General features: G+C 34.6%; 10 protein-coding genes and 1 pseudogene across 10 annotated transcripts; 6 read left to right on the top strand and 5 right to left on the bottom strand.

The window, feature by feature from the left end:
* Positions 1-540: 540 nt before the first annotated feature.
* On the top strand, positions 541-1,232 carry LOC129948384 (cuticle protein 12.5-like). The gene is made up of 2 exons (XM_056059362.1): positions 541-683; positions 759-1,232. Exons 1-2 carry the CDS (start codon positions 672-674, stop codon positions 1,155-1,157), a joined length of 411 nt encoding a protein of 136 aa, XP_055915337.1. The 5' UTR covers positions 541-671; the 3' UTR covers positions 1,158-1,232.
* Positions 1,233-31,725: 30,493 nt separating this feature from the next.
* Positions 31,726-32,577, top strand: LOC129948379 (uncharacterized). The gene is made up of 3 exons (XM_056059353.1): positions 31,726-31,908; positions 31,980-32,152; positions 32,223-32,577. The coding sequence occupies exons 1-3, from the start codon at positions 31,780-31,782 to the stop codon at positions 32,521-32,523; spliced, it is 603 nt and encodes a 200-aa protein (XP_055915328.1). The 5' UTR covers positions 31,726-31,779; the 3' UTR covers positions 32,524-32,577.
* Positions 32,578-35,170: 2,593 nt separating this feature from the next.
* LOC129947756 (cuticle protein 19.8-like) lies at positions 35,171-36,097 on the top strand. The gene has a single exon (XM_056058434.1). It carries the CDS (start codon positions 35,242-35,244, stop codon positions 36,016-36,018), a length of 777 nt encoding a protein of 258 aa, XP_055914409.1. The 5' UTR covers positions 35,171-35,241; the 3' UTR covers positions 36,019-36,097.
* A 365-nt stretch (positions 36,098-36,462) lies between these two features.
* On the bottom strand, positions 36,463-37,109 carry LOC129947102 (cuticle protein 38-like). The gene is made up of 2 exons (XM_056057534.1): positions 36,987-37,109; positions 36,463-36,918 (listed from the first exon to the last, which is right to left on the bottom strand). The coding sequence occupies exons 1-2, from the start codon at positions 36,996-36,998 to the stop codon at positions 36,523-36,525; spliced, it is 408 nt and encodes a 135-aa protein (XP_055913509.1). The 5' UTR covers positions 36,999-37,109; the 3' UTR covers positions 36,463-36,522.
* A 2,294-nt stretch (positions 37,110-39,403) lies between these two features.
* Positions 39,404-40,042, top strand: LOC129947690 (cuticle protein 16.5-like). Its single transcript, XM_056058351.1, has 2 exons — positions 39,404-39,517; positions 39,586-40,042. Exons 1-2 carry the CDS (start codon positions 39,506-39,508, stop codon positions 39,979-39,981), a joined length of 408 nt encoding a protein of 135 aa, XP_055914326.1. The 5' UTR covers positions 39,404-39,505; the 3' UTR covers positions 39,982-40,042.
* Positions 40,043-40,469: 427 nt separating this feature from the next.
* On the bottom strand, positions 40,470-41,384 carry LOC129947954 (uncharacterized). Its single transcript, XM_056058738.1, has one exon. It carries the CDS (start codon positions 41,382-41,384, stop codon positions 40,596-40,598), a length of 789 nt encoding a protein of 262 aa, XP_055914713.1. The 3' UTR covers positions 40,470-40,595.
* A 654-nt stretch (positions 41,385-42,038) lies between these two features.
* Positions 42,039-42,669, bottom strand: LOC129947310 (cuticle protein 16.5-like). Its single transcript, XM_056057830.1, has 2 exons — positions 42,555-42,669; positions 42,039-42,484 (listed from the first exon to the last, which is right to left on the bottom strand). Exons 1-2 carry the CDS (start codon positions 42,564-42,566, stop codon positions 42,089-42,091), a joined length of 408 nt encoding a protein of 135 aa, XP_055913805.1. The 5' UTR covers positions 42,567-42,669; the 3' UTR covers positions 42,039-42,088.
* A 7,491-nt stretch (positions 42,670-50,160) lies between these two features.
* On the top strand, positions 50,161-50,868 carry LOC129947268 (cuticle protein 38-like). Its single transcript, XM_056057771.1, has 2 exons — positions 50,161-50,306; positions 50,384-50,868. Exons 1-2 carry the CDS (start codon positions 50,295-50,297, stop codon positions 50,804-50,806), a joined length of 435 nt encoding a protein of 144 aa, XP_055913746.1. The 5' UTR covers positions 50,161-50,294; the 3' UTR covers positions 50,807-50,868.
* Positions 50,869-51,512: 644 nt separating this feature from the next.
* On the bottom strand, positions 51,513-52,469 carry LOC129947383 (cuticle protein 19.8-like). Its single transcript, XM_056057918.1, has one exon. The coding sequence runs from the start codon at positions 52,382-52,384 to the stop codon at positions 51,596-51,598; it is 789 nt and encodes a 262-aa protein (XP_055913893.1). The 5' UTR covers positions 52,385-52,469; the 3' UTR covers positions 51,513-51,595.
* Positions 52,470-58,465: 5,996 nt separating this feature from the next.
* LOC129945197 (cuticle protein 16.5-like) lies at positions 58,466-58,943 on the bottom strand (annotated as a pseudogene).
* A 4,545-nt stretch (positions 58,944-63,488) lies between these two features.
* LOC129946990 (cuticle protein 38-like) lies at positions 63,489-64,116 on the top strand. The gene is made up of 2 exons (XM_056057373.1): positions 63,489-63,599; positions 63,660-64,116. Exons 1-2 carry the CDS (start codon positions 63,588-63,590, stop codon positions 64,047-64,049), a joined length of 402 nt encoding a protein of 133 aa, XP_055913348.1. The 5' UTR covers positions 63,489-63,587; the 3' UTR covers positions 64,050-64,116.
* Positions 64,117-71,560: the final 7,444 nt, after the last annotated feature.

The following is a 71,560-nucleotide window of genomic DNA, read 5'->3' as shown; positions in this document are numbered from 1 at the left end:
GCACGTAGGCGAACTTAGACTCACGTTGACAAACATTGATACAATCTCTAAGAAAAACACGTGGCACAGTTTATCTTTAAGGCTTCCTTGTAATGAAATTTAAATCGAATCAAGGCAATTAAAATTTCTTGCAAAATTAATTGTTTTTCATGGTTTAATAAACTTTATGGAATTCGAATCAATTTGGCTAATAAAAGTCATTTTCAAATGGTGCTAGCCCAGTAATTTGTATTACTTTGTACATTTTTGTTTGTTTACCACAGATATGTAAATTAACCTAAAACCACAAACTTTAACCCAGTCACGTTCGAAATTTGAGGTTAAAGAAGACAGTTTTCTGATGCCACCGTTGGCAAATTGCTTTCAGTGAGGTTTCCTAATTGACAATAATTTAATGTGACTCATCATAAAAGTGAAATACTACTGTTCGTCGCCTGCATACAAAACATCGTAATGTTTATTTTGCAGTACTAACAATTTTTCAGCTCATATTGTGAACTTCGGTGCAGAAAAAATGCAAAATTCCGTGCATAATTTTATTTTAGTGTGAATTGGAGGTATCTAGTTTTGATTTTGACTATAAAAGCCAAAGTAAATCTATACAAGGTACGCATAGCCCAGAGAGTGTTTTCTGAAGAACGCAGCAAATCAAATCAAATAAACCAATCAATATGTTCAAATACGTAAGTTCATAGATAACGTAGAAAAATGGGATGATTACATTAACTTAACTCCTTTTTTAACTTCTATCCTTACAGATCATTGTCATCTTAGCTGTTATCGCTTGTGCTGCTGCCAAGCCAGGAGTTCTTGCTCCACTAGCTTATTCGTCTCCTTTGATTGCTGCTGCTCCAGGAGTTGTGACTGCAACCAGTAGTCAAGTTATTGCAAGGAACTACAATGGAATTGCCTCGGCTCCTTTATTAGCTGCTGCTCCAATTGCTGCTCCATTGACAGCTGCTAGATACTTTGCTTCGCCATACGCTGCCGCTGCACCTTTGGTTGCTTCACCATTTGCTGCCAATTACCTTGCTTCACCTTACACAGCTCCTTTGGGTTATTCAGCTCCTTTGACTGCTTCACCTTTGGGTTATGCGTCTGCTTATGGATATGCCTCACCCTTGAGGTATGCTGCCTCAGCTCCAGTTCTATTCTAAGAACGTTTTTTCTCCAATGTAAAAATTAAAGATGTAAAATAAACTTATATCGATTTAAAGGATCCGAAAACAAAATTAAGTATTTTATTTTGATTAAAACAAGGTTTTAAAATTTTTTTTTTATTATAAACGGGCACTCAAGGGGTTATTAATACCCTTAATATGTTTAAAGTTTAAACACAGTGCGAGCGTTAGGAAAATAGGGAAGGATTAAAGAGGAGATACCGATGCACATTGGTCTTAAAGTTTTGAATATCAAAATGATAGGGAAAAACAGAGCTGGGTCAAGCATTCCACATTCTCGATGTGCGGTTAAAAAAAGAATCTCTATACTTGAAAGTACGTCCGAAATTGAGCTCAAGGTTAAACTGATGTGCATTCCTAGAAATACGAGTATAACGGCTGAATTGTTTTAGGGGGGAATGTAACTGGATAATTCGATAGAACACTGTTTATAAAAATATCAGTAGAAGAACGAAAGGCATGAAACATTGCGGCGGTGTTCAAGCGACGTAATTGTTTCGGTTATAGTTTTATAGCCTATCATTTTCAAAGTTTTTTTTTGGATCCTGTCCAAAATACTTAAAATTGTTTAAGGGGCACCTGCCCAAATATGCGAGTTGTATTCAAGTTTTGGACGAATGAAGGCTTTATAAATTACAGCCAGAACAGAAGAGGTGAAAAATTTCTTGCACCGTTGGAGAAATCCTAAGCACCTAGCAACATTTTTTGCAATATCCAATATGTGATCATTCCATAAAAGGTGATCTGTGATACACATACCGAGTACTGGCAGTTGATTAGTTTCCTGTATGCAAGTGTCACTCATAGATAGTGGCATCGGGGTGTGTTACGCTTTAACGACAGGAGAGAGCATTGAGTTTTCGAAGCATTAAATTCTGCATGGTTTCTGGCTCCCCATTAGACAATGCTGTCAAGATCAGAATTTAATGAGCTTATCATACGCTGCCGTTGAAATTCCACATCCGAAGGACAAGGATGGGAATATAGAAACGAATATGAAAAGCTAAGAGTACTATCGTCGGCGAAACAGTTTAACGGATTATAAGTGACAGGCAAAAGATCGTTTATGAATATAAGAAAGAGAGTCGTAGACAAAACGGAGCCCTGGGGGACACCAGCATTTATTTTATGAATTTCAGATATGAAACCATCTAATACAACTTGCATTGAACGGTTAGAAAGGTAATTTCTAATCCAACGAAGAAGAGATTCATCAATACCAAAAGCACGCATTTTCGATAAGAGAGCTTGGTGCCAAACTCTATCAAATGCTTTTGAAATATCAAGTACAACAATCTTACTTTCTCCAAAACGATGTAAAGATTTGTTTCACTGTTTGGTGAGAAGAACCATGAGATCACCAGTGGATCTATTGCTACGAAAACCATACCGTCGGTCATTAAGAAGCTTCCGTTTTTCGAGATATTTCTTGAGCTGATAATTAATCAGCGTTGCCATGACCTTGGAAAGAAGGGACGTGAGTGCTATTGGACGATAGTTAGAGGGAGAGGAGGATTCGCCTTTTTTAGGGACAGGCTGGACAAATGCTATTTTCCATCCGCTCGGAAAGAGACCTGTAGAGTAGGAAAGATGGAAAAGTTTACGAAGTGGTTTTGCCAGCGACGAAGAACACCACTTCAGAACAATTGGGGAGATACTATCCGGGCCAGCGGATTTGTGTATGTCAAGGTCTCTCAGTACTCTTGCAACTGCACGAGTGCGAAAGAAGATTCTTCCCATATAATCCTTTACGCTCTCAAGAACAGGAGGACTCATGACACTCTCCGGTAACTTGAAAGCGTTAAAAGCTTTTCAAAAATATTAGTGAGGGAAGAATTAGGATTATTTGCTGGGCTTCGATCAGCACAGGTTTTAACTTCCATGCACGTCAACAAATTCGAATAGATAAATAATGTTCTAACCCACTTACATGAAATGAGATTTCTTACCATATAGACAAGAGAGGACCTAGCTTTAGATATACATAAATACTTTTGACAAAAAGCTCAAGTCAAAAAAGCAGTTCAGCGTCTTGGATCATTGAAAGATTTTAATAAAACATATCTCTTCTTCTTAAAGTAACTAAACCCTGGATAAGAATTATAATATGTATTAATTAAGTTTCAAATATTGTGAACTAATTATCTAAATTTTATTGTGAATGAATTAGGAGTCAAGCAAAATTAATACATTTTGACACATAGCATACTTTCTCATTTCAAGCCATTTAAAAACCAATACTAATAGGAAGTTTAAGTGGTCATGAACATGGCAAGAGGTGCCCATTTGGTACGATAGAAAAAGCTTTTTTCAATCTCAAAATCCGTCGACTTTAAATATATTTTTAGTCACTCATAAAAGGAACATTTTTGGGTTGTTTTCTTTTACTATTCAAAACTTGAGGCAAACTTTCAAGTTAATCAACTTGAGTGCTGATTTGAAAAGCAGGTTTAGATTTGTAGTCACTTAATTGTTTCTTAAACCCCAGTTAAAAAAGCAATTCCAAATTGTTCAAAATATTGTACTTCGTTTTAAAATTTCAAGAAGCCAATCGAACGCTCGACTAAAAGTGCACATCTTGGGAAGAACTCATTTTTCAGCTTCATCTTTTATGTTCACTTCAAAGAGAAAGTAATGTTACCTTTCAAGGTTTTGTAACATCTTTGGTATAACACCATTTTGGGCTTCACAATTCATTTTGAAAAATTATTTTGCTCACATAGTTTTTTTGTTTGTACATGAACATGATGTTTGAAATTTTTTTCAAATTACATTCTGAAAAAACGCTATTTTTTTCAAAAGTGATAAAGTTTTGTTTGATTTTGTACAAAGTTCAAAAATTTGTATTTAAATTTTACATTTTGAGTCATGAAAACAGTATATCTGTTTTAAACATAACAAAAGCAAACTTAAAATTGGTTTTATAAGAAGTATTTCCCCCTGTTATTTCAAACTATACAAACCAGACAACATACAAATTCAGGAAAAATACAAAATAAATTAGAATCTAAGACATCTTTTCAAAATTCGTTTTTAAAGGATATACAAATCAGATGATTTATATATTTGTATAATGGCCTTGTTTAAGTATACTCCGTAAATTTTTAATTAGTTCATTCATGGTAAAGTAAGTAAGTAAGTAACAAATTAATTTATTTATATTCTTATATATACAGATTTACAAGTTAATGAATTGAAAAGCTATGGGTTAGCCGTCAGACTGGTTTGCAAATTTTATAAATAAATTACATGTTTTGTTAATTCACATTTTTCAATCTTAAATTGGTATAAAAATCAAACATATTCCGTCATTAGTAAGAATCTATACTTAAATATGGCTTTTAGAAAGTTGCTTAAGGTCTTCCAATCACATTCGTTCAAAATTTGGAGTGTTTCTTGCATGGTTAATGTATTTTTACCAAAAAACACTAGCCTCTGTTGGTAAAATATTGGACATACACTTATGAAGTGATAACAATCCTCCTTTGATTTTAAATTGCATAACGTACAAAATTGATTGAAGCTGCCGTTATAGGGTCTAGCATTTAAACTTATAAGTTCACATCTTGCTTTAAAAATGAAAGAAATGTCCTTGTAGCTAAGTCCATCATGGAAGTAGTTTCGTTGGTTTAGGTTATAGTTGAGCTGAGAGTATAGTACTCTACTATCTGATTCGCGAGCGCGAGCTTTATTAATAAAGGATTCTCGAACTATGTCTTCATTCTTCTGTATAATCCTGTAAAGTTGGTCCTTTAAGTTGTTTAAATTGTTGAGATCTATATACAGTATCTCTCCACAAGTATTGCCGATATCTTGCCATTTTTTCATCCACCAATCTTTATTCCTCAGTTCGTACAAAAGCATTTTTTTCGATAGTCTATTCTCCTGGTATGTACAAGTCTTAATAATATAATCAGCCTGTGCCTTGAGTGTGCTCGTGAGAAGTTTCGGTATTCCGGTTTCTAAATACATTGCATAAATCGGTGTATTTTGCGGTAAGTTGAAGAGTTTTCTCAAAAAAAAAATTCAACAAGCTTTGAGAGGTGCTGGCTTTTTCCATAAGGTGTTTGTCGAAATTTAGAGTTGAATTTAGCTTTTACACCTAAATATTTAATTTCTTTGGATATTTCTAAAAGATTTCCATTGAAGTACCATCTATTTCCGCTAAGGGTTCGTGAGAATCGTGAGAAGATCATTATTTTTGACTTGTCTGTATTAATAGATAAACCCCACCTATCACAGTAATCTGCTAAGCGATTTATCATCAACTGTAGGTTTTCTGGTGATTCCGACAACAGGACAAGGTCATCAGCGTACAGTAGCACATTTATAACAGAATCAGAGATTCTTATTCCTCCAGGTAAGGCTTCCTCTATGTCATTTATGAAGAGCGAAAACAACAGGGCACTGAGTGGACAACCTTGTTTTACTCCGGTACATGTTTCGAACCATTCTGAAAATTATCTTCCCATCCCAGACTGCTGCATTAGTTCCAGTATACATTGCTTTAATTACTTTCGAAAAACTTGAAAATAGACCCAATTGTGAAAGTTTATAGAAGAGCGCGCTTCTGTTTACAAGGTCAAAAGCCGCTTTGAAGTCCACAAAGAAAGAATATACTTTTTTGTTCCTTGCTTGAAAAGCTTTTACGATTGATGAAAGAGTGAAGATCTGGTCTATTGTTGAAAAGTTTTTTCTAAATCCGGCTTGGAGATCCGACAGAATGTTTTTTCTTTCGACCCATTTTTCAAGTCTCTCTACTAGTATACTCCGCAGAATATTTTTGTTAACACATTCAAAAACGATATACCTCGGTAATTTTCAGCGATGTCTAAGGGACCCTTTTTGTGTATTGGATAAATTACCGTCTTCTTGAAAGAGGAGGGGATGTCAGCATTTGAAAAGATTTTGTTGAAGAGTTCCCTTATTTTTTCAATGCATGTGTGAGGAGAAATTTATATAGAACTCATACGGAATCCCATCTTCACCTAGTGCTTTTCCATTTTTCGCTTTTTCCAGTACAGCTTTTATTTCTTCTATTGTTATCTCACCATCTAACGTTTCATCAAGAACATAAGGTTCCGCATAGCAGTTATATTGGCTTGGGTTATTGCCTAGACGTCCTTTTAAAGTGTGCAGCCAGACTTTCTGTAGATAACCCTGTGCCAATTTTATGAGTAATTCCGTTAATTTCTCTAGCTATCTTTCAGAATTCTTTAGAGTTTTTGGCTTGACCTAGTGAAAGTGCTTGCTGGTTTTCATATTCGATTTTCTTTTTGTGACATATATCTTTGTAAAGAGCATTTGCTTCATGGTACCCAGTTTGTCAAACTACAATTTCGCGAATTTCGTGCAATTTTCAAAAGAGAAAAGGATTTTTGGCGCGCTTTCCAACATTCCTTATCGAACCATTTTTGTTTATACTTTGGACAAGTGCTGTTTAAAATTTTATTTGATGTCGAGCATCTAATATAACCTATTAGTTGGTTTGATAGTTCTTCTGTAGATTCTATTAGCATACCGTTGTTTGTTATTAAAACTATCTAGATTGTGTTTGAAATAGAACAGCTTCTTCATTTTTCCATTTAAGTCGTGGGTGGCACATTTATATTTGTGAACTGGCAATTAGGAACATTTCTAAATTCTACTACAATAGGCATATGATCTGAATATATTTTGTACTGTACTTCAAACTTTTTTATTCGATCAATCCATTCATTGTTTTCGGCACAGTAGTCGATGACAGATTTCCCCTGTCCTCCTATGAAAGTGTAGTCTCCTTCATTGTCACCATCAGTACAACCATTTAAAATAATAGAATCATACATCTGTAGCATCTCAAGCATATCAGATCCATTTTTTTCATTCATGGTAATATAAATATAAATCACCGAAATCACATTCAAGAAATTAACATAAATCCATAAAATATGGAATCTGCAGACTTTAAAAACTACAGTTAAACCTTAAAAATAGTACTTACCGGAAATGGTTTTATTTTCGTCACCTGAAAAGAAGAAATTTAAATTTATAAATTAAATTAGGGGTTTCAATAAATTTGTTTGTTTTTAATGTAATATCGTATTTTTGTTTAAAGTTTTAATGCTACTAAGAAAGTTTTTGATTTGTAAGAAAAATGTAAGGTTATTTAAATTAGTCACTTCCGTCCATATTAGAAATATTCTGACGCATTGAAGGACAGAAGAATTTTTTTTGAGAGCAATTAAATGTTTTTACATTTTTTTGGTGAATATTTTCTCAAATCCATTGCCAAGCCTCAAGAAATCGCAAAACTTATTTGATCCTAGTCATTATCCAATATTTTTTGGAACCTTTATTCACACACATCCATACCTAAAAAAAACTTATTTCTTTTAACAAAATGCAGTAAAACTTCATGTTTTTCAAAATTTGTCTTCAAATATATCTACTGTACAACTTTTTTAAACAAAACTATAGCCTTCGCGTCATTTGCAAAAAAGTGAACTTAAAACACTTAGTATTTTTGTTGCAGGCCAAAATGAAAGGACTTTTTAAGGTGTGTTCAGTGAGCGTATTAATAAAGATCTACACCAAAATTCAGCTTTCTTTTTTCCAAAATATGCAAGTTGGATTCTCTAAGACTTTGAACTTTTGTCAAAAAAACGTACGAAACACCACTCCATTCTCGGTTCCTAACCTCGTCCACAATGACATTTCCTATGTGGAACTTCAACGGCAGTGTAAGTATAATAAGCTCATTAAATTCTGATCTCGACAGCATTGTACAATGGGGAATTAAGAACCAAAACTCAATGCGGTCTCCTGTCGTTAAAGCGTAACCAGCCCTCGATGTCACTTTCCATGAGTGGCACTCGCATCCAGTAAACTAATCAGCTTTCAGTACTCTTTATCTCAGATCACCTCTTATGGAATGATCACATATTCGATATCGCCAAAAACGCTGAAAGGTGGTTAGGATTTCTCTGATTTCTCGTTTGAAATCATTATGGTTCAATAATTTAGTAAAAATAAATTCTGTGGCACAACATTCAATACATCAATATTTCTATGTCAATGCCCAAGTTTTCTCTTCAATTTTTATTTTTTCTGCAGACAGGAAAATCTTAAACTGATTAACTTTCGTTAGTTAAAAATTGAATTGAAAATAAAAATCTAAACTTGAACTTCGATTAAACAATATCAGCCTTAAAATGCCTCACACACAAAAGACTTTTTTATTTAACACGTTATAATTTAGAATTGATTAATGTTTTTCAAAAACTTCAACTGATCTTTTCATATTAGCTATACATTTTTAAAAATAAAAATAACGTTTTTGACATCTGATATTAAGTTAGAAAAAATCCTATCAAATCAAAAAATCTACTAAAAATTGTTAGAAATGATTTTTAGACTCAAATATTTTGAGAGTAGGCAAAGGTATTGACTTAAAAATTATTTAATTTCAATAAAATATCGGGGATACTTCATTCTAAATGAACAAAATTTTATATGACACTTAAAAATACTAAACAATGCACAATTTTTGAAAAAGGGGTATACAACTACCAAAAGGAACAAAATTATTTGGACGAACGTGATTTAAAAAAGGAAGAAATCTATCTTGAAAAACGGTACGGGTGTAATGATATGGTGAGCAAACATCAATTACTGAACCGTGGAGCTGGATTTTCAAAGCTCTAAAACGACGGTAATCACTTACAAATCGATTCTAGAACGAGCTTTTTCGCATTTTTATGAATTTTTTGGTGGGCTATGATGGACATTCCTACAACACAATGCACCAATACGTACCACACAGACAAGAAAACTCTGGATTCAGGGGCAGGAATGTGCACCTTTTAACATGACCTTTTAACATAAGCTGAACATCATGGAAAACGTAGGGGTTTGGCTTTAAAGAAAAGTCTATGAAGGAGGACGGTAATACAAAAAACCGAAGTGATTACTGAAACCACAAATAGGGCCTTGGCCCAAATTTCACTCAATTATCTGCCAGCACTCTATGAACCCATTAAACCAAAGGTTACTTAAAGTAATTTAATCAATAAAACCAGTATTTACCTAAACCATAAGATTTTTTTTACTTTAAAGGGTCTTACAAGTAAATTTAGATCTTGTCCCTATTCGTGTGACACAAAAAAACTCCTACTTTTTATGACCTTCTTCCAAAAATCTGCCATTAAACTTGTATTTATCAACTTAACTCAAAAATATTTTTTTCGCAACATAAACATAATACATACCTAATTCATTACGCATTTGGGTTTTTCCAAAAAAAAAAGGGTTTGAAAAATTACGTCAATTAAAAAACGAAAAAAACTTGTCACTATTCATGTCACACGAGTATATGTAGATCACAAGCCCCGAAAACCCCTCAGTGGTGCTTACCAGATTTCGCAAATTTAATTCCAGGATCTAAAGAAAGAACAAAAATTATACGTTCAAAAATAAATTTTTCGATTTCCCCATCTTTGAAATCTTTTGGTTCTTTTAATATTGGTGGAACTATGAATTAATACTGAGGATCTTAACAGTAAGCACAATTACAACTATCTCAAAGTACTGTAACGTCTTTTCAGGGCTGATTATATACTTTGTTGACGTCATTAAAAAATTAATACATTTTTAAATATACCGTACTTGAAAATGTTTAAAATAGTCTGAAACAGACACATCCTTTTGATACTATAAATAAAATGCACGTCTGGTTCTCCCGAACCGGCTCATGTATTCAAGTAGCCTGCTAAAATATATTTCCAGTACTTTAAGATTTAAAAAAGAACCTGCAAAACAAGTTTGTTTCAAAAACTTAAACGCCATTTAACTTCTCAAAAAAATTTAGTTTTTAAAATAATTTTGTATATAGGTACACAATTTTCAATTTTACCTTTAAAATATTTTTGGTATACAGTTTTTTAGAACTTATTAATATACGTTTTACATTTTCATTTCGTAAAGAAGCGATGATCCGTTTTCAAGATATTGAATTTAAAATAAAATGTTTAATATTTTTTTTAAATCAAAAATAAAAATAATGACGTTTTCGTCTATCCAATATTATTGAGACAGTATAAGAACTTGTGGAGACAAATTTTTAATTGAAATCGGTTGATTGTTATTTTAAGTCTTTCAAAAAAAACGCCAAATACGAATCGGGTCAACATTTTAAATTTAATGTTTGTACTTAATGGGCCTAATGGTTGTGGGCTTAGGGGCCAGGACAGACAGACGGACGGAAATGAAGGACCCACTTTTTTCTACTTCTCTCCTTTATCTGATGTAATGTTTGATTAAAATGTCGAGTTCGATTTTTTTTCGAATGCAAAACGTGAAATATAGTTCCAATCTTCATTTCTGATCCCAATTTATAAGTCTGGTTCGAAAAATAATGTTGAAAATTACTAAATTGCTCGAAAGTTTAGTAAAGACCAAATTGGATTTTGTCGTCCAGCATCTCGCATGTTTTTCCTCCTCCGTTATTAATTGTATAGAAGGTCAAAATCAAGTAGACGCTATCTACACGGGTTTTAGTAAGGCATTTGATTCTGTATGCCACAACATACAGCTTCATAACTTTGGGATTCACTCTAATCTCCTTCAATGGATTTCATCTTTTTTAACTGATAGTGTACAAAAAGTTAAACTTGACAATCAAACCTTAAATCAAGAAATGCTTCGCTATCTCTGTGTCTAAAAAACTTTCAACTTATTTAGAAAATTTAAAAAAAATAAAAATTAGTTCTTGCATTTTTCTTTAAATTTTAAAATTTTGTTTTTCATTCTCCAACCCTCCAAAAATTGTTGTTTATAAGCTTTTCTAGATTTTTTGTTACTTTGTTCCTATGTCCTTGTTAAAATTAATTGCAAACCTCTTCTCTAATGAAAACTTCTTTGTTAAACAAGTAACGAAGTCCATATTCGTTTGCTTTTAGGGTTTGTACCAACTAAGTATATACGTTTGGGCATAATGTCCGGCAACAAAAAAAGACAAACACCGAATAAAAATAACCGTCCCCGTTGTTCAAAAAAAAAGAAGAAAAACTGTGTTAAGTTACCGAAAATGTTTTATTCTTTGGTGTAATTTTCCTACCTCTTCCCAGTAATTAAAAGAAAAAAATATCCTTGCAACCAGAAAGTTTGCGAGTACCTATGAATACCCAAAAAAAAAGAGGAAACCCATCATGCCCTAAGCGATGTTTTGGAAATTACACTTTTTCGGGCCTCGACAATAGATAATAATTGCAAAGCTTCTGTTTCTTTTTTGTTAGGAAAGAAAAAACACATTAGGAGGAAACAAGGAACTAACGAATTGCCTACGGAAACAACGGACTCTTGTCCAGCGATTTATAATAACAAGCTAGACTGTTTTTGCGGGTTTTTGGCCTAGAAATTATTATTTGCATTATAAGTAAACAACGATATAAGCAAATCCTACCTACCTACCTATAAGTCCGCTATAATGAGCTCCGTTTTTACAAACAGAACACTCAAAATCTCTTTTGGAGTTCTTTAGCTATCGGCGTTTTCAAGAATTTACATGAAGTACACGATCCTGTATATGACGACGTGACACAACGGTTGGAGTCGGTACGGGTTTGTGGATTAACTGAGAAAATACCGGCACACCCGAAGTCCCGAAGCCAAAGGACCATTGTTTACGCTACTCGATGTGGTTTTGGTTTGTTGACTGGAGACTGGAGTTGATGGGAATCACGGAGTAGGTACCTTCTCTTTTTTTCGTTCTTTTAATTTTCGAGGAACATTATTTGCAGCGTTAGCTTTAGGCAGCTCTTAGCTCATAGGTCCTAAGTTTCGCGGTTTGAAGGAGCTGGCAAAATTAATGCAACTTCCATTGCATATAATGCGAACGGTGCGAGGAATAAAATAATAATGTTCCTTCCTTTCTGATTGTACTTCTACTTACTGCTGCGCTGCTTTCCTCCGCACCTTACCATCGTCATCATCAGCGATGCTGAAGAACCTGGAACCAAGGAAAATCCTTGTTGACTTAAATCCCTTTGTGTGCGAAGCTGGCTGGGAATTTATGGAATTACTTCCGTTGTTTGGTTAAGTATGTGTAATTAGAAGGAATAAAATTCTAACTGCCTGATGGTGAAGGGCTCGAGCCCGAGCCCGAGCACAACCACCGAACGCGATGCGCTAAGCCCTAGTCGTCTCAACACCATCAGGGGTTAATGACTTCTTATATTTTAGCGGAAATTTTAATATCACCATGAGGTCTGAGATTATAATTATACTCCATATAGGTACGAGTAGGTACCTCCTATGTAATTCTATGCTCGTAGGAAACACCATTTTAATTGTTTTTCTCTTTTATTTGAAATTAAGTGAGGTGAGAGAAAAGGATATCCGTTCCGTTGTAAGGAACAGAAAATTTGAGTGTAATGTTAATTCTACTCGCGATATGGGGATTTGTCTACACCACCTTCCTTAGGTACCTTGTATACATACACATATGAGGTAAGTGTCGAATTAAAGTTGTTCAGTTGCGCATAAGTCGTGAACGTTTTCATTTGTTTCAAAACGCGAAAAGTCAAGATTGAAGCTTTAACCTATCTGGGTGAAAAGTGCTATTTCTTTGAATACTTCGAATTAAATAAAGGGATGTATGAAGGTGTATACAGTATACTTTATTTTTCACTGAAAAAAGATCAATTTCAAGAAAATAGAAAGTTGTTTCGGTGGTTAATTTTAGTTTTATTTTTTGTCTTAATTTTTGCCAATTGTGAAACTTACTTGATGGGGGATTAAAATAATAATTTTATTTGCTTTTCTTAAAATATAATCCATTATTATTTAGGTATTTAAATTTAAGTAAAATATTTTACGATTCAAAAAAAGTATCTTGTCCTTAATTACAAAAGCTTTACCGAAAATGTTTTGTTGAATGTATTTGTTGTTAAGAAATCCAGTGAAAAGTTAAAATTCGACTGGATTTTGAAATCTCGACACAGTAAGATTGAATACAAGGCCATGGAGTAGAGATTTTGATCAAATTAACCTTAAGAAATTTATTGGGTGAACAAAATATTTGGTGCAAATAAAAATAAATGACCAATTTTTTTTAGGGTAATTGCGAAGACCATTTTTCATATTGGAGATTAAATTTTTAATAAGAAAAAGGCGTATGTCAATTATTGGATATTCCTAAATTGTTTTCATTTTTTAGTTCTTAGTTGTTTTTGTAACGACTGTTAAGTTAGAACTACATTTTTCGAAACTTAAAAAACTGATTATGCAGTAAATTATAGCTTTTTTATTGTAAATTAGTTGTGGAGAAAAAAAATTCCAAACAAATTGTCTGCTTTTAATTTTTTTAAAGGTGGTATCTAGTGCTTACTTGATACCGTGAGTCCAGACATAAAACAAGGATATTCCACAATGTAACGATGCAATTAATTGTATCTTTTTTGTTTAAAATAAATTGTTTGTTTCTTTTTAACTTCCCATAGAAAGTTATAGTAATGGGTCCGATTTGTCGAATTGAAAATTTTGACATTTCTCGACGTTTCAAGGGCCCTAGAGTCGAAATAAAAGATTTTTAGAAAGATGCGTGTGTACTTTTGTTCGTACGTCCGTACGTTCGCTACGTTTTTTTCGTCGTCCATAGCTCAAGAACCAGAAGAGATATCGATTTCAAATAAATTTTGTTATACAGATAATAAAGCAGAAAGATGCAGAAAGGGCTCTCAATAAAATTGCGTGGGTGGTTTTTTTTACCATAGCAGAGACTTGAATCAAATCTCATATAATATATTGTAACGTGATATCAAGAAAGTTTATTTTTTGACAAAAAATACAATTAAAGGTTTTTTTTATATATCAAAAAAGCTGAAAAAAAATTTGTCACCTCCAAAATTTTAGGACTTAAATATGATTTCATCTCCATAACAATTTTGTGCAATGAAGAATAATGTTTTTGACATCTGATAAAATTTTGAGAAAAATCGAATTGACAGTTTTTTTTTATAAAAAATAAAAATATAAAAAAAACATTACTCAAAGTTGGTAAAATTTGAATATCGATTCAAATATCTTTTCAAAAACTTGAAATCTAGGCTTCAGTCTTATTTTATCTTATAAGAAATATTGTTTTCAATATTCTGAAATATGTTGAGGAAAATCGAATTGACAGTTTTTTTTACAAAAAGTAAAAATCTAAAAAAAATACTTTTCAAAAATTAAAAATATTGGCTTCAAACTTATTTTATTTCACAGAAAATATCGTTTTCCATATTCAGTAATTTGTATATAAAAATCCAACAGTCCGTTTTTTTATAAAAAATAAAATCTACAAAAAATAGTACGCAAATTTGGTAAAAAATTGATACGAGTACATGTAGACAAACTTTTAAGCAAGACAAATCGACAGACGGGATGGGAAGTTATCAGTGTGGGTCGCATCCCAGCCTCTTTTTTCTTTTAAATACTTCTATTAATGTGTGTGGTAGATAACCAATAAAGATGGCATCATTTTCTTAAAGCAGGAGGTTTATTTATTGGCTGATAGAGGGCGCTTATATCGGAATGGGGTCGAAATACTGTATGGATCAAAATACTGTATTTCAAAATACTTTGTTTAAATAAAATAAAAAAGTGCAATGCTAACTTTTTTTAAAATCGTCCAGCTTAAATTTTTTTCTCCACAACTAATTTACAACAAAAAAGCCATAATTAACTGCATGCTCAGGTTTTTAAATTTCGAAAAAGGTAGTGCTAACTTGACAGTCGTGTCTTTGTAGGCCTTCGTGTGTTGTACAAAAAACCTTTTCTTTGAATTTTTTTAAAAAATTTACTTAATGTTAACAAAAGTATGATAAAATGAGTTTCATTTCAATGTCTGTTTTTGTTCCCGAAGTATCTTTGTTAAAAACCAATTTGTACCAATTTTTAGCAGCATGTTTTTAAGTTTTTATTTCCTATTCAAACCAATTCTTTTCTTGAAATTTGACCACGTCCATTTAGCGATAATTATTTCATTTTGAAAACGATTGATAAATCTTATAAATATTCAGAGTTTTAAATCAAATTAATTAAATAAATCCTTACACCAATTATTGATCGAATTCTGAATACGCCGCCTTAATCAATTTTCTTATACTTTCTGAAATATTATGATTTGTGTAGTAGTTTAAAAATTGTCTATACATTTCAAAAAATTTACCATGTGATGTTTTCGATCTGGTCCCGAGACAAGAAGATCCCCGACCTCGTTTCGTGAAACATGATCGAGACGAGACGATACTGTTTGAAAGACACCCGAGATGAGTTTGGAACAATACTGGGAATTGATCAAAACTCTCGCGCTTAAACTCGGTCTAGCCGGACGTTCGTTGTTTAATTGTTTCAGCAAAAACAATAAATAGTATTTTAAATTGCCAATTTCATTATTTTTTTTAATGTCAAACATTGTATTTTGAAAATCATTGATGCACGCCATCATTCTTAATGGAAAATGAGGCTGATAACTTCCCATCCCGTCTCTCGATATTTCTCGCTTAAAAGTTTTTAGGTTTTCTATTGTCTAAAAAATGGTGTCAGTTGAATAATTCTTAAAAAATTTAAAATTACAAACAATATTTTTCATGTAAAGAAATAGTTTAGTTTCAACATCTAGTTTTTTTAAATACATTTGTAGTCGAAAACTAATTTCTACCAATTTAAGTAGCATTTCTTAAATTTTTACAAATTGGATGAATTAAATTAATTTGAGAGACATCAAGAACCGAACATCAATTTTTACTAAAGTTGTTGAATTTTTATAAAAAAAAACCTACTGAATATCGAAAACAAAATTTTCTGTGAAATAAAAAAAGTTTGAAAACCTATTTGAGTCTAAAGTAAATTTTTACCAAGTTGTTGTTTTTTTTTGTAAAAAACTGTCAATAATATTTTTGTCAAAATTTTACTGAATTTTGACAATATTTTTTAAAAGACAAAAGTAGTTTAAAGCCAATATCTAGTTTCAAAAAGATATTGAGTCGAAAATCAATTTTTACCAACTTTTATTAGTTTTTTTTGTTTAAGTTTTTATTTTTGTAAAAAAAAACCGTCGATTAGATTGTTCTCAAAATTTGTCCAAGTGTTGAAAACAATATTTCTTATAAGTTATTATTAGTTGGAAGCCATAATCTCAAATTTTTGAAAAGATTTTTGTGTCGAAAATCAATTTTTAACAACTTTTTGTTAAATTTTCTCTTAAGTTTTTATAGTTTGTAAAAAAGGAACTGTCAATTAAATTTTTTTCCTAATGTTAACAATAATTCCTACAAGACAAAATAAGTTTAAAGCCATAATGTCAAATTTTTGAAAAGATATTCAATTTTTACCAATTTTGAGTAATGTGTTTTTATATTTTTATTTTTTTATATAAAAAACCCTCAATTTGATTTTCTTAAAATTTTACCAGATGTTGCACAAAACTCTTGAGAGCCCTTTCTGCATCTTTATGCAAAATTATCTGTATAACAAAATTTAATTGAAGTCGATATCTCTTCTGGTTCTTGAGCTATGGACGACGCAAAAAACGTCGCGAACATACGGACGTACGAACGTACTAGTAACGTATATTGTCCCTACCAAGAAAAGTGATGAGTCTTTTTATAAAGACAATATTAATCAATTGAAACCACTTTCATGGCAAAGTAAATAAACACCTCACTTCCGTTGCTTTACTCCAACGTCAAATCAATTACTGAGCATACATAAAAAAGTTTATAATTCATAACATCAATAGCATTAATTTTAGATATGTAAATAAAATACTTTTCAATAATTTAATTTGGCAATAAAGAATTGAGTTGAGTTTCGAACTCTAAACAATACGGAACTTTTGTACACCCGAACGTACAGACATCTTTCTAAAATTCTTTTATTTCGACTCGAGGGACCTTGAAACGTCGAGAAATGTCAAAATTTTCAATTAGACAAATCGGCCCATTACAATAACTTCTTATGGGAAGTTATAAATTCAAATTAAAGTGTTGCTTCAGAAAGGCTTTATAACTTCTAAACAACATTTGAAACTAAAAATGATATATGGAAGAAACACGACAATACATCCAATTTCCACAATATTTGTATACTTTATGAGCGGTCTTAAAACATCACCATTTACTAAATTACCTATTATGACTAAAATTATGAGATCGAGATAATACTGACATTTTTCAATTTTATCGAGAGCAGACTTTTTCTATAGTTGGATCTCGTTTAGCGGACGGTCCTATTCCAGAACCTTGGGTATAAAGAAATACTCTCAGATATTGCTGCCAACCAATTTGTTTGTCATAATTCGTCTTTGTTTTAGAATATTATGGGCCTGTATTTCTACCGCTGGAAATTATGTCAAATCTTTGTTTTTTTAAGGTATAACTATCTCGATTAAATTTGCTTGCTTAATTTGCCACGAAGAAGTTGTTACGTCAAGGTTAATGTCCCCGTACCTATCTGCTTACCGCTCTCTGTCCTATTGGAACCCTACGTTAAAACTTCAATGCAAATTGCTATTACCTTTAATTTATCTACTTCAGAAGCAGACTATATGAAACATCAAGCTAGATGTAGCCTCTTCATGGCTCTTCCCATCACATAATGCAAACATGGTACTTAACGAAAATTGAAATATTTACCTATTCACAACTCCGATATGAACACGTTTCACAATCATAATACGCATCTACATAAATTTGTTTTTATTCAGCAACAAAAAAACATATCTATATAATAGAATAAATATCTATCTATGCATTTTAAAACATCAGATGTCACTTCACTTCTGAAAAATTTATAAAACTTAAGCAACCATGTCCCCAAGCTAAAATGCAATCTGCTAGCAAAGGAAATTCAAATAGATACGTCTAAGGATATGTACCTATACCTTAGTTTGTCTACACAGCCAACACCCATAATTCCCTGTGATGATGATGACTATGATAGGGATGGTGGATAGCATCCCCACTCATAAGTGCATCCATATCCAAACCGAACCAAACCAAACCAAACACCAACTCAACAAAAACACTCTTATTCCAAACTACTTCACGTGAAATTTAATTTAAAAACAAAACCAACTCTCAAAAAAAAAAAGGTAAATAGAAAATGTACGTATTCATTCCATGTATCTTCATGAAAGCAAAATGAGGACACGTAGCTCCCCCAATTGCAGTTCACAAACGTGTCCAACACAAAAAACGAGAAAACCCATATCGCACTCCGCTCACAAAAAGCTGAGAAATATAATGAAAACAAAAAACCTTTAGCAGCTCGCGCCAACACTATTCGACCTTCGAGTTCCAGTTGTGGATACTCTCATTCAGATATATCTACGAATTTCAAAATGCATTTTAAATTGCAGCCATCAGCGACACCGTGGCGGCTAGGCTCTTGTTGGAGCGTTTTTGAGGCAGCATATAATGGTGGTGGAGGCGCGTGGTGGCGGTAGGCGGTTGTACCTTACCTACCTAAAGCTGCTAGATATGCGTGTGCCAAATTCACATTCAGTGTATGTTCTTCTTGCTGCAACACCACACAACCACCGAAGACCGAACAAAATATGGGTCACCTGTGTTTTGAGGCAGTTTGTGGTGGAGGAGCTGAGCATATACGAGTATAAGCAAGTGAATTGATTTATATTTACCCCCAGGCAGACGGCAACAAGCGCCAACTTCATACAAAACAATTTAATCACTTAAAGCTGGGAAGCAGCTCAACTATAGGTAAGCTTTACAAAGCTCATATGCCCACCCATCAGCACCCAGGCCATATTTAATTGCAGGGATTCCCCATAATTCAGATTCAAGAAGCACCTCCAATCGATTGCGTAGCTAACCAATGCCAGAAGTAAGCAAATAATACCAATATTGACGCGACGCGACGTAATGACCAACGCACGCGTTCCACTGCTCCACAAGTCGATAATGTATCAGTTTATTATTTACGAGTTTATTTGACTTTTTTCAATGTCAATTTTCTTTACAATTTTTCTGTTTCCATATTTCGCGATTTGAATACAAATTAGATTGGAACTTGTTAAGGTTTTAAACAATTTGGTCAAAGAAGTGGATATTTACTACACCTTTTTAGCTACCTTTACCAAACTTGTCAGTGGTATGGTCAGTGTCTCAGCTGAGTGTGGCGAAGACAAGGACGTTTTCCCATTTAGTTTAAGTTTTGTATATCAGCAATATCAGTGGGTGTTTTTTTTCTATTTTTTTGAAGAAGACAAATTATGCTTCGATGATTATTGTAAACTAAGTTAAGTAGCGCAAGGTCATAAATGCGAAATTCCAAAACGAAGTAAAGATGAGATTTTTGCAAGAAGTTTCATCGTGCCAGGAATTTGAAATAATTTGCACTCAATAATTTTAAACTCAAAAGAAAGGCACACATTTGTTGCAAGTAGGAGGACATATCAATAATTTGAATGCATGAATCTGCAGGTAAAAGAGAGATGTTAGTTTCCCATTGTGATGAAATTTGTATGCCTCTTCATCATTATCTATATTGATCTTGCTTCATTTATTAGGGCTTCTCTGTATATTTTCATTTGAAAAAATTAAGCCATTCTGGTTGCCAGATCGAAACTGGGTGTCATAAGAGGCACCTTAGATATAATACGAATCGAGTGTTTTTGACTAATGAGCAACGGTTAAATTTTACAGGAATGAGTTCCACCCCAACAAGAAATACCAAATTGAATAACACGAAAGTTTTAAGATTTTTTGAGGGCAATATAGACTTAGGTGGTAGATCTGTCTTACAACTTTATTACGATAAGGTTTTAAATTGTTCTTATTGTCAACCCAACTAAGATTCTTATCAAGTAAAACTCCCAAGTATTTAAAGTGATCAACACGTTCAAACCTGGACAATTCATAGGTGAACAGACTTAGGTTAGGTTAGGTTATAGTGGCTGTCCAAGATGGAAACGGACACACTTAGGCCAGTTTAATGGCCCATTGTGATACCACATGAATCCTAAGCTCAATGTAACCAGTTAGAGTCCCTTACGAAACGTGTGAGGCTGATTACACTGATATGATTTAGATCGTTTAGATCGTTAAAGAAGAATTCTCCTAGGTAATTCTTGCGTTTTCGAGCTAGAGCAGGGCATGTGCAGAGAAGATGAGGAACCGTTTCTTCCTCTTCCTCGTCCATACAGCTTCTGCAAAAGTCATTTGAGAATACGCCTAGTCTCGTGGCGTGCTTTCCTATTAGACAGTGTCCGGTTATGACACCTATTATCGAGCTTATATGCGTTCTGCTTAGAGAGAGCAAGCACCTTGAACGTTTTAAATCCAGTGTTGGCCAGATGTTTTTTGTGGCTTGACACGTGGTGATGTTGGTCCACCTGGTGCCTGCCCTCCTCGCAGCGTCGTGCATTAGTAGCAGTTTACAAGTAGCGATTGGTATGCCAATACTTGCCAAACGTGGTAGGATGGGCTGTACTGTACCGTTCCTGACGAGTTCATCTGCCTTACAGTTACCTGGAATGTCTCTATGGCCCGGCACCCAGCAAAGGTGAATATTAAACTGCTGCGCCATCTCCATTAGAGATGCTCGACAGTTATGGACTGTTATAGAGTTTGTAGAGACTGAGTCCAGAGATTTGATAGCGGCCTGGCTGTCGGAGAAAATACGGATATCAGATGTTGATATCACGTTTTCTTTGAGCCAAGACAAGACTTCCTTAATCGCCAAAAGTTCCGCCTGGAACACGCTACAATGATTGGGAAGGCGGAATGAGAGCCTTAATTTCAGTCGTTCAGAGTACACACCACCACCAACCCCTTCTTTGGTCTTTGAGCCATCTGTGTAAAAGTGGATTGACTCATCCTCTAAGAATGTCCTATCCTCCCAAAAAGATCTGGTAGGTATAGAAATCTGGAAATTCCTGTCGAATTGTAGTTGGGGGATGGTGTAGTCTGTGTGCTTTGGAATTGATTCTAAGTACCTTAGAAATACAGAGTGGCCAATGTTGTTGTTAGTCCACTGCGACGAAGCATTGAGGCGAATAGCCGAGCTTGCAGCTATTTGTTTGCTAAATATGTCAAGAGGTGTAAGGTAGAGCAAGGTGTCCAGTGCTGCAGACGGGGTCGTGCGAAGCGATCCGCTTATACACAGGCAGGCTGAACGTTGGACTTTATTTAACTTATCCCTGTTTATACCTTTCTCTAAAGCAGTCCACCATACTGCCACACAGTACATTAAAATCGGTCTGATTACCGATGTGTATAGCCAATGCATGATTCTGGGCTGTAAACCCCATTTATTACCAATAGCTTTTTTGCAAGAAAGGAGAGCTACAGTAGCTTTTTTGACTCTTTCCTGTACGTTGCGTTTCCAATTTAGTTTTTTGTCTAAGACAAGACCTAGGTATTTAGCCTCGTCTGAGAATTTTAATTGGATTCCTTTAATATTAGGAGGGTTGACAAATGGAATTTTGTATCTCCTCGAAAATAAGACCAGATCGGTTTTGTGTGGGTTAACACCCAGTCCACACCGATCAGCCCAGAGTATTAGTCTGTCCAAGGCATTTTGTAAGAGTTCTTTTAGGATATTAAGATGCTTTCCTGAAACTGCTATAGCAACGTCGTCCGCATAGGCTATCACTCTGAAACCCTCCGCATCCAGACTAGTTAGGATTTCATTCACCACTAGGTTCCAGAGGAGAGGGGATAGAACACCACCTTGCGGTGTCCCTCTACTAACGAATCGTCTGCAAGAAGAGTTGCCTAGTTTTGAGTTAATTATTCTGCCAGTAAGCATTAAGTGAATTAACTCCCGAAGCGAACTCCCTACATTTAGAGATGTCAGTTCAGATGTGATTGCAGATGTGTCCACGTTGTTAAAGGCACCTTCGATGTCAAGGAAAGCAACCATAGTGAACTCTTTATGATGGAGGGAATATTCGATGGTGCGTACTAAAGTGTGTAACGCTGTTTCCACCGATTTACCCTTACAGTAGGCATGTTGAGACGAAGACAGAAGTCTTGTATCGATACGTGCCCTTAAATGGATATCAATCAATATTTCCAGGGTCTTAAGAAGGAATGATGATAGACTTATAGGTCGTAGATCTTTAGGATTGACTTGGGAGCATTTACCTGCTTTAGGTATAAAAACAACTTTAACTTCTCTCCATGCCGAGGGAACATGGACCAGGTAAAGACAGCTGGTAAAAATTGCCTCAAGGATTGGTGCAATTATATCAGAAGAATTTTGTAATTCGACTGGTATTATACCATCTGGTCCTGCAGCTTTAAATGGTTTGAAGCTGTTGAGAGCCCATTGTAGCTTATCCTTTGAGATTAGACCTTGTGGATATGTGAACAGACTTGAAAACCAGAAAAGTTATGTAGGTGCATGATAAGTCAGGGAGAAACTTTCGGGAAAAATTGCCTTTAAATTAAAGAGCATGAATTTAGTCTTGCTACTTATAACTTATTTATGTGACTCAAACAGTGTCGAAGAATATCTAAGTCATGGTTCATACCAACAAAAGTTTCAAAGTAATTATTATTAGAGTACTAGAGAACAGTATCATCCGCAAAAGCAGATAATTTCCCCTTAAAAGGCTGTAAGAATAAGGAGTTAACAAATATTAGAAACAGGGTAGGACCTAAAACAGAACCTTGGGAAATACCTATTCTAAGATAAGATACTGAACTAAGAGTTTCTTTTATCTTGGTCATTTGGTTACGATTTGTTCAGTACGAACAAAACCAATCATAAAGCCTCTGAAACCAGCATAATAAAGTTTTTTTTCAGTAATAAGTCATTGTCAACCGTATCAAACGCTTTTGTAATGTCAATGAATAAAGCCGTCGTTATCTTGGAATCATTAGTTGAGTTATAAATTTCACCACAGAATTTTAACAGGGCATCTTCTGTTGATTTACCTTTAAGAAAACCAAACTGAATACCACTGAAAAACTCAGTTCTCGAAAGAAAGGACATGATTCTGTTCTTCATTCCCTTTTTGAATTTTGGATCCATATGTTCTTCTACATTGATTTTCTACTTTTTATTTGCCAAAAACCAGAAGGCCAAACTTCAAAATACCACTTAAGTAAGTAGTCAGAATGGGTTGCAAGCATTTCTTTTTTGAGGTCTTTCTTCATCATTTAATTAGTTTTTTACTCTCTGGCTTGATGGTAAGTGCGCATAGGACTGTCATGTCAGAGTCATACCGTTGACACTTGAGCGATTTCTAAAGTTAGCCGTTCGGATTGTATTGATAAATAAAGTTAATTCTTGATTTCCCCTTTTAAGCTTTCTTTATAATTTTAGATTAAGCAAAGACGCTTTTTTATATGTTTTAAGGGAAATAGAACCTTTTATGATACCTTCATCGATTCCTTCAATTCAAAAACTTGCTCAACCTCTCCGATTCCTAGCAGAAGGAAGCTATCAAAGCGACGTGCAACCTTACCGAGTTCACAGCGGGTTATATTTATTTTAATATAATTATTTTTGTGCAGTTCTCCTATACACGTTTTTAAGTGTTTAAATTAATTTAAAGGACTTCAGTGGTCATCAGTGCGGTTGGGGTAGCTCAGCACACATTTGATTGACTGCGACGACCTAAGTCAGGCCGTCTTCTCCTTGGCATCGGTATGTCATCCTCCCAAGGATCACAAAAGTAAAGAATGTTCTCGTGCAGGGGTAACCGTTACTCACAAAGATAGAAGGATGCACTCGTAACCATGATCGTAACACAATATCGTCAATCGTAATATATTTTCCGTGTTCTGATTTTTTTTTTTTAAGTTTACCTTTAAGCCATAAATCTCCGTGTTCTGAAGTGCGACAGAATGATTGACACATAAGTTGGTTGTCAAATCTAATGTCAAATATTATGGCTATGTTCAGAAACTTAACTTGTGACAAAACTTAAGATTTATCAAACTTAAAAAAACAATCTGATACAGTTACAACTGAAGTTAGCTAAAATTAAGTTTTGAGAAGCCGACCAAATTAATTGGAAATCAGTACGACTAATAGTTTATTACGTTTTTTGTTTATTTTCGAAATGCGTCATTAGATCCTCCAAAATGCACGCGAAGACTATTTTCATAGATATAATTGAATTTGAACTTTATGCAGCGGTAATAAATTGCAAATTGATTGACGTTAGGAACACTCTTAAATTGCTTAGACAACAGTGAGTGATTACAATTTAATATGAACTTTATTAAATAGCAATACAGTTCATATTGACTTTTGAAAACGCTGTTTTAGGGTCTACCCTGAAATTATTTGATTTTTTCTCGCGTTTTAAACCTTCTCTAGACCTCCGTGAACATTTCAAGACTAAGATAATATAAATCCGTTTAGCCGTTCTCGAGTTCTAGTGAGACTAACGAACAGCAATTCATTTGTATATATATAGAAGAAGATTTTTGGAATCAAATCAACTAAAAAAAATATTTGTCACCTCGAACCTTTTACGAACAAAAAATGATTTCATCTCCATAATAATTGTATGCAACGAAGAATAATGTTTTTGACATCTGGTAAAATTTGAGAAAAATCGAATTGACCCTTTTTTTACAAAAAATAAAAATATAAAAAAAGTCTACTAAAAGTGGGTAAAAATTGATTTTTGACTCAAATATCTTTTCAAAAATTTAAGATATTGACTTCAAACTAATTTCAATAAAGAAAATATTTTTGTATTAAAATCCAACAGTCCGTTTTTTTTCATACAACAATAAAATATACACAAAATTAGTAAAAGTTGGTTTTCGAGTAAAAACCTCGTCAACAAAAATAAATTTTGAAATCAAATCATTTTATTATTTGCAAAATATTGTTGGTAATTTTTAAATTATTTAGCATAATTCAACTGACAGCTTTTTTAACAAAACTCGAAAACATACAAACCCTTTAAGCAAGACAAATCGACACACGGGATGGGAGGTTATCAGTGTGGGTCGCATCCCAGAATATTTTTTTTTTAAATTATCGTAATGTTTTTAATTCAATTTTATTGTTTGAAATGTTACGCAAAACAGTGAAAACAAAGTTTTAAAAAATGTATTTTTCTTTTTCATTTATAGATGATGATTAAAAATTTTACTTTACTTACTTACTTAAGGTGGCGCTACAGTCCTGTGTGAACTAGGGCCTCACCCAACAAACTTCTCCATCTAGCTCGGTCCCTAGCTAGATGTCTCCAGTTTCGCGATCCAAGTTGGGTGAGGTCAACTTCCACTTGTGCGCGCCACCTGATCCGCGGTCTTCCTCTACTGCGCTGTCCTGTGGGTGGGGATTCGAAGACTTTCCGGGCCGGAGCATTGGTTTCCATGCGCTCTACGTGACCCAGCCATCTTAGTCGTTGGACTTTTACTCTTCTAGCTAAGTCTACGTCGCTGTACAGCCCGTACAGTTCGTCGTTCCATCTTCTCCTCCACTCCCCTTCGATGCATACGGGACCGTAGATCACACGAAGAACTTTTTTCTCGAAGCGACCCAAGGTGCTTTCATCCGCTTTTGTCATGGTCCATGCTTCTGCACCGTATAGCAGGACGGGGATGATAAGGGTCTTATATAGCAACACTTTGGTCCCGCAAGAGAGGACATTACCACTCAATTGCTTTCTTAGTCCAAAGAAACAGCGGTTAGCAAGAGTTATTCTGCGTTTGATCTCAGCGCTGGTGTTGTTTTCTGCGTTTACAGCGGAGCCTAGGTAGACGAAGTCCTTGACTACCTCAAAGTTACGTCTGTCGATTGTGACGTTTTGACCAAAACGTCGGTGTTGTATGTCCTTTCTAGACGACAGCATGTACTTTGTTTTGCCCTCATTAACCGTTAAACCCATTTTTGCCGCCTCTTCCTCAATACTCACAAAAGCCCCATTGACATCACGCTGAGTTCTTCCGATTATGTCAATGTCATCAGCATATGCCAGTAATTGGACAGACTTTTGAAAGATAGTGCCTCTAGTGTTGACGTGTGAGCTCTGCAGAATTCTTTCAAGCACGATGTTAAAAAAATCGCATGACATCGCATCACCTTGTCTAAAACCTTTTTTGACATCAAAAGGTTCTGTTAAGTTGTTTCCAACCTTTATGGAGCAGTGTGAATTCTCCATGGTCATCCTGCACAAACGGACGAGTTTGGCAGGGATGCCAAAACTAGACATGGCTCTATACAACTCGTCCCTGTAGATGCTGTCATATGCGGCCTTGAAATCGATGAAAAGATGGTGGGTGTCGATTTGGTGCTCTTGAGTTTTTTCCAGGATCTGCCGTAATGTGAATATTTGATCAACTGTGGACTTTCCTGGTCTAAAACCACACTGATAAGGACCTATCAGGTTGTTGACGATATGCTTTAGACGTTCACATATTACGGCAGAGAAGATTTTATAGGCGATGTTAAGTAGACTTATTCCTCTATAAATGGTGCAGTTTAGAGGGTCTCCTTTTTTCAGGATCGGGCAAACAATACTGAGGTTCCATTCATCGGGCATGTTTTCTTCCGACCATATCTTACAGATAAGTTGGTGCATGCTCCTAACCAACTTATCTCCAGCTGCTTTAAAGAGCTCGGCATTCAAGCCATCTGCTCCAGCGGCTTTATTAGACTTCAACTTCAACGGGATTGTTGGCTTTCGTCGTCTATATCGAATGGGTCATCCTGCCTGACAGCGGGATTCAGTTCTTCGTCGCCGTTATACAGTCTGCAGAAGTGGTCCTTCCATATCCTCAGCATTGACTGCGGTTCCACTATGATGTTTCCACTTTCGTCTTTGCAGCCTTCGGTTCTAGGTTTATGTACCTGTGAATTTCGTTTCACCTGTTCATAAAACTTTCGAACCTCCGTCCGTATCCGAGGCTTGTTGGTGCTTCGCAACTTTGAAAGCTTTTACGTGGCCAGGAAGTCACCCCGACGCACAACCCCCAACCTGGAGGGCCAGATCCTAAGTATAACTCCAAGGATGGGGAGCCGGATAAAACCGCTCCTTACAGGCCTGGGCTCCGAATAAGTCGAAGAAGCCCTATAAGGTGTTCACTAAGTAGTTCAACCTTACTGGAACTGTAGACGCCACCGTTGATTCCATCTCGGGAATTCCTCCGCTGCCGTCTGGATAAGGAGAGGTGCCTTAGTGGAAACACCTCTCCCCACCTCTCTCGTTTGCTGCCCCCAACAACTTTCCACTGGGGTGGGAACCCAATCTCCAGTTGAGATACTAGGCACCCGATGTTCACCACGTGGAGGTGAGAGTAGGAGTTGATAAGTTGATAGACAGAGGTTGGTTTTAAAAAAAAAACCTGTGGACGCTTGTGTCCTCTTGAATGCACATGTCTACCATTTGAACATCGATTAAAAAAAAAAAAAAAAAAAAAAAGGGTTACGAAACATTAAAACTTAAAGTTTTAAAGTTTTAAAAGGTTACGAAACATTAAAACTTAAAAAGTGTTCGATTTTGTGAGAAATAACTTAAAAAGTTATTACAAATGTTTGGGTTAGTAGTTGGAAAATGGGCGGTTAAAAAAATTTATCAATTTAAATACAAACTCTGAAATTTTATAAACTATCATTGTAAGAAATTCCAATGTAAAATATAAAATTTTCCTGTAACAGTGTTAGTGGCCATACTCCTCCGAAACAGCTTAACCAATTGCAATGAAATTTGGTATACACATTTGGTAGGTCTGAGAATAGGTTTTTATCTGTTTTTTATATTTCTAAGTAGTATGGTTCAATTACGTCAACATTGTACACGGTGCAACGATCTTATGATAGTATTCAGTGATGTATTGAGGATCTTTGCATTATCATTGCCAACTTATGTACCACTCAGTCATTTCGGTATGCCATCTACAAATCTAAATGCACTTGAATTTAAAAAGCACTGGAATGAATCCTGAACTACAATACAATACTGTAGAAATGCCAGCGATTGTTGCTCGCAATGTCCCACTAATGAATGAAGAAAAAAGAACCATTTATGTATGACCACATCCTGTTCGCAGTTTCGGCAGGAAAAGGTGGATTTTTTTTAATTCGTTAATTATTGCTAAAATACGATTAAATATTGGTATCGCATGGGTGTTGCATCTTCTGGAATTGCGGCAACTTTATTGGATGGAGGCAGAACAGCTCCTTCAGTATTTAGACTGCCACTAAATATTCAAAATAACCCAGACGCTGTGTGCAATATAAATACATATGGCCACAGTGCTGAAACAGTGTAAAGTTATCATCTGGGATGAATGCACTATGGTACACCACCATTCGCTTGAGGCGTTAAACAAGGAATTTGAAGATAAAACAAAAAACAACTGACTATTTGGCGGCACTTTACTCCTTTCAGGAGATTTCAGGCAAACACTTCCAGTTATTCGGCGTTCGTTACGCTACTGTGGCGCTATGTTGAAAAAGTACAACTTGAAGTTAATATGCATGTTCAAATGTTTCAAGATCCATCCAATGGAACATTCTCAAAAGAACTGTTAGATATAGGCGACTCAAAAGTTACTACAGATGAAACTGGATGTATAAAACTACCGATCGATTTCTGCACGAGATGATGAATTAAATCTCAAGATACAACATTTGTTACCAGGAGGATTATTGTTATTTATTGCTTATTGATACAGTATATGATGCTACCGAAGCTATAAATTACCCAACTGAGTTTTTGAGCTCATTGGATTTACCAGCAATGCCATCGCATAATTTACAGTATTATAGTTATAATTAGCAATATGTATATAATTTTAAAGAATTAATTTTAATAAAATAAAAAAAAATGTTTATTGATTCGTTATCTTAAAATTGTGTCCTTATACACTTACAATAAGTTATTTATTTTTACAAAATATTCTCTAGAATTTATTTATATGACAAAGCAACGTTTGTCGGGTCAGCTAGTTTTCTTATATTTTATTTTTCTTGACTAACAAAAAAAATTATTCAATGAAATTAGAAACAAAATGAGTTCAACAGAGCTCTTTTTTGACTACATTTTGGTCAGTGGAGTTTTGTAGAATGTGGAAATAGATACCTAGATTGCTGGAACTTTTAAAATGATAATAAGTTTTTGAGCTTGTGTTAATTTTCTTTAAAGATCCATTTCTCTGACACTTTTCTGAAGATTGTTTTTGAGAATCTTGGTTTTGTGGTTTGTAATCTGGAGTTCCTAAGCTATGTATATAGCTTAACAGCATTATTTTCCTTCTTTTATATTGGTTACAATTTTGGAACACACTGCACAAGTGTTTTTTGTTGTTTACCAGGTACTTCGTGATTCCCTGAGAAGCAAATAATAACAAATATAATAATATTAATAACTCCAAAATTCACAATTTGAATTATTTCTTAGCTATTCACAACTCATCGACTGCAAATATAGGATTAGAAGAGCATTTAAAACACTGTTCGCTTTTCGTTTAGTGTTTAATTTGTTTGGAAACAAAGCAATGAAAAACAAACAAACAAAACAAACGTCAGTGATGTTCATGTTACCATACCATTCATTAATGCTTCGGAATAAAATGTTTGAACAGCTAGAGTACTTCTGAAAACCAATGCTGTTTGTATACATTTTCATATAAAGTACAATTGCTTCAAGAAATACCTAAGTACACTGTCAATTGACCGACCATGCGTCGGAAAACAGTCAAACAATGATAAAATTGCTTAAAAATAGACCACCCTGCAAATGTAGTATTTAAACAATTTGTTGTCAGGGTTGCCACTTTTTTAAAATTCCAATGGCATGTAAATAAACAAATTATTTGTTCCTTTAATAAACAAAAATAAAGTTAGGTGGGCGACTTTCCATTACTGCCGCACGAATTTCCTTCTTATTTCTTTTAAGCGGTCCCTAGACTATCAATATTATTGTGCAATTTTTGATATTGTACAATATTATTGAGAGTCTAGGGCTCATATTGAAGGGTTGTGCAATATATTGTACGAAATCAAAATCCTTTTGATATTTATTGTGCAACCAAATTTATTGTATAGTCTGTGGATGTGTTTGCGCAATATTTTGTCATTTGTTTTGAATTTTCGTAGTGAAAACATCTCCCTGAATTAAATGTCAAAATGGCAAACAATAATAATAAAAAAGAGAAACGCAAATTCATAGTGGAATTAATCGAAGTATATTTTTGTACCAATCCTTCATCCATCTGCGTTTGTTTTTTTCTTTTTTTTTTAATGAAATAGCAAGAGCAATTGCCACACAACAATAATCCGTATCATCGAGCATGATGTTGAAGCACAAATAAAGAACTCTCAAATGATTTATTGTGCGAAATATTGTTTAGTGTGGGGTACCAGTCAATAATATTGTGCAATATATTGTTCAATAATATTGATAGTCTAGTGACCGCTTTACAGTTAGGTAGGCGTCTCAATTGATCATTTTTTAAATATTAAGGCGAGGAAACAACTTTAAGTCATATTTTCATATTTTCATATTTTCTTTTTCGGACCTAACCCAATTTTTTTTGAGCCTTAAACAAGTTTTTTTTTATTTTGATAGCTGGTGTACTAACAGCTTACCCCCTGCTTGGGATCACTATAGGATTTGGGGAGGGTGCAAGCTTAGGTATATGCAAAGTACTTTTTGCACTTGAGCACTAAAATCAAAGAAATCCCCCAAAAAAAGGGCAAATATAGTAACACTGAACAAAAAACAGGGAAGAAATATCAAAATCAACCATTTTTGCGTGTTTTGTATGTAAAAAGTGAAGTTTGAACATTTATTTCAAATAGAAACAAATGTTTCCTCGCTCTTAAATTGATATAGTTATTATTTATTTGCACATATCTATCAAATAAAAAAAAACGCGAGTCGAAATTCGTGCTGCGGTACTGGAAATTTGAGCCAGTTAGGTATTTAAGTTCACAACTAATTTTGGAAGTGTAACTTTTTTTTTTGATTTTATTACATTTTAGAGATTTACTAAAAAAGTAGTCATCCTGATTTCTAAAAGCAGAGTCAGCAACAAAATGTATTTAAAGTTGATAGGTAACACTCAAACTGGTAATACTTTGATTTTGATGTATGTACCTACTACGAATAATCATTTACAACCCTGTTCCTGAATAGACAACTACAATACGAAAATTCAAAAATCTGATCTAGTCAACCGTGCGTCGTCTTCGAGTCCGTTAGATGGAAGTCTACGGCCTTAAGGTTGGTATCTAGTTACAAACGTATACTTGCCATTTTTTTTCAACTGCGTAGCGAACCAAACTCTTGTGCCTTTACTTGACTTCAGATTCAGACCGTTTCTTAAAATTTCACGAAACTATCCGCTACGTCGTCGTCGGCAGCCGGCGGCTTCGCGTTCGCGTCGCGCCCTTCGCAGTCCTACCTGAAACGCATGGCCTACTAATTTAGTTTTCTTCGTTAATTTTTGTGTTCTATTCAATTAAATTTCAAAAATTAATCCACGGCATTTTCAGTGTTCCTTTTCCTTTAGAAATTAGAAGTTGATTTTCAGACTTCAGTTTCACAGATGATAGTTGAACTTTGAACCTAGTTTAGTTGTAGATCGAAGTGGATTTGTGTCTCTATTTTTTACTTTTTTTTGACATAATGCCGTTTATAGAAGTCATTAATAGATTTCAATTTGAATTTTATCAGATAAACGGAACAAAATATTACAAAAACGTTAATCCGTGTTCTTTCGAAGTTAAGGAGCAACTCGAAAAATGCGCTGGTGAGGTAGGCATTAAAGCGTTTTTCTTTTTTAAGTTTCTTAAGATTCTACACACCGATTACCTAACAATTTACAGATGTTTCTTAGTGGAATTCCCGAGCATATTACCGCTGATCAAATAGCAAATGTTGCATGTCTTTTGGGTGAGATGTACATTTTGCGTTTCAAAGTTAACTTTGCTGGCTTATCACGTGGATTTGCATATTTGCAATACATGAATCCGTCTCTAATGGACTATGCTTTGCAAAGGTAAGGAAATTCATTCTTATATAGGTATTATCCCAATAAGACTAGATAATGCATTTATTCTTGTCAACAGCCTTCCATATCTTTTTATGGAATACAAATTGGGAAACATTCATGTGCAGCCTTCAAAAAACAATTCAAATTTAGTGTTGAGGTATACCACCGGTATGACTACGGAGGAGGTGCACAATACTTTGGCAGAAATGTGCAACTTTCAAGAATGTAATGTGAGATATTTTCGTGGTAACAGAATGGAATTCCAATTGGTTTTCGGATCGAATGAGGATGCAGTTAGAGCAAGGAGAAATTTGCTGGGACAGGTTCATATGTTTGGAGAACTGGCAACAATTGGCTGGGACATATATAAAAACTAAAATGAAGCGAAGTTTTGAAGAATATAAAAATATGCAATACAGTTACTTATTTATACATACATTACCCTTTTTTTTGTGAACAAAATTGGAAAACAAAACCAATAAAAAAAATCAGTCGTTATTAGCAGTTTTGAGTTTTTTTTTATGGAGGCGCTTTACCAACCAGTGCTTTCGGAAACAGAGTTGCCATTGGTTTTATAAAGTTATGACAGAGGTAGGCTAAACCTTTCAGATATTTTGCAGATTATATCTAGAAATACATATAAATGAGGCCATTGGAATAAATTATTTTTAAAGAGACCAAAACTTAGGTCAATCAAGCAAATTTAAGTACCTACCTAAAATGTTCAGACACCCCAAAAAATTTGTCGTTTTCGAAGAAGTCATTAACGTCGAAAATGCTTTCGAGTTTTGTCCTTAACATACATGTACTTCAAAAGATTAGTTTTTAAAGACTTGAACGAAATCTAATTAATGTAATGCAATTGACTATTAAGGTATTTGCGGGAGGAGTGTCGCGCTTTTTGAAAAATCAAGATAATGGTTAACTCACGTTGAAAAAAAACATAAATTAAATTGTTGTAGCTAAAGGCTTACAATAGATTTATGTTCTAAAATAATAAAATAGGTACCTTCCTTTTTGACTGAAACAAAATTAAATTTGGGTACAAAGTTAAACTTAAATATTAATTTTAAAATATAAAGGGTGATTTTTTTGAGGTTAGGATTTTCATGCATTAGTATTTGACAGATCACACGGGATTTCAGACATGGTGTCAAAGAGAAAGGTGCTCAGTATGCTTTGACATTTTATCATCAATAGACTTACTAACGAGCAACGCTTGCAAATCATTGAATTTTATTACCAAAATCAGTGTTCGGTTCGAAATGTGTTTCACGCTTTACGTCCGATTTATGGTCTACATAATCGACCAAGTGAGCAAACAATTAATGCGATTGTGACCAAGTTTCGCACTCAGTTTACTTTATTGGACATTAAACCAACCACACGAATGCGTACAGTGCGTACAGAAGAGAATATTGCGTCTGTTTCTGAGAGTGTTGCTGAAGACCGTAAAATGTCGATTCGTCGCCGTTCGCAGCAATTGGGTTTGTGTTATTCGACCATATGGAAGGTTTTACGCAAATATCTTGGTGTAAAACCGTATAAAATACAGTTCGTGCAAGAACTGAAGACGAACGATCTGCCACAACGTCGAATTTTCAGTGAATGGGCCCTAGAAAAGTTGGCAGAAAATCCGCTTTTTTATCGACAAATTTTGTTCAGCGATGAGGCTCATTTCTGGTTGAATAGCTACGTAAATAAGCAAAATTGCAGCATTTGGAGTGAAGAGCAACCAGAAGCCGTTCAAGAACTGCCCATGCAACCCGAAAAATGCACTGTTTGGTGTGGTTTGTACGCTGGTGGAATCATTGGACCGTATTTTTTCAAAGATGCTGTTGGACGCAACGTTACGGTGAATGGCGATCGCTATCGTTCAATGCTAACAAACTTTTTGTTGCCAAAAATGGAAGAACTGAACTTGGTTGACATGTGGTTTCAACAAGATGGCGCTACATGCCACACAGCTCTCGCGATTCTAAGGCCATTTTGAGGGAAAACTTCGGAGAACAATTCATCTCAAGGAATGGACCGGTAAGTTGGCCACCAAGATCATGCGATTCGACGCCTTTAGACTATTTTTTGTGGGGCTACGTCAAGTCTAAAGTCTACACAAATAAGACAGCAACTATTCCAGCTTTGGAAGACAACATTTCCGAAGAAATTCGGGCTATTCCGGCCGAAATGCTCGAAAAAGTTACCCAAAATTGGACTTTCCGAATGGACCACCTAAGACGCAGCCGCGGTCAACATTTAAATGAAGTTATCTTCAAAAAGTAAATGTCATGGACCAATCTAACGTTTCAAAAAAAGAATCGATGAGATTTTACAAATTTTATGCGTTTTTTTTTTTAAAGTTCTCAAGCTCTTAAAAAATCATCGTTTATAAGAGCAATTAAGCTTGTTTTTTTTAAATAAACGTCTTAAAATATTCAAACTTTAAGACTCATCCACTTTTGGGCTTATGTGTACGTTTAGAGCCCAGAGATCATATAAGATTTAAAAATGGATGTGATTTGCTCACAATTGTATTTTGTTCTTTGGCCTCTATAATAGCAATTTCAAAGGTATTTTCGACGTCTTTTTAGTAAACTGGAACAATTGGAACTTTTACAAGTTGGCTGTCAAAATTCGGAAGCCACCCAGCATAACTTGCACTAGCCTACAGGGGAATAGGATGTGTACTTATTTTTTTCCTTATCACTTACACTCCAAAGTCAAAGAGCTACAATAAAACCAATTATCCACTAACACTACCCAACCCAAACTCAAATTTAATTACCAATTTGTGAAAGGCAAATAACATCATTCTAAGATAGCCTCAGGCATCGCTGATCAATTAATTTCTTACCCGACAAATAGCCACCGATAAAGTGTTTGGTAAATCAAGTTTTCACGAACATCAAAACTTAATTATCCGGAAACACCAGCATTTACAAAAAACTATAGTTAGAATTTTAACAGAGAAACTATTTATTTATTTTTTGTATAAAAAGAAGCTCAATCGATGTAACAAAACAGAGTTCTCAGAAGCGAGTACTTGCTTATATCAAATTTATTGGCAGTGTTTTTGAAAATTTCAATACAAATCAATCATGAAAACATTTATTGCATTTTCTGCTTTTTTGGCTGTTGCTTCTGCCAGTTCCTTGTATTTGGCTCCAGCTCCTCTCTTAGTACCAGCCGTCTCAAATCAATATCATTCACAGGACGGTATCGGTCAATATGCTTACGGATACAACGACCAATTGTCCTCGAAGCAGGAAACCAAATCCCTCAATGGAATCACTCAAGGATCATATAGCTATCTTGACTCCAACAACCTTGTCCAAACTGTTGACTATGTTGCTGATGCTGGTGGTTTCCGAGTTTCCGCAACCAACTTGCCAAAACCTGTAGAAGCTCCAGTCATTCCCACTCAAGATTTACCAAAACAAGTCGAAGAAACTTATGAAGTTGCTGCAGCTAAAGCTGCTCATTTCGCAGCCATTGAAGAAGCCAAGAAACAAAATGGTTACCAATCATCTGAAGTTGTAATGCAAGCCCCCCAAGAACTGCCACGTAAAGTTGAAGACACTCCTGAAGTCGCCGCTGCCAAGTCTGCTCACTTTGCTGCTATAGAAGATGCCAAAAAACAAAATGTCCTTCCCGTTTTCATTGAACTACCTCGACCAGTCCAGGATACACCCGAAGTTGCCAAAGCTAAGGCTGAACATATGATTGCTATCGAGCAGGCGAAACTGAGGAACTCCTATGCCCCTTTGCCCTTAATAGCAGCTTATAGCGCATTGCCCTTCCCTGGAACAGGTGGATTCTCCTATTCGTCAAGTGTTGTCAACTCTCCCGTTGTACAATACGTTCGCTACGTTTAAATCTGAATTTGTAAACTCCAATGACTCTTTGATTTCTAAGGAAATAAAAGCTATATATAAAGAAAATAAAGGTCTATTTTTGTATTTTTCTTATGATGAACGATTTTACAAGAAATAAAAACTGTATTTTGTAATATGGAATCTAAAAGGGGAATTATGATGGTCAAACAGTATCACTAATAATTTTGATCATATTCAAATACAATGTTTTTAAGTGCAGTATTTTGACCTCACTTTGAAGTTTCCTATGATAAACATCATTGTATTCCGATGCAACTGATATCTAATTTTTGGCAGTGGATTTAGGAAATTTTATTTAAATCGATTAAATCAGCACTCAGCAAAAAGATCTTGATACGTCAAAAATTTCAATGTTGGAGACAAAAGTAGAGGTTTTTAAAACCAAAACTGGAAAGTTTTTAAATAAAATAAAACAATTTGAAGTAAAATGTTCCAGCAGATTCATTTATTTTCCGTGTCATCATTTTCTACTTGTTTTTATGTTTACAATAAAAGTGGAGCTGAAGCGTAGCTTAATGGGGATCCGTATCCGTAGGCGGACGCATAACCGAAAGGAGCAGCGGCCAAAGGTGCAGAGTAAGCCAATGGACTAGCGAATGGTGAAGCTACGTACTTGGCTGCCAATGGTGCAGCAGCGAGAGGAGCAGCAGCGAGTGGAGCAGCAACGGGAGCAGCAACGAATTTGGCAACAGGAGCGGCAGCATACACTGGAGCGGTAGCGATTCCATTGTAGTTCCTTGCGATCACTTGGCTACTTGTGGCAGTAACAACTCCTGGAGCAGCAGCAACCAAAGGGGCAGAGTATGCAAATGGCGAAGCAAGAAGTCCTGGAGCAGGCTTGGCTACAGCGCAGACAATGACAGCGAAGATGACAACGGCCTAAAGAGACATAAATAAACGTTTGCTAAGTATAAGCCTTTAAAAAAGTATTTTCATGATAAACTTACGAATTTGAACATGTTGGTTTTGTTTTGGGCTTTGGATAAGTCTTTTCCAAATGGAGTGAGTTTAAAGTCTGATTTGGTGAACGTAGCCACCAGTCTTTTATATGATTTAAATTGAAGCGCGAGGCGTGAGGCGTGACTTTCATTCGGAGAAGCTCATTATTTGGTTTGAACACTTTTCGTTCGCTCATAGCAAGCATAAGAAATGCGTGATTGGTTAACTATGGTATATCAGAAGGCCTTCAGCAGTTTTTAAAAGATGTTAGTCCTGGGCACCCTGATTTCTTACCGTGGTTAAATGGCTAGGTACATGTAGTGAAACACAATTTTTGGAAATAACTTGAAAAGGAACCTACTTAAAACCAAAATTTATTAATAATTGAAAAGGCTTCATAACGATTATTTTTAAGAAGGAGAATGCAATGCATATTTTATATTATTAAATATTTCGTGTGGTTTTATTATGCATAATCAAAAACTAACAATATCGTTGCAAAATTAAATAGAAATAGGAAAATGTCACGGTGCCTTTTGATTTCAGCGGTTTTTTCAACTTAAACGAATTTTTCTTAAGTGAAACAAAATTCTAGGTGGATTTGAAAATTCTTTAAAATCTTAAAAACATTGAATTAATCTTTTTAAATAGATTGGAAAAAGATAAATTAAACTTTTTTCAATAAGCAAAAATGTCAATAATGTAATCAATAAATTTTATTGAATAGTTATTTTTTATTCCTTTCCATTTCATTTGTTTAACAAGGCAAAGTGGATTGACGTATTGGTTAGTCTGTAGGACTGTTATTCCAAAGGTCGGGCAATACCTACAACTCTGCCTGTTCCACCTAAAACCGTTCTTTGTGGATACTGCGAGAGAATATTTGCAGTAATAATTCTTGTCATAAGAAGTTTTCTTCTAACGCTTTTGTGAGTTTTAATGATTAATTGGTCAACAAATATTCAAGAATAAAACATATGCTTCAGCCTTTTTATAACTACTTAAAAATCGATTTCACAAATACAAAGGAAATATTAAAGCAAAAAAAGTTCAAGTAGTTTTCTTACTGAAACATTTCTCTTTTTGATTTTGGACACAAATTGTATCTAATTAGCATTTTCTTTTTCAATGTCGAATAATCATTGGTTGTGACGTATGTAAAGGGTGTCCCAAAATTAACGCAAGATTTGAATTTGCCGCCATTTGTGCAGTGAAGTGTTGGCAACCCTGAAAAAAAAGCAATTTGACAGCTAACAGTATAGGGTTATTAAAAATGGAACGTTACACGATAGAACAATGTGTCTTCATTATTAAAGAATATTTCAAAAATAGTGAAAGCTTGGCGGCTGCAGTTCGAAAATTTCATACAAAATAGGGTCGGAATAGTGTTTTAACTTCGTCAACTGTAAAGAGATTAATTGAAAAATTCATGGAGACTGGATCCGTTGGAGACGCCAAACACACTGGTCGTCCAAAAACAAGCCGTTCAAATGTGAATGTCGAAGCAGTGCGTGAGAGTGTTGCTGAACCTCTCTCAAGAACCTCTCTACAGCGTATACTCACCAAAGGTCTTTGTCTTCATGCTTACAAAATTCAATTAACACAACAATTGAAGCCCAATGACCATGGACAGAAAAGAGAGTTCGTTGAATGGATTATTGAACATCAACAAATGGACCCTGATATTTCGAGCAAAATCATCCTAAGCGATGAAGCACATTTTCATCTTGATGGCTTTGTCAATCGCCAAAATTGCCGCATTTGGGGTTCTAAGACTTGATTTGACAATTCATGGAATTTTCATGGTTCTCAAATTAGGGGTCCAGATTCGGCATATTAACTGAGACCTACAGTCCCTGGCACTAATCTATGAATTGTTGTCCTACCAAATGTATTAATTTATTTCATATCTGGAGAACAATCAGTCTAACTCGTTCAGGACCTATTTGGTAGGAAATTGAATTGCGTACATAAATTGTTCCTGACATTTTTTCTTTAGGCAAATTAGGTGAAGTGTCCATTACTACCTCATCGGTAAGAATTACGGATAAAGCGCACTGGATAATAATATTGGAGATAAATAGTTAACCTATCAGAAAAACCCTTTAGTAGGTGAGACGTTACTTTAGAAACTACTGATATATAGACATTTAGAAAATAATTAATAATCAAGGTTTAAGAGTATCTATAAGGAAATCTTAAAATGCCTTGGGCGCGTACTAAATATATTAATATTAAGTCCCAATTTTTCAGAAAAGCAGTAGCAAAAAAGAGCACTTTAGTTACATGTAAAGATATTAATGCTTACTGCACAAGCACACATGTGTATTTTTGTACTACATACTATCTTACTAAAAGTAAACGAAAAGTGTTCAGTTCAAACCAAATAATGAACTTCTCTGAATGAAAGTCACGCCTCGCGCTTCAATTTAAATCATATAAAAGACTGGTGGCTACGTTCACCAAATCAGACTTTAAACTCACTCCATTTGGAAAAGACTTATTCAAAGCCCAAAACAAAACCAACATGTTCAAATTCGTAAGTTTATCATAAAACCACATTTTTAGAGGCTCATACTCAGCAAACGTTTATTTATGTTTCTTTAGGCCGTTGTCATCTTCGCTGTCATTGTCTGCGCTGTAGCCAAGCCTGCTCCAGGACTTCTTGCTTCGCCATTTGCATACTCTGCCCCATTGGTTGCCACCGCTCCAGGAGTAGTCACTGCCACAAGTAGCCAAGTGATCGCAAGGAACTACAATGGAATCGCTACCGCTCCAGTGTATGCTGCCGCTCCAGTTGCCAAATTCATTGCTGCTCCCGTTGCTGCTCCATTAGCTGCTGCTCCTCTCGCTGCTACACCATTGGCTGCCAAGTACGTAGCTTCCCCATTCACTAGTCCATTGGCTTACTCTGCACCTTTGGCCGCTGCTCCTTTCGGTTACGCGTCCGCCTACGGATACGCGTCCCCATTGAACTACGCTTCAGCTCCACTATTGTTTTAAAAATAAAACAAATCACAAAGAACCATAAGGAAAATAAATGAATATGCTGGAACAACTTAAACATTTTTTTTTTTGATTTTTGGAACCAGCCTAACAGAAAAGTTTAAAGTAAAAATAGAGTATTCTAAGAACAGGGAAGCCGAGATTAAGAAAATAGAATGCTAGAACCACTTTTAGTAAATCCGTCCTCCATTGGACGGGTTCAAGTTTAAAAACCACAAAATAATTGTTGGTGTGCCTAGGGGCTCCGTCCTAATTACGACACTCTTTTTTTTAGTTTTTATTAATGATCTACTGCTCTTAACTTTTAATCCAACCACCTTATGTGGAAAATTTTTGGGTTTCCTGATGCGATGCTAGATTGAGCTGTTATCTATAAGACAAAATTTACCTACTTAAGCAATATATTCAACTTTAATTGTTTACTAATTATAATATCGTTGATTAATGTTAGTAACTTGAACACCACCGAAATTCTACATGTCTCACTCTTTTTTTATTTATCATTATGACAAAATGTAAAAACAAAAATTTTGTATTTTTTAAGTTTATTGGAAATTCAAACATTGAATTTTTAAAATCGATCTAAGGCGTATAAGTTAACCAGTTAAGATTCAAACGTAGCGAACATATTGTACAGCGGGATAGTTGACAATACTTGACGAATACGAGAATCCACCTGTGCCAGGGAAGGGCAATGCGCTATAAGCTGCTATTAAGGGCAAAGGGGTATAGGAGTTCCTCACTTTCGCCTGCTCGATAGCAATCATATGTTCAGCCTTAGCTTTGGCAACTTCAGGTGTATCCGTGACTGGTCGAGGTAGTTCAATGAAAACGGGAATGACAACTGGTGCGGCATTTTGTTTCTTGGCCTCTTCTATGGCAGCAAAATGAGCAGATTTGGCAGCAGCGACTTCAGGAGTGTCTTCAACTGGATGTGGCAATTCTTGGGGAGCTTCCATTACAACTTCGGATGATTGGTATCCATTTTGTTTCTTAGCTTCTTCAATGGCTGCGAAATGAACAGCTTTGGCTGCAGCAACTTCAAATGTATCTTCGACTTGTTTTGGTAAATCTTGAGGGGGAAGGATTGGAGCTTCCACAGATTTTGGCAAGTTGGTTGCAGAAACTCGGAAACCACCAGCATCAGCAACATAGTTAACAGTTTGGACAACGTTGTTTGAGTCAAGATAGCTGTATGATCCTTGAGTGATTCCATTGAGAGATTTGGTTTCCTGCTTCGAGGACAATTGGTCGTTATATCCGTAAGCATATTGACCGATACCGTCCTGTGAATGATATTGATTTGAAACTGCTGGAACTAAGAGAGGAGCTGGAGCCAAATACAAGGAACTGGCTGATGCAACAGCCAAAAAAGCAGAAAACGCAATAAATGTCTTCATGATTAAGTTGTACCGAAAACGCTGGTACAAAATTTGATGTTAATTAGTACTCGCTTCTGAGAACTCTGATTCTTCTTCCTCGATGTTGTTAGTTATATACTGTAATCCCAATAAAAATGTCATAATTGGCTCTCATTTAATTTTATTAGTTCAAGTTCTGCGTTATGAAAACTTGATTTATAACAATAAATTTGGGTGAATAAAACGTGTTAAATATGAATTTTTAATGATATTGGACCTAAGACCCGAGTTGCATCATTAAAGCCTAATTGGGGGTTGTATTTTTATACGACAAAATGGAAAGTAGATTTGGAAGCCTGAAATCTATTTTTATATTTCAAAATAATTAAATCGTAGAATAGAATAGTCAAAAGTTATCAAAAATCTAATAGCATACAGTTATTATATAGTATGAGCTTGAGAAGTATGTGAACTTCAATTTTCTGTTAACATAAGTTCCACGAATTAGTTTATCAAAACAGAGCACTTTAGATATGGCAGAAAACAAATTGCAAAGGTGATTGGGGTTTTTTGGGAAAGCATTTTTTATACCTCACACCATAATAGATTTAAGCCTGTGATTATTACTTTTTTAGAGTCAGAAGCACAGTATTTGAATGCTTTTTTTCGAATTCAAAATAAATCAAAAAACAGTTCAATTCAATCACATTCATTATTTATTTATCGATGTCATCTTTTACTTTTTAGAACAAAAGTGGAGCTGAAGCATAACTCAATGGGGACGCATATCCGTAAGCTGAGGCATAACCGAAGGGAGCAGCAGCCAAAGGAGCGGAGTAAGCCAATGGACTAGCGTAAGGTGAAGCTACATACTTGGCTGCCAATGGTGCAGCAGCAAGAGGAGCAGCAACTAATGGAGCAGCAACGGGAGCAGCAACGAATTTAGCAACTGGAGTGGCAGCATAAACTGGAGCAGTGGCGATTCCATTGTAATTCCTTGCGATGACTTGGCTACTAGTGGCAGTGACAACTCCTGGTGCGGCAGCAACCAATGGAGCTGAGTATGCAAGTGGTGTTGCAATAATTCCTGGGGCTGGCTTAGCAACAGTGCAGCCAATAACAGCTAAGATGACGACGGCCTATTTAAGAGAAAAAATAAAATTAACTCAAATATCCATTCCAAAAACTCCCTCTGATGTTTTAACTTACGAATTTGAACATGTTGATTTGTTTTGTGTTTTTTTTTTTGGATTGATGTATTCCAAATGTTGGTTGATTTTGAAGTATATTTTTTCAGCACCACTTCATGTCTTTTATATCAAAATGATACGTGATATTTAAACACCGAAAATAAAACTCATTAATATTCTTTAGGCGAGGCTTTTGATGGAGTTTGCTTAGCGGGTGCTGCTACCGAATTTCATCTGACCTTTGTATGAGTCAAGCTCTGAATTAAACTTTGAATTAAATGAAAACATGTTTACTTACAGGCTATGCTTTGAAAACCAATAGTGATGCATTTTAATTTCATTGAGAGTATTCACTTTTTTCGTCAAAAAATATTATTAATTTCCTAGTACAGTAACTGAAAAATATGCATTTGCTCTAATGTTTAAATAATTTAGTTCAAATTAACAATAAAACTATAAAAGCACATTGTTCTTTACTAGTAAGATAGCAGCTGGTGGCAGTTCTTGTAAGGCTTGCAACTATATACATATGTATTGAAACGGTGGCAAATTCGAATCTTGGTTGAATTAAGAAATAAACTTCAGTAATAAGTCTTTCATTCTGAGGCTTTAGCAAGCAACTGGATTGGGTACGAAATACAGCATCACAAATCCTAAATCACAAAATTCCGCTGTTTCAATACTAAATCAACAACACTGTATGGATTTTTCATTGTTGTTGTTTTTTCAAAAGTTCAAAGTTAATTTTAGGGTTTCACAAATATCAATCAGCGGCAACGGAAGGGGCTCTGGATAGATAGTTTGTTAATTTGTTGATTTTGAAATATGCTGACTATTACTAACATTTTAAGTTTAATTTTGAATAATGATAAAAAGCGGATAGTGTGATCAGTATCATGTTCTTATCAGTTCTTTGTATACATTTTCTTTTTCACAGTAATGGTGTCGCCAGTTAGTGAGAATCAAAGAGAACGAAGTTTCTTACTATATTATTTCATTGCATTTAACAATTTTTAACGAGTTGTGATTGTCTTGAGCCTTAGTGCAAATTCGCCGTTCAAAACAGTTATAAAGGAAATGTTTATTTAGAAAACTATTCATTCATCGGTAGGAGAAAACCACTGCCGGAAGTCATGATGAGCAACAACATCGAGCTAACTTCAACGAATGACAAAGTGGAAGCTTTTGCCAAACACTTTGAACAGAGTTTCACTCCAAAACCATCAAAGGACCAAGCCTTCCTCAACGAAGTAGAAACCTCCATCCAGTTGATTCAGCAGCCAAACATTGAAGTTCAATTTGACGACAACTGCAAAGCCGACGAACCAGCAAATACCCATAAATTCTGTAATCCTGAGGAGATAGCTAAGATCATTAACAAATTGAAACCGAAGAAGTCAACTGGAATGGACGGGATTTCCAACTATATCCTGAAAATACTTCCTCAAGTTTTTTTGATAATCTTGACTATTATTATAAATAACTGCGTCAACAACGGCTATTTTCCAAAAAAGTGGAATACTGCCAAAGTTGTGGCAATCCCGAAGAAAGGCAGTACCAATATGATCTCCAACTACAGGCCTGTTTCACTCCTCAACAACATCAGCAAAATTCTGGAAGAAGTGATTTTAAGGAGACTGAAGAAATTCTGCAACGAGCATAGCATCATCCCCGACATGCAGTTTGGATTCCGACAGGCTCACTCAACGATCCATCCACTTTTAAAGTCTCAATCTGACACCACTGCTGCTCTCAATAGCCACCGAGCCACAGTTGGATGCTTTCTGGATGTCGAGAAAGCATTCGACAGCGTATGGATTGATGCCCTCATCCATAAGCTCCGAATTTTTAATATCCCACAGCCAATAATAAAAATTTTGTTTTCTTTTCTTTCTTTTAGAAACTTCTTCGTAGAAATAGACAGTTGGAAGTCAACAATTAGAGACGCAGCCCGAAGAGTAGAAGCACACATAAGCAGACTTTACGAGCACTACCAGAAGTGGGGAATAAGGATAAATACCTCCAAATCGGAATTGGTATGCTTCCGAAGACCTGTCACCAACAACAGCAGCTGTAGATCGGCGGCAGTGGCCCGAAAACTTGTTCTGACGTTCCCGGATGGATCAAGGATTAAAGCCAAGAAGAACTCCAAATACCTGGGAATACACTTCAATGAGCTGCTGCGCTTCAACCCTCACTCTAAGGCTGTGATAACAAAAGCCAACATCGCACTCCATCGAGTTCATCCTCTATTGAAGAAGAAAACTGCAGCAAGGAAGATAATCACCAAAGTCGCCAGCCACCCTAACCAATTAATGAGAAGGATGGCCAATCAGGAACGACACCCTGACCCGAGATACCTTTGTGGTATGGATATCTTGGATAAACTCCCCACTGACGACGACGTCTCCTTCTATGCTGGCCTGGAGTCAGCATACTACCGCGGCTGAACACCGCCACACCCAACCAACCTCCATCAGGACAACCGGGACTGAACAACCCGAGATGAACCTCGCCAACGACACTTTTTTTTTAGCCATCGACTTCATGTTAAACACATGTTAAATTTTGAATTTCATCAATGTATAAAGTTAGGCCCCCTTTGTGCCAACAAATGTTTTAGTTAAAGTTATTGTTAAATATTATTTATGTTAGAATTAAGCCAAATGTATATAAATTTTTTATGGTTCAATAAATTAAAATAAAAAAAAAAAAAAACTATTCATTCAAACCGACTATTTTTTCTTAGCTTGCCGTTGATAACAAGCATAATTTAGGCAGGGTATTATAAAGGGGCGTTTTATGAATTTGATTTCTATGTTTTTTTATAAACTTTTGAATACAAATAAAAGCACTGTGAATTTTTGGAATCAATCCAACTAAGCTATTGTCATCTAGAAAATAGCTCTCTCTCTCCATAAGTTTCAATCGTTTAAAAAAAATGTAAGTCAATTATTTCAGAAACTATGCGTCCTTGAGTTTAAAAGAAAAAGCAAATTAGATGTAACTTTACTGGGTACGATGTTTGTTACTCAGTATATAATGCAATTTAGATTTGAAATGTACTAATTGTAGAAAACGTTTTTGCTCTTCTAAATCAGTAAATTTATACATCACTCACTTTTTCATCGTCATAGGATACAGATGTTACAAACAAAATAAACCTTAAACCCTTTTTCAAAATTACATCCAAAACCTTACCTTAAGGACATTTCACTTTTGCAACAAAAACCTTACCTGCCAATTATTAAATTCCTTTCACAACTTTGTTTCTGTGTTTTTGGAATCTAACCGCACAATATTTTTATGTCAAATGCAAATATGAAACAAAACTTTACTTCTATAAATTCTTTAACTAATAAAGGATACGTCCTTGCCTTTTCTCTTTTTACACTTTTGAGAGTACCTAACTATCGAGGAGGTAACTTACCAACCTACAATGAATTTCCACAATCAAATTATGTACTAAAATTTGTGCTACTATTTGTTCTGCATCCCACAAACGAGAGCAACAACGACGAAAACTTTTAGAAAATCCTTCAAATATATAATTCCAGTAGAAGCAGAAGCAGAAGCAGAAGGATTCCCATGAAAATTACGTTCGTAATTACGTAAAACCCGCCTTGTTCTTGTTATATGAATACATTGTCACGTGGAATGCCAAAACGAAACCACTCGCTGTCGCTGTCGTTATACCTAACTTTTTGCTGCATTCCAAAAATTCATATGCACAGAGGTATCGTAATAATTTTTGGGGAACCAAACAAAGGAATATTCCGCACACATATTTTTCGTTTTCCTTGTGGCTTCACTCATATTAAAAGACGACACATCACACGTCTCTTCTGGCTCCCTATTTTTCGAATACCTTAGCTTGTATGGTTTGAGTGCACATAAGGACAATAGAATTCATTCAAGACACAACACCATCATCCCCAAACCATCACTTAAGGTAGTTAAAAGAGGAGTGACAGCACCACCACCAACACCACTACACACCAAGTACAGGTGCGCTCCTGACAAAAGCATATTTATTACACATTCGCTTAATGTCTATATTACCCAGGATCAACCGCATCCTTCAGCTTCTTCTTCTTCTTCTTGCTCAACATCTCTCTGGCTCCACAATTCTGATGGTGATGATGCCCCACTTCGTTCATGCCCATCACTACCTTGGAAAGTTAGGACGAACAGCGCAGCGCAGCTCCAAGAAGAAAGCTACTATTTTTGTTCCTCTTCTTCGAAACGCGATGGATAAATGATGGTGAAACAATAGAGCACTCATCTTTCTCTAAAAAGGTGTTCTTTTGGCGATGGTATATTCACATTCACAGTCGTTTGTACGCGTGATGGCTTGGTACATTTTATACGGGGATGGGTTATGGCTTATGGGCGTCTATAGGGAGAGCCAAAGCACGAGAATAAGGCGCTAACATAATATCCTCGAAATGGATGCTAATTCATAAATTAAGAAAATATGGCGTTCGTGTCAAAACAGCCCACAAGCTCACTCACTGACTCAGTCACCTGTGAGCTGTGAAGTGATGGTAAAAATGGTGAAACAAGCAAGAGAATGAACATCCTTAAGGGATTTGTTTTTATGTACACATGTATACTTATTGTTGGTATATATTTATGTACATTTTTCACAAGGATAATGGTGAATTATGTTTCCCTGTTGTTCATGTTGATGTTGATGTACCTAGATGCGACCGACGATAAGATTGTTGTTGTCGTGTTCTTTTGGCCTCCTCCACTCTTAGCAGGTGGTAGCTTTTTAAGTCGGTATATGGCAGCATCAGATGGTTCTCTAATAAACAGGAGTATATTTGAACATAAACCTTCTATAAAGGGGATTGAATTGAGAGCATCCTTAAATTCGCAACAGTTTTTGTTTGCTTTGCTTTGCGAAAAAATTTAATGAGAGAACAACAACAACAACGAAATATAATTCACTGCTTAATACAGCGAATCTGTGTTTTTGCTGTTGTTGTTGGTTGCTGTTGTTTTTGTTGTTTACAAATTTAAATGTCAAACTTTAGTAAAACCAGGAATATCTTGACTTTTTCTACAGGTTTTAAGCTAAAGGTAAATGGAAAAAAGTTTTGTGTACGTTACGTAGGGTAGAAGAGGTACCCTTGAACCTATGTTGAGATTTCTAGAATTTATGGGAAGGTAAAGGTATGAGGGTTTTGGTTATAGAGGTTGGAAGGTGCCTCATGTCATAAAAATGAGAAATTCTTACGCGACTTTGGATACATAATGAAAGGTAAGATGAGAAAAATTTGCAAGTTGGTAAGTATTTTCTGTACATATATAAATTGTAGGTATGTATAATACAATTAGACGCCTGAATTAGTCGGAAAACTTAACGACAGCTAGCTGGAATAACTCATGAGTTGCTTAGCTGACGACGAGCGGCGACGTCGTTTTTTGGGAGCAATGATCTAGGAGCACCATTCCTTCCCTGAACCTTCTTGTTCTTTGAATCATTTTGATAATAATGTGACGCGGCGAGTAGTGAAAATCATTCGTAATTCTTTTTGAGCAAATAATTATGGAACATGTGAACATTATGCATAATAATTGTTAGAGGCATAAAATGAAGTCAATTTAACGTGTTTATATATGTACATATATTGAATATACATCAGAAAAAGTTTTCATTAATTATAAATGGTTAAGAATTATGTAAAATGTTAATTACAAAATAAAATGAAAAGAGGCAGGAATACGATCTATACTTATGACTTCACCATGGTACCCTCTAAACGTGTTCAGATGTTATTTGTAAAAAGTCAATGGCTATATCACTAGACCATAAACCATTTAAATAAAGGTAAAAAAGAGACCTTACCTTAAAAGAAACCTTAAGACGATGTTCAAGCAAAGTAAATGAACTTATGATGATATTATCGTCTATCGATTTAAACGCTCTACGTTCAATACTATCCAAGAGGCTTAAGTAAGTTGCAGGAGCACTAGCCTAGAGATGGGACTTATACTCAAGCTTTGGACGTATATAAACTTGTAGATAACAGCCAGATGAGAAGAAGTCAAATATTTCTTTCATTGCCTAAGGAAACCCAAACACCTTGCGGCATTTTTGGCGACATCGCGTATGTGATCGTTCCACAAGAGGTGGTTGGTGACACACATACCGAGAATATCGAGGTGTTCGTGAATAATGGCAATTAGGGGAATAGCTCGCTCTAACGATACAAGATAGCATTGGATTTTCGCAGCATTAAATTCCACGCGGTTTTTTAATCCCCATTGAACAATGCTTTTTGGGTCCGAATTTAATGAGCTAATCATGTTTTGTCGTTGCAGTTCCACACCCGAAGAAGAGGGATGTGAGTCTGAAAACGAATATGAAAAGCTAAGAGTACTATCGTCAGCGAAACAATATAGATGATTAGATGTTGCAGACAGAAACTCATTAATAAAAATGAGAAAGAGTTTTGGAGATAGAACAGAGCCTTGGGGCACACCAACATTTATTTTATGGTTTTCAGACTTGAATCCATCCAATACTACTTATATAGACCGAACCGAAAGCTAATTATTAATTCAATGAAGCAGAGATTCATGAAAACCGAAAGCACGCATTTTCGACAAGAGTGCCTGATGTCAAACCCTATCAAATGCTTTTGAAATATCAAGTGCAATAATCTTACTTTCTCTATAACGATGTAAAGATTTGCTTCACTGTTCGGTGAGATGAACCATGAGATCAGCATTACTTCGAGAGCCACACTGACTGTCATTATGAAGCTTTCGATCATCAAGATATTTCTTGAGCTGAGAGTTTCCACTACCTTAGAAAGAAGTGACGGTCATTATAGGGTGATGAAGATTCGCCTTTTTTGGGAATGGGCTGGACAAATGCAGTTTTGGATCCTCTTGGAACGAGTTGTGATGAGTAGCACAAATCAAAAAGCTTACGGAAGACATTTGAGCGAAAATCAATTCTTAACACATTTTAGAAGAAATTTCTTCAGGTTTTTATTTTTTGCAAACAAATCTGTCAATAGGACTTTTCTAATTGAAACGACCAGATGTCAAAAATATTTTTCTCCGATGCATACGATTATTTTGGATGTCAAGACACTCAATTACAATTATATGTACATAGGAAATAACAACAGAATTAAAATTAACCATCCTCTTCTGTTATACCTTCTTACATTGCATTTCGAAAAAAATCTATAGTTTTTAACCATTTATAAAAGAGCTTGGATTTCAGTTCTATGAACAAAAATCAAATTGTATTAGCTTTAGAAGTACCTACAGCTGATAACATACCCATTGCCCAAAAATTTCAGTTATCTAATTCAAAGTCAATGACTCGCTTCTTGAGAAATTTGAAAACTATGCGGTTATTCCCAAACTGTAAAAAAAATATCAATAAGCTATACCTAAAGGTCAAGATTAGACGCTTTGGAATTTAATTTCAGAAAAACCAAAAGCCCATCATTGAAGACAAAAAATGAAAACAAAACAAAACAGAAACAATTTTTTTTTCAAATAACAAAGTTTATACGAACGACGAGTTATTCATGCTTTGACTTAATAATAAGCTCAGCTATCAGCAATAATCAACAAGAGCACGAGACATCACACACTCCATACAATATTTTATTAAAACTGATATTGCCTAAAGACCTATAAAATGACTTGATTAGCGAGTAAAGATATCATTATAACAACTTCACCTTTTCTTGAAGCATTATTGTGCAAAAAAAATAATACCAAAATGTTCAAAATTGTAAGTTTATAATTAAAATCTCAAAAAATCATTCTTTGTACATATTACTTATAATATTTTATTTTTTGTTCTTTTAGACCATCGTCCTGTTCGCTGTCATCGCCTGCACTGTAGCCAAGCCTGCTCCAGGACTTCTTGCATCACCACTTGCATACTCTGCTCCATTGGTTGCTGCCGCTCCAGGAGTTGTTACTGCCACAAGTAGCCAAGTGATTGCAAGGAACTACAATGGAATCGCCACCGCTCCAGTGTATGCTGCCGCTCCAGTTGCCAAATTCGTTGCTGCTCCCGTTGCTGCTCCATTAGCTGCTGCTCCTCTTGCTGCTCCATTAGCTGCTGCTCCTCTTGCTGCTGCACCATTGGCAGCCAAGTACGTAGCGTCACCATTCGGTAGTCCATTGGCTTACTCGGCACCTTTGGCTGCTGCTCCCTTTGGTTATGCTTCCGCCTACGGATACGCGTCTCCATTGAGCTACGCTTCAGCTCCACTTTTGTTTTAGAAATAGAAAAAAATCACAAAGAATGATAAGGAAAATAAATGAATCTGCTGGAACAACTTCAACTAATTTTTTTTTGATTTCGCAAACCAGCCTAACAGGAAAGTTTTGAGTTGAAATGTATTCTAAGAACAAGCGGTTTGAATCTTATTTTTAACGAGATTAAGAAAATAATATACTAATACCGATTTTAGTAAATCCGTCCTCCATTTAATGGGTTCAAGTCTGAAAACCATTAAATTATTTGCTGGAGTGCCCCAGGGCTCCGTCCTAATTACTTCACTCTTTTTATAGTTTCTACTAATGATTTCCTGCTTAAAACTTTGAATCCAACCTCCTAATGGGGAAAGTACCCGTGGCATGATGGCAAGTGTGTTGGACTGTTATGCCAGATGTCTTGGATTCGATGCTTGTTAGTTCTAGTTCTTGTCATGAAAAGTGCTTTCTCAAATTAGCTGTTCGGATTTGGCTTTAAAAAAAACTGTACGTCTCCTCTATCCCTAAAAACATTACTCGCATACAGGAATGGTTGAGAATTGAAAGTCAATAGGCCCTTGTTGTCAACGGACTGTTGTACTACCTTATTTAATTTATGTATAAGCATTAATATAACATCGTTGATTAATGTTAGTAAATTGAACACCACCGAAATACTTTATGTCTTACTCTTTTTTTTATTTATCATTATGACAAAATGTAAAAACAAAAATTTTGTATTTTTTAAGTTTATTGGAAATTCAAACATTGCATTTTTAAAATCGATCCAAGCCTTATAAGTTAACCAGTTAAGATTCAAACGTAGCGAACATATTGTACAGCGGGATAGTTGCCAATACTTGACGAATACGAGAATCCACCTGTGCCAGGGAAGGGCAATGCGCTATAAGCTGCTATTAAGGGCAAAGGGGCATAGGAGTTCCTCAGTTTCACCTGCTCGATAGCAATCATATGTTCAGCTTTAGCTTTGGCAACTTCAGGTGTATCCTGGACTGGTCGTGGTAGCTCCATCGAAACGGGAATGACAACTGGTGCGGCTTTTTGTTTCTTGGCCTCTTCAATGGCAGCAAAATGAGCAGATTTGGCAGCGGCGACTTCAGGAGTGTCTTCAACTGGACGTGGCAGTTCTTGGGGGGCTTGCATTACAACTTCGGATGATTGGTAACCATTTTGTTTCTTTGCTTCTTCAATGGCTGCGAAATGAGCAGCTTTAGCTGCAGCAACTTCATAAGTTTCTTCGACTTGTTTTGGTAAATCTTGAGTGGGAATGACTGGAGCTTCTACAGGTTTTGGCAAGTTGGTTGCGGAAACTCGGAAATCACCAGCATCAGCAACATAGTCAACAGTTTGGACAACGTTGTTGGAGTCAAGATAGCTGTATGATCCTTGAGTGATTCCATTGAGGGATTTGGTTTCCTGCTTCGAGGACAATTGGTCGTTATATCCGTAAGCATACTGACCGATACCGTCCTGTGAATGATATTGATTTGAAACTGCTGGAACTAAGAGAGGAGCTGGAGCCAAATACAAGGAACTGGCTGATGCAACAGCCAACAAAACAGAAAATACCACAATCGTCTTCATGTTTTATAATTGAATTTAGTATATGATTCTCTGAAATATGTGAAATTATTCAAAAACTTTGCGCTAAGACTTTAGATGTGAACTAGTACTCAATTCTGAGAACTCTGATTTATCTCTATCGATTATGTCACTTTTATACAAAATGGTTTTCATTGAGTTCATATTTCTTTTCATTTAAAAACTTGATTTATGGAATTTAAATATCATTTAAACCAATGGAATGTTCAAGTTTTAAGACACTAAAATTATTGTTACATCAATTAAGCCTAATGCTGTTTGTAGTTTGATAGAATCAAATTAAGGTAGTAGTTCATCTAACCTGAAGTTCACCTAACCTGAAGTACATTGCTACAACAATTAACAAAGACTGTACTGTTTGAAGGGTGGCCATAGATAAAGGTTCGATTAAAAATACCCACAAGAATCGAGTTTTGCTTTAATAGGAGCACACTTGAGCTAGGGCGGATCCAGATTTTTGATCACACTTTTCATATAGACAAGTTTTTACTCACCGGTTGAAAACGTTCTTTAATGTTCTGTAATGTGAATCTTAACCTCAGACATTTTTAGGGCTAAATTGACAACTTTAGTTAAAAAAATATTTTAGAACATTGTTATCCAGCATTGTATGGTCTAAATTTTTGATTAGGACGACTCTATACCACATATGAAAGCATTCCAAGATTCCAACAGTTTTCTTAATATGCCATATTTAAGAGCTAAAACACAATAGTTTAGAGGGTTTTTGGATCATTTCAGGCAGAAATGTATGAAATTGTTTTGAAACGTAGCTCTTTTTTCAAAAATAATATATACTTTTTTGTTTTCATTTTTTTTAATGCGATGAAAGCTACAAAAGTTTAAAAACCCATTGAGAAGATTGATATGAAGACTTTTCGTGCTTTTTTGAAGTAGTTTTTTTCGAATTAAATTTTCGGGAGTCTATTATTACTATCGCTTACTCGTAGATGCAAACGTCTTGTAGGAAGAAAAATTTTTGGTTCTTGAACTTAAGGAAAAAGGTGCATTAAGTACCTAAATTCTGTAAAAATTTAGTTAAAACAAATTAAGGTAAACGAAAAAGTTTGGAAGAAACATTTATGTGGCACTCACAAATTACACGTTGCAGAATCCGTTTTCAATTCAAACTTCAAGAGATTCGAAGTCTTTGTATAAATAGTGGTTACTTGTGTTTATTTTTGCACGTTTATATTATTGAAATTCGTGTGTTAATCTCAGTTATGCTCTAGAACAAAGCTAAAGCAAATGCAATTTAAAAAGTAAATTTATTTAATTTTTTAAGATCTTTAAAGTTTTTGTATTCAACAGAAAATTAATTTTGAAAGAAATAAAATGCACGACTTGGTCGCTAGAACTTGCTAATGTCGTCCAAAAAGTTTGTTTAAATATATTTATTATATTTTAATGTCTAAAAAAGTATTTGCAAAAAAAGTTTTTCTCAAAAATTTAAATCCTATTTTATTTCTCAAAAAAAAACGTAGATGAACTTAATTTTTTTTGGAAAATCAATAGAGCGTTTTTTTTTCAATTGATTTTTCTATATAAAATTTTTTAATTTTGTCCTAAAAATATTTTTGATATGCAGTTGTTTATTGCTTATAAATATACAAATTCTACTTGCTAATTATTTTGAAACTCTACTTCTGCCTGACCATAATCTAAACACAATGAGCTTTGCATTCCCCAATGACAATATTCCTGAACTGAACATTATTCACAATGGTTAAACTAGTAGCTGCTTTAAAAAAAAAATTAAAAATAACAAAACATCTGGATCTGATGGGATCCCAGTAGAGTTTTATAAGCATGCTACTCCTGAGCTTTTGGAATATCTGTTAGAACTTTTAAATAGAATATTTATTGAAGAGATAGTGCCCGAAAATTTTCGTCTATCCCCAATTACAGCAATTTTTAAAAAAGGTAACCGTGATTTGCCAGAGAACGGAATTGCTGTGCTTAACTCGTTAAGAAAAGTGTTTGCACACATACTATATACTAGACTTACGACCTGGGTAGAAGATAATATGTAATATGATTAGTTGCTTTCAAACTGGTTTCGAGCCAACCTTTCAGCTATTGATCAAATTTTTGTACTCAGCACCACTGCTAGGCGTTTTATTAATAAAAGAAGAACTTATATGCCTTTTTCGTTGATTTAAAAGCGGCTATTGACACTATTACTTTATAAGCTCTTAGCAATTTGCTTATCTACTAAATTTATCAGAGTCTACGAAAAAATTCTCGAAAATGATGATTTTGATGGCATCTGTTCAGAATGTTAGAAAAGTATCTAGAGAATTTAGTTGTGAAGCAGGTGTCCCTCATCGATGTGTTCTAAGCCCTATCATATTTGCAATGTATATGAACGATGTCGAAAACAGTATACCTGGGGGAGTTCAGTTCGGGGATATTACACTTAAAGTCTTGTTTTATGCTGACGATTTTGTGATTTTATCACTACAGCTCCAGATAAACAACCTAAAACAATTTTGTGATCTATCGGATCTTAGAATAAATACCATCAAATCCAAAATAATGGTTTTCAGATCTCGAAATAGATCAATTGGCTATGGGCGGAATTGGATAATTGAGGTCGTAAATGAATTTAAGTATCTTGGGTATACAATGACATATAATCTTAACATTCAAACCTTTATAAAAGAAAAAACAACCGCTGCAAAAATTGCATTTAATACAATTTGGTCCCAGTTCTTCGTAAGTAAACTCGTAGATGCAATTTCAAAATTCAAAGTTTTCAATGCCATTGTGAATACTTGTTTTTGTTATGGTAGTGAAGTATATGGTTTCGAACAGTTGGAGGAAATGGAAAATATACAGAGATATTTTTTCAAGCGAATTTTTATATTACCTATAAATACTCCTAATTATGCTATCCACCTAGAGTCAGGCTTACCTCAAATTTTCTTAAAAAACTTAAAGGCTAACGCCGATTTTATAATCAAAGTTATGAAGCGGTCCGACCAAAACTTGCAAAAAAGACTCCTTAAAATTTGTTTAAGTTGTGGGTATAGTCCGGTCAAAAACTGGTATGACCTTGATGTAGCACATAACCTTTCAATATCATTGCCAGTGGACAATGTGAAAGCATTACAAAATGCACTATATGAATTTATCTCTGTTAAAGATGACTCTATGTAAAGACTTTGTGTTGCGCGAGGGACTGCATCAACATCCAGGAATATGTACAGACAACTAAATCTGAAACTTGGTAAAGAAAACTACTTTAGAAGAAAAGAGTTTACAGTTTCTGAAATGAGCTTGATATTCAAGATCAGAACGGAAACGCTCGATTTAATTCTAGACCACATAGAACAGACTTAAACCCTGTGTATCTTTGCAACCTTGGTCAAAACAATTTGTCCAATATTAGAGGAAATCCGAAGGCTCTACTTTTATTATAGTTTTCTTTCCCAAGAGGAATGTGTCGGTGTACTTAACGCAGATCGTGGCTGGAAGCCTCTTATACGCTATGTCTCACATGCAAGAAAATATCGAAACGAGTGTTTGAGTTTGTTTTGAGTTGTAACAAGATGTTAAAGTGATTGTATCTTCTCCTTTTTTTTCGTTTTTAACCAAACTAAAAGCCCTTAAAATAAATAAAAAACTTTAGAAATATGCGGTTATTCTTCCTATTTTTTTGCTTTTTTTCACACTCATTATCTGTTTTAGTTAAACTAAAAGCCCATTACCAATATTTTTTTTGTTTTGACTAAACTAAAAGTTACACTTTTTTATTAAACATATAACTAGCTGTTATTGCTTTTTTATACTATATATAATATATATCAAAATAGACTTTAATGATGAACATTATTTCCATATCGTTCAAAGTTTCTTTTTTTCTTTGTTTTTGACTAAACTAAAAATCACATTATGAAAATAATAATTTTAAAAAAAAATGTTGTTTCTTTAATATTTATATTTACATATTTTTAACTATGAAACTTATTTTTTGAAATATTCTCTCTTTTTTACTCAAATATTGTATTTTGTTTTGTTTTTTATTTAGTTAGTTTTTTTTTCGGCAGAAATAATTAAGAGTAATGTTGGATAAAAAGCTCGAGTTTGAAATTTTTTACTCATCATGAATTCTTAAGACGTAATTGAAGGCGAGTTTCAGGAATTTAAAGGGAACTAAATATCTCTTATAAAAGTTTCTATTTTGTTCTTTTTCTTGAAAGACATTTTATGAAATTAATTTAAATGATTACCAAAGTTTTTCCTAATTCTGAATTGCGTGAAATAAAATTCGGTTAAATTACAAACAAATCTTTAGATGAAAACTTTAATTATACAACTTAACTGTATAAGCTTTATGGTATTATGACCCCTCCCCTTGATCGTCCATTGGCCAAAATTGATGAATTTATGATGAGTAATTGGAAATGACCTGAAATTCCGATTCATATTGTGTACTTGGTACAATACGCAATTGAGAGGAGTACTTTTAGCAAACAAAGTTTAAGGAAGTAAAATACAAATTTTGTTTTCATGTATAAAAAATAAAAAAGAGACTGGAATGCGACCCACACTGATAACTTCCAATCTTGTCTGTCGATTTGTCTTGCCTAAAAGTTTGTAGGTTTTCGTGTTGGGTTAAAAAAGTTGTCAGTTGAATTATTTTTAAAAAATTAAAAATTTTTAACAATGTTTTTCATATAAAGAAATAGGTGAGTTTTAAAATCTAGTTTTGTTAAATAGATTTTTAATCGAAAACAAATTTGAACCAATTTAAGTAGCATTTCTTAAATTATTATAAATCGAATGAATGAAATTAATTTGACAGCTATCAAGAACCGAACATCAATTGTTACCAAATTTTGGTACTATTTTTTATAGATTATATATTTTTATAAAAAAAACTAGTGAATATCGAAAACAATATTTTTTGCTAAATGTAAGACTGTTGAGGACAATATGTTTAATTTTTAAAAGCTTTTCAAGTCGTAAGTAAGTTTTTACTATTTTTGCAAAAAATAGATTTTAATCAAAATTTTATTGAGTGTTGACAAAAATATTTTTTAAAAGATAAAAGAAGTTTAAAGCCAATATCTCAAACTTTTGAAAAGATATAAGAGTTCAAAATCAATTTTAACCAACTTTTATTAATTTTTTTGTTTAGGTTTTTATTTTTTGTAAGAAACTTGTTAATTCGATTTCTCTCAAAATTTGTCCAAATGTTAAAAACAATATTTCCTATAAGTTAAAACTAGCTGGAAGCTAAAATCTCAAAGTTTTAAAAAGATATTTTAGTTAAAACTCAATTTTTACCAACTTTTGTTAAATTTTCTCGTAAGTTACTATTTTTTGTAAGAAAACTGTCAATTCGATTTTTTTCAAAATTTTACCAAATATTGAAAACGTTATTTTTCGTTGCACAAAACTGTTAGAGATAAAATCATTTTGTATTCTTAAAATTTTCGAGGTGACAATTTTTTTTTCAATTTTTTTAATTTATAAAAAAAAACCGTTAATTGGATTTTTATAAAAAAAATATTCTTGTTACAATTTATTATATACAATTTAATTCAAGTCTCTTACGTTTTCGGTTCGTAAGATATTTAGGGTTAAACAAAATGTTCACCTTTTTTAAACTGCTATGGTACGAAAACCGCCCACGCAATTTTCTTAAGAGCCCTTTCTCCATTTTTCTTATTATCTGTATAACAAAATTTGTTTTAAATCGATGTCTCTTCTGGTTCTTGAGCTATGTACGACGAAAAAAACGTCGCGAACGTACGGACGTACGAACGTACGTACAAACGCACGCACAGACAAAATCTTTTATTTCGACTCTATTGACCTTGAAACGTCGAGAAATGTCAAAATTTTCAATTTCACAAATCGGAGCCATTACAATATTTTCCTATGCGAAGTTAATAAATAAAAATATAATGGGAGACATATCCATTAACGAAAATAAAAAAAAAGTTTATAAATAGAAGCTTCTGAAAATTATGCTTCTGTTACATTAAGAAATTCATTTTGTAGATAGCTGTCGATTTCACCTGAAGCTTTTTTTTAAATTTAAACACAAAATTTTTAGTTTAATCACATTTATTTATTTATCGACGTTATCCTTAACTTTTTAGAACAAAAGTGGAGGTGAAGCATAACTCAATGGGGACGCATATCCGTAAGCTGTAGCATAACCAAAGGGTGAAGCAGCCAAAGGAGCTGAGTAAGCCAATGGACTAGCGAATGGTGAAGCTACGTACTTGGCTGCCAATGGTGCAGCAGCTAATGGAGCAGCAACGGGAGCAGCAATGAATTTGGCAACTGGAGCGGCAGCATATACTGGAGCGGTGGCGATTCCATTGTAGTTCCTAGCTATCACTTGGCTACTTGTGGCAGTGACAACTCCTGGAGCGGCAGCAACCAATGGAGTATAGTATGCAAGTGGTGATGCAAGAAGTCCTGGGGCTGGCTTAGCAGCAGCGCAGGCAATGACAGCAAGGATGACAACGGCCTATAAAAATACAAATTTACAATCAAAATTCTCTGGAAAGTTAAGCATAATCAATATAACTTACGAATTTGAACATAGTGATGGAAATATTTTTTTTTGGGTTGAAATGCTCCAAGAAAGGCGTCAAAATGTGATATGATTCCATTGCTCCAATTCAAACCATTTTATAGCTCATTTTTTTTACTACACAACACAATAAATTCAATCGTCGTCGTCGAAGTGTCCGTCGGAGTCATTAGTCATTCGAACAAACAGTAATTGCTGAGGCTGTCGGACTGACCATCATGGTTGATTAGAAATTCAAAGCATGTGTGGCATGTCTGCTATATGAGATGGTAATGGTTTAACGTTTGTGTTTAATGGTTGTTGTTGTTAAGAAATTTGGTAGCAATGTTGTTCGTCGAATAAATCCCAAATGCCTGATCTTGACCTTTCTTTTATTTTTGGGTGGTAAGTCGTGTAGGTAGGTGTATGATGGGGTTTTTTGGTGCATGGTACATTAAGTCAGCAATCGCATGCACCAATTAAAGGTTATGTAAAATTTTTACTAGGAGAATACAAAATTTGACAAACCTGCACGACAAATTTCAAACTGTCACTGTTAATTAACGATTATAATGTTGTTTAAAATTCAATTAGAAACCCTTCCTTGGCTCAAAAAAATCAAAGGCTTCCAAAGTCAATCTGCATAAAACGATATTTTTTTTCTAACAAATAAATAGAAAAATTCAGCCAATGTATCATTTTTATTGCTTTATAAGTGTTTTTGAGAATATTTTAATCCTGATTGTATTTTTTTTTAAATAAACAATCGTTCCGTTTTGCCTTTCTAAAAAAATTGACTCAGTATAATTCTCTTGAATGCAATCAAGCTTGATTTGATTTTCATATAATTTTATAATTTCTAGGAATTGAATTGAAAATTATATCCTTTTATTTCAAGAGATTTCCAACCAATCTAGGTAGGTAGTCAATTTAATAAATGACTATTTATAAAAGTATAATTTTTGTATAAAAGGATGCCAATTAAAATTAATAGCTCTCAAATAAATTGAATTAATTGTATTAACCTTCCTTGATAATCCTCTTAAAAATATATATGTATGTAATACATTTTATTTGTATTATGAAAAAAAGCGTAAATACTAATAGACATAGGTTCATATAAACCTACCTATGACGCAATTGCAAGAGTCTGTGTTTTTTTTTACATAAATAAATTAAATCCCATATAGTGCGCACATAATTAAATTAAAATGATAAAATCAACAATCACTTAAGTTTCTCATTAAAATCAATTTACTCAAAATTAAAGGTATGTATGGACACGTAGAAAGGCTCTACTTCAGAATAAAAGCCAAAGTAAAAGTATAACATCAGTCAACTTGGCCATACTACATATTATACGTCAAGAGCACATATGTATATATTTTAATACGTCAAAGGATATTAATTTATCCAATCAACACCCATGGATCAAACCAAACCAAAAGCCAGGTGCATGTACCAACTCCCTCTATACATAATACAATGCTCCACATCATCGCATCGCATCTCATCGCAGCCCAAAAACACCCCACCATCACATCGACGTTAATATCCTGAAAGGAGAAAAAGCTACGTCCATCACACCCATGCATAGCATAGCATCAGATGAAGCAAGGAAGATGAAAGTTTATTGCGCGTAAACGAGGATTTTTCATTTTGTTTGTTTTTTTTTGTTAAATTTTATATTTTTTCATTTTATTAAATGTATATTTTCCCAGAATTTCAGTTCAATCAATTTGATTAAATCATCCCACTTAAAGAACGAGTGATTGGGGTGTTGAAATATTTTTCAATGAAAATTTCAGCTGCACCCTATGGCTGACTTATCGCCAACATTTACGCTTGCTTCCAAAGTCCATAATAAGGATGAATTTTAAATTAAAAAAAAAATACATATATTTTGTAATTTCAGGATTAACAGATGGACGTCAGGTTTTGTGAGGAGATTTTATTTGTTTTGTTTTAAAGTGAATTCAAGATAATTTCATTATACTGTGGTGTGCCTAAATATAGAACATTTTTTTTTTTTTTTTTTGAAATCTTCAAAAGACACTTGGCAGTATTCGACACCAAGTAGCGTGGCACTCTTGACCATTAAAAGCACCTCTTCATCAGGACCAATCTTGAAGGATCGACTTCCGATTTTTCTTTCTTAATTTTGTACAATCACTTTTTTGGGAAGTTTAAACTTTTAATACTTTCCCATTTTTTTTAGACCATAAGCTCATGAGGTTTGGTTCTTCTTAATCTCCGAACATGGTTTACTATATTCAAGACGGACTCTATTTCAGAATTAGTATGACTTTGCAGTCTCTGGTTGTGCGATATAGCGTATTTTTTAACAACTTCTGTAACCATTTCTATTTGTAAGTCACGATGTAGATCGGTATTTCTTATGTACCAAGGTGCATTAACTATTCCACGAAGGACTTTGTTTTGGAATTTTTGGATGATTTCGGTATTTGTTTTCTTTGTACAGCCCCATATAATTGGATTCCATAGGTCCAAACAGGCTTTAGTACTTGATTATACAGCATTATTTTGTTTTGGATTGATAAATCAGAGTTGTTACTAAGCAACCAGCACATTTTTCTATATTTCAAGCTTAGTTCTTCTCTTTTCTTTTTGATGTGCTCTTTCCACTTAAGCTTTGCATCCAAAGTTATTCCAAGGTATTCGCCCGTATTGGCGTAAGGTACAGCTTGATTATTAATGATTATTGGAATATTCTTTATCTTTTTATTTGTAAAGTTTATATGTGAAGATTTTGTTTCATTGAGCTTTATACCCCACTCTCTCTCACTGTGTCGACGGCATTTCGTAGTTTTACTGCTGCCTTAGAGACACATTTGTCGGGTACCAAAACTGCGGTATCATCTGCAAAAGTAGCCATTATGGTGTAATTACCAACTGAAATATCCCTTGTGTATAGTAAATACAGGGTAGGACCTAGGACACTTCCTTGTGGTACACCGGTTTCTATTTTCTTCAATTCCGAGTATTCTTGATCGTACCTTACTCTAAACAATCGGTCTGAGATGTACGTTTTTAATATTTCAAAGTATTGCAGTTTGTACTCAAGCCCCTCATGCCAAACCTCATCAAAAGCTTGTGCAACATCTAAGAAAATAGCTGAACATACATGTTTTTCTTCTAATGCTTTTTCTATTACATAAGATATTCTATGAACTTGGTCTATCGTGAAATGTTTATTTCTAAAGCCAAACTCATGGTTTGGGATTAACCTTCTTTCTTCTATGATTTTGCTTAGTCTCTTCAGAAGCAGATATTGGTCTGTTTTCCTTGCTTTGGTACGACAATTACTTCAGCAATTTTCCAATGGTGCGGGACATACCGGTGCTTAAGGCATGCATTTATTATATATTAGAGTTTTGTAAAGGCTTTCAATGGCATTTCTTTCATAACCTGAGCAGGAATTAGATCGTAACCTGGTGATTTTTTATTTGATAGTTGATGTAAATACATACTATTTATTTCTTTAAGTCTTACAATTGGTATTTCACTTTCATCTATCTTATCAACAAACTGTAAGCTATTTTCAGCCGCGTTTGATGAGCATGGCTTAAAAACATTCGCAAGATGTTCAGCAAAAAGGTAATCTTTTTGTTTCGGGCTACCGATCCATTTCCAATCTTGAGATTTCAAGGGAGAGTTTTGTAACTGCGGTCTTTTTAGGCGCTTGGCTGCTTTCCATAGCGAAAAATCGGTTAAAGCATCAGTTGTTAAATTTCTTAGGAATGTACTGAGTGAATCATTTTTGAATTTGTAACTCTGTTTTTTAAGTTTGTTGCTTATACGGTTAAACGTTGTTTTATCATCTGGAAATCTACTATTTTGCCATTTTCTTCGAGCTCTTCTTTTCTCCATTATCAACTCTCTTATCTCTTAAAAGGATATTTTATTTAATTTTGTCTTCTATTAGAAAATGTTGGAGTTCTTTCTTCAGCGGCCTGTTGCACATCAGCAATAAATTGGTCCACTTCGTGGTCAATTTGCTCGATTGTATCCATGGGAGATCTGAAATTTATAAAACTTAAAAGCCTTTACCTAAAATCATTCTAGTTTGTTTTCTTATTTACAAGCTTTGGATTACTTTTTCCTAGTGCTTCCTATTCACTTAGTGATAGAATCACTGGAGTATGATCTGATGACAGGTCATAATTACCTTCGACACTAATGTGATTTCGTTTGATTCCAACACAACATTTAAAATATTTAACGTTTCGAATAAATTAAAGTGAATTGTTGAAATTCTGAAATATAGTTACAAAATTTAAAAAATTATGTAAGAAAATCAATTCGAAATTGAAATGAAAAGGTCATGATCAAAAACCGTAGGTAATATGGAGTTACGGTAAATTCCCCAAGAGATATTAATTATTTCACATCTAAATGGTAAGCGCTGCATTCGTTGAGACTTACTTGCTTTTCATGTCTTGAATTATTAAATAGAGATTTTTTTTGTTTATTTTGTTTTTCTCAATGCTTCAACGAATATTGAAGTAAAACAGAAAGTGAAACATTTTCGGCTATAAAATGACTTGACTTGGTTTATTGATTGTTCATATCAAAACCTCAGTTCTTTTGGAATACTTCAATCTCTAGAAAAAAAACTAAATCAACATGTTCAAATACGTGAGTTAAAAAAAGGATTAAACTACATTTTTCTTATTTTGATTTTATTTTTTGATGTAGACCGTTCTCATCTTCGCTATGATTGCCTCCGCTGCTGCCAAACCAGGACTTGTTGCTCCACTCGCATACTCAGCTCCATTGGTTGCTGCCGCTCCAGGAGTTGTTACTGCCACTAGTAGCCAAGTGATCGCAAGGAACTACAATGGAATCGCCACTGCTCCAGTTTATGCTGCCGCTCCAGTTGCCAAGTATGTTGCTGCTCCATTAGCTGCTGCTCCTTTTGCTGCTGCTCCTCTCGCTGCTGCACCATTGGCAGCTAAGTACGTAGCGTCGCCTTACGCTAGTCCATTGGCTTACTCAGCTCCTTTGGCTGCTGCTCCTTTCGGTTATGCTGCTTCATACGGATATGCATCTCCCTTCAGCTATGCTGCAGCTCCTTTGGTTCTGTAAAAAGTTTGATGATATGACGACAAAAATAAAAGAACGTGACTGATTGAAAAAATTGTTTGAATTTGAATTCTTTTGTTTTTATTCAATATTTTTGAATTAATGCTTGACTATCGGTTTTGCAACTGATTTTGAAATTATATTTGAAGGTTTTCATCTCGTTTCCTTCCGGGAATTTTCGGTTTTCTTTTTTATTTGGTTTGGTTACATATTTGAAAAGTATTTTAGAAATTAATTTTTCAAACCTTGAATTTCCAATCACGAATTAAAATATAAATATAAGTTCTTCCAATCCATGACACTTTCCGACTGAACACTTGGAAGTATGCGTTTTTTTATTTAATTTATAAATCATGTTCAACCATGCATTAAAAATCTTTTGTTAACATTGATATTTCGGAGAGCTTCCACCAGCTTCGTCCTATAAATTGGTCAAATTAATGTCTGTAGTAAATACGACGAATATTTTCAGAGGGCTTACTAAAACCAAAATTAAAACAAAGAGGCTGAGATGCGACCCACACTGATAATTTCCCATTCTGTCTAGCGGTTTGTCTTACTTAAAAGGTTTGTACGTTTTCGTGTTTTGTTAAAAAAGTTATCAGTTAAAGTATTCCAAAAAGAATTAAAAATGAATTCCAATATTTTGCATATGATGAAAAAGTTTGATTTCGAAACCTATTTTTGCTAACGAGATTTTTAAAAAACATTTTACCGAATGTTGAAAACAATATTTTCTTTAAGATAAAATTAGTTTGAAGCCAATATTTTAAAGTTTTAAGAGGATATTGAGGTCGAAAATCAATTTTTACCAACTTTTGTTGATTTTTGTTTCGGTTTTTATTTTTTGTAAAAAACATCTGTCAGTTCGATTTTTCTCAAAATTTGACCGAATGTTTAAAATAATATTTCTCATGAGATAAAATTAGGTCTAAGAAAAAAAATTTAAAGTTTTGAAAAGTGATTTAAGTCGATAATCAATATTTACCAACTTTTTTTAAATTAATTTTTAGGTTTTTATTTTTTTGTAAAAAATCCGTCAATCCGATTTTTCTCAAAATTTTAAAAAATGTTCAAAGCCATAATCTCAAATTTTTAAAAAGATATTTGAGTCGAAATTCAATTGTTACCAACTTTGATTAATTTTTTTTTAATTTTTTTTATAAAAAAATATGTCAATTCGATTTATCTCAAAATTTTACCAGATGTTAGTTGGATTTTTTTTAAAACCAAACAAGTATGGTTACACGTTACAATATATCGGATAAAATTTAATTCAAGTCTCTAGCGTTTTTGGTTCGTAAGATATTCGGTTAACCAACATTTTCAACTTTTTTTAAACTACTTTTTTCTTGAGAGCTTTTTCTTCATCTTTCTGCATTATCGTCTGTATAACACAATTTATTTGAAGCCGATATCTCTACTGGTTCTTGAGCTATGGACGAACGGACGTACGAACATAAGGACGTACATACGAACATACGTAAACACGCAATCACAGACATTTTTCTAAAAAATCTTTTATTTCGGCTCTAGGGACCTTGAAACGCGTAGGGACCAATAACGTCCTACGGGAAGTTAATCAAACAAAAACTAAAACTAAAACTAAAACTAAAACAAAAACTAAAACTAAAACTAAAACTACAACTAATGCTATTAACATGAGTCTTAATAAAAACTATTACGTATTGGTTACGTTCGTGGACTTCAGGAAGGCATTTGACACGTTGAGTCACAATAAACTGTTGGTTGTCCTTTGCAGAATAGGCATTAGGGGAACTCTATGGAAATGGATGGTGTTTCTCATAGTTTCTGTTAGTTCATGGAGTAAAGAAAAAAGCAGCACACATGGTGTACCACAAGGGTCAAAACTGGGTCTGGTCCAGGACAGCACAGCTTTTGCATATGGAGACGTAATATCTAATGTTGTGTTTATATGTTTATATTTAAACACAGTGCGAGCATAAGAAAATAGGGAAGGATTTAAGAGGAGATACCAGTGCACATTGGTCTTAAAGTTCTGAACATAAAAATGGGAGGGAAAAACAGAGTTGGTTAAAGCATTCCACATTCTCGATGTGCAATTTAAGAAAGAATCTCTATACTTGACAGTACGTCCGAAATTGAGCTCAAGGGTAAACTGATAAGCATTCCTGGAAGTGCGAGTATTACGGCTGAATCCCCTTTTGTATTCTATCCAATAGATTTAAACTTGTTTTAGGGGCACCTTCCCAGATATGCGAATTATATTCAAGCTTTGGACGGATGAACACTTTTGTAAATTATAGCCAGATCAGAAGGGGTGAAAAATTTCTTGCACCGTCGGAGAAATCCTAAGCACCTGGCAGCATTTTTGGCAATATCAAATACATGATCGTTCCATAAAAGGTGATCTGTGATACACATACCGAGTACTGACAGTTGATTAGTTTCCTGTATGCAAGTGTAACTAAAAGATAGTGGCATCGGGGGTGTGTTACGCTTTAACGACAGGAGAGAGCATTGAGTTTTCGAAGCATTAAATTCTACATGGTTTCTGGCTCCCCATTAGACAATGCCGTCAAGATCAGAATTTAATGAGCTTATCATACGCTGCCGTTGAAATTCCACATCCGAAGGACAAGCATGGGAATATAGAAAAGAATATGAAAAGCTGAGGGTACTGTCGTCTGCGAAACAGTTTAATGGATTAGAAGTGACAGATAAAAAATCGTGTATCAATATAAAAAAGAGAGTTGGAGACAAAACGGAGCCCTGGAGGACACCAGCATTTATTTTATGAATTTCAGATTTGAAACCATCTAATACAACTTGTATTGAACGGTTAGAAAGGTAATTTCTAATCCAACGAAGAAGAGATTCAACAATACCAAAAGCACGCATTTTCGATAAGAGAGCTTGGTGCCAAACTCTATCAAATGCTTTTGAAATATCAAGTGCAATAATCTTACTTTCTCCAAAACGATGTAAAGATTTGTTTCACTGTTCGGTGAGAAGAACCATGAGATCACCAGTGGACTTATTGCTACGAAAACCATATTGTCGGTCATTAAGAAGCTTCCGTTTTTCGAGATATTTCTTGAGCTGATAATTAATCAGCGTTTCCATGACCTTGGAAAGAAGGGACGTGAGTGCTATTGGACGATAGTTAGAGGGAGAAGAGGATTCGCCTTTTTTAGGGACAGGCTGGACAAATGCTATTTTCCATCCGCTCGGAAAGAGACCTGTAGAGTAGGAAAGATGGAAAAGTTTACGCAGTGGTTTTGCCAACGATGAAGAACACCTCTTCGGAACAATTGGGGAGATACTATCCAGGCCAGCGGATTTGTGTATGCCAAGGTTTTTCAGTACTCTTGCAACTGCACGAGTGCGAAAGAAGATCATCCTATAGAATCATTTACGCTCTCAAGAACAGGAGGACTTATGACCCTTTCCGGTAGTGTCGAATTAACAGAAAACTGTGCTGCAAGCAAATTGGCTTTTTCAATCGATCTTACATAGGGAGTGCCATTGTGAACGAGCAATGGAACCGAGGATGACATGGTGTTTCGTACGTTTTTTACAAATGACCAAACATTTTTACTACCTTTGGGACATTACAGTATTTTTTGCCTTAATTTCTGATCATGCAAAAATTTGGTTCGACAAATATGACCATTACTTTTTCCGGTTTTCCTCAGTCGGGTTGGCTTTGTAACAACGGAAACTCTCTCTCTGATCCTAATAACCTCCTTACAGCTCGAATCAAACCATGAGTTCTCTTTGGGTTTGATAGATTTTACCCTGTTCGGGATAAAATTTCTCATTCCACAAAGAATTAAATTTGTAACCATATCTGCGCTGAAATCCACGTCACTATCGAGGAAGCATAGTGACCAACTAAAGTTCCTGAAGAATTCATTGAGACCGTCCCAGTTGGCTTTTTCAATAGATGAACACTTTCTGTGGCACGAGCATATTATTATTATCGTAAGGCAAAGTATGAGGAGTGCTATGTTCGCTTTATTTCATCTGGAAAGATATTCAACAAAAGATGTTTAAAAACAGGTTGGCTATTCACTTGATGAATCTCGATTTAGATATGAAGTATTAGCTTGGAGAAATGCCGCAAAAACGCATACAGATAGACTTCTTAATCTACAGAATAGAATTGTAAACATGATTAATAAAAACCATCTACATTTGAAGTGCTTGAATGTGGAAAATGTATTTAGGATGATAGCAGTTCTTGAACACTATGATGATTTAAGGTTCCAGCGACCTATTTCACATAGTGTAAACACTAGAAGACGAGCGAAAGGTCTACTTGAAATGCTTGAAACACCATGCACTGATAATTAATTAGTTATTTATATTTTGAATAATGGACACATTTTGTTAGGTAAAAAACAACAACTTTGTCCCTTACTTACATAAGGAATAAGAGCCTGTTTCATTTCAGAAATGGTAATTGGCTGTTTAATTTTTTTTAAGCATTAAATTGTCTTAAAATATCACATCCTTGATTTGGAATTCAAATTATCCTTACTTATAGATAATAAAGTAACGTTCTTAAATGAAGTTCAAAGAAGCGTGATCAGTCGTTTATTATACTGACTATATTTTAAAAAAATACATCTATACCAACTTTTTCCCTAATTTCCTAATTGTTAAGCCTCATTTAACACTTTCTCGCAACATCAGCCAACGTTTCATTTATTTTCTAACTTAAAATTAACAAAGTCCTTATAATTGTTCACTACCATCATCATCATCGTAGAGGGAAAGCCTTTTCATTAACTAATTAATTTAACATCTTCTCTTCTTCTCAAATAAAAAAAAGAATACAAAAAAAATTATTTGACATTGGCTTAGAGACAAGCAACGACGACGAGCAACGGCGACGTTTCCCCCTTTTCTTTTGCATAGCATTTGGTAGGATTTGGCAAAGTCTCTATATTTTTCATCTTCTCCAATTCAATGTTTAATCTACATTCTTCATTAATTCACTTCTCTTTCGCGAAATAAATTGCTGCAAATTGCAAATAGTAGATAGGTTTTGGTAGGTGGGTACCTCTACCTACCTACCTAGTTGTCGAACGGAAAAGGACTCTCTAGTCTCTCTACATCAAGTTTGTGTGGACAAAAATAAAATTGAACGAGGAGCACAAAGAAAAAAGAAGAATAAGTAAAACTGAAAACCATAACAAAGGAAAAACCGACACGACTGCTAGGAGTAAAATTCGAAAAAGACTCTTCATCATCAATTTAAATTTTCAATTAATTTTCCACACCCTCGCACATTTGTTCCACCTGCTACAACCAAACTACTGCCGCTTCTGCTGCTGCCACTCTCCTTCTTGTTCTCTTCCCTCCAGCGCCACCCATCGACAAAAAAAAAACAACCCAACTCCTTAAGAGTGGTGAAAGTGCTTTCACTCAGCTATTCTCTGATTCCTTAAATCTGATTCTTCTTTTTCGTCCTTCCTCCAAACATTGTATACCAACTCATTTGCAAAGTCAACGTTCTATGCGAGAGCTAGATGTAGGAAAAGATGCATTGAAACAAGGATGTGAGGGATATGGGGAGGCTGAAACTCCTTTGGGGTGGAAATACAAAAAAAAAACATAACTTAAAAGGACGTCTCCGACATCATCTTCATCTTCTAAAAACTACAAAAACAACTTCATTCGTACAAAACGAAGCTTAAACAGAACCAACAAGAAAATTAAAATAAAAAAAGGAAAGGACGAAAAAAAAACTATTTTTCTCGCAAATTAAGGACGAACGAGAAAAATGAGAAATTAAAATAGAAAGACAGAAAAAAATAAATAAAACAAGAATCCTTTCGTTAAGGATTATACCAAATGGATATATGCGAGCGAGCAAGGAGATGATGGTTCACAAGGATTACTTCTTCTTATTTTCCATCCGTTTACGAAGAATAAGAAGAACAAGCAAAGCAGTAGAAGACGAAGAGGAAGAAGAAGAAAGAAGGGGGCTTAAGGAGAGTGTCAGTAGTCAGTGTGATGGCGGGCGGTGTGCTGCCTGCGACTTAATTAGTGTAAAACTACCAAGGCAACCCAACCCATTTTTCGTTTATAGAACTATACTTATTTGTATATATCCTTTTTCTTCTATACTTACTTACTCTAATTCACTGTTAATTTTTTGTTGTTGGTGTTTTTGTTTTGCTTTGTTTTGTTCTCTTCAAGGAATGGTTTAAATTGACTTTCAAAAAAACAGAAAACTGAAAACTGTGCGAGAGTTTGGCTAGAAAATGAAAATGAAAAAAGGAAGGTAGGTATTACCTAAAAGTTGTTTATGTGTGTTGCCTAGAGCTTGGAGGAAAAAATTGGCGCTAAAAAAAAACAGAGAGCGCAAAAATGAAACGCCCAGAAAACGTTATAGACGTGATTTTAAATTCTGTTAAAAATCTAAAGCTTGATGAAGTTAAAAGGTTTTTTTTTTAATTTCAAGTTAAAAGATTCTGGCGTATTCATTAGTGCTGGGATCTTTTTTTTGGTTTATTTCCATTTGCAGAAAAAAGTGGTTTGGAATAAATTAAAAAAAAAACTAAACCAAAAACTTCAGGAAGAAGGCTGATGGAGTTAATATGCGGTAAAGTTTTTATTTTATTAGTTTTTATTTCGAGTAGGCTAAAAAACCGGGTCTCTGATTGCTTTAGTTTAGAACAAAAATGGGGTTAATTCTCCGCTTTTATTTATACTTTTGGTGTGATAAATATAAATTTAAGAGAATTAACATTCATAGCAACTAGGTCTTTTTTAAATAACACGCACATATTGGTACATTAAGTTTTTCAAGTCCGTGTTAGTTGTACATACACTAATCTAAGTGGGGTTTTAATCCGCCAGAGATAGTAAGTATTCTGAAGATCAAATAACAAGTAAAAATACAAGAGATAATAAGTCTAAATAATATTAAAACCACAGATACTTTAAAAACTTTCCCGGAAATAGGAATATCTTATATTATTTCAAGCAGTTCTTAATACTTTTGAAGCACTCCTTTTATTGGTGCCAAGTTCTTGTTGTTTTAAAAGTTTAAAGTTCCACTTTTTCATTTTTCAGCTTTACAGGTGGGAGCTGCTTTCCCGAAAAAGGGAAAGGACAACTCCAACCCGTCAAATCTTCATTCGATAAGTCTTCTTTCGAGCATCAGGAAAGTTTTCGAAAAGATCATTAATAGGGCTCTGACTAAGTGGGCTGCGGACAACAAAATAGTTCCGGATAAAGAGTTCGGGTTCAAGATGGGTCATGACACAATTCATGCTGCGTCTAAACTCGTTTCTGATATCCAATGGAATAAATCAAAACAACAATGCGCAGGTGCTGTTCTGGTTGATTTGGAAAAGGCCTTTGACACCCTATGGTTATAGAGGGTCTTTACCTAAAACTGAGCAGGCTTGGCATAAGCAAGCCATTGTTGTATATACTTTATGATATGCTTAATGGTAGAAAGTTTGTTGTCAAAAGTGGCAATGTAACTTCTACCACAACATTCTCAATTA

Source organism: Eupeodes corollae, chromosome 2, assembly GCF_945859685.1.
Source record: "Eupeodes corollae chromosome 2, idEupCoro1.1, whole genome shotgun sequence".
In the NCBI taxonomy this organism is placed as follows: Eukaryota; Metazoa; Arthropoda; class Insecta; order Diptera; family Syrphidae; genus Eupeodes; species Eupeodes corollae.
This window is presented reverse-complemented; position numbering and strand designations above follow the sequence as displayed.

Bases quoted from the DNA above. Each gene is read 5' to 3' on its own strand.
- LOC129947954 (XM_056058738.1), bottom strand. From the start codon at position 41,384: ATGAAGACATTTATTGCGTTTTCTGCTTTTTTGGCTGTTGCATCAGCC.
- LOC129947756 (XM_056058434.1), top strand. From the start codon at position 35,242: ATGAAAACATTTATTGCATTTTCTGCTTTTTTGGCTGTTGCTTCTGCC.
- LOC129947383 (XM_056057918.1), bottom strand. From the start codon at position 52,384: ATGAAGACGATTGTGGTATTTTCTGTTTTGTTGGCTGTTGCATCAGCC.
- LOC129948379 (XM_056059353.1), top strand. From the start codon at position 31,780: ATGCCGTTTATAGAAGTCATTAATAGATTTCAATTTGAATTTTATCAG. The intron at 31,909-31,979 runs GTAGGCATTAAA...AACAATTTACAG, and splicing joins TCGAAAAATGCGCTGGTGAG to ATGTTTCTTAGTGGAATTCC. The intron at 32,153-32,222 runs GTAAGGAAATTC...TCTTGTCAACAG, and splicing joins ATGGACTATGCTTTGCAAAG to CCTTCCATATCTTTTTATGG.